Below are 72,089 nucleotides of genomic sequence, written 5' to 3'. Positions count from 1 at the left end.
TGCCTCTGTTTTTTCGAAAGCTTATTTTCCCCATGTAAAGGGGACACTGTCAAGTACTGCATCCTGGTTTTGCCCTCCCTTTTTTACGAGTATGATAGGAATTGACCTTTGGAAAGGAAGATGTATTCCTCTCATTCTTCTGTTGCGAGAAATTTTACAAAGGAGCAAGGCAGAGTTCATTTATATCCAGTCGTCCTGCTGTGTGCTGTTGCTGCTCATGAACATGAACCRCTCTGGGAGCCTTGTGGACATAATTGATTATTCTGGTGTACAAACAGAAGTAAAAGGCTACGTTCCATTAGGTTCGAGGTCAAATCCTCCTCCTCTCTCCCCTAGATCTATTTGCCAAGTGACATTATTTTCATGCTGTTGTATTAAAAGCATATACAAACAATGGAAAGATTTTTTTTTTTTTAATGTACTTGACATTGACCCCTTTAATGATGTTCACATGGCATCTGTCAAGCCTTGATAAGTTGTATTTCCTTTCTTCTCCATGTTTCTCTGTAGGCTACACTATATTTTAATGTGTGGCAGCATTGGGATATATGGCTGTTATGGTAGACTATGCAGTTCATCTTCCCAGTTATAATTCATGAAAGAACTTTCTTTACTTTCCTAATTGCAGGATAAATTCTCTCTAAAAATTTCAGTCTTGTTACATGTAATGCATTAAGTTGGGCTATAGAACCAAATTTCTTAAGGCCACACAATGACTGCGGTAGAGGTCTACAGTGAGTATATTAAAAAATGGGAGCTACTTTTAGGCAGAGAAGATGTCCAAGTGTTGTTTGTGAAGCAACTTTCTTACGACACTCCTCAGATTACCTCAGTATAGGACAACTTTGTACAGTTCAGTTTTTCTAAATGACCACCAAAGAATTTAACTTTGATTGTTACAAGCAAAGGGGGTTTTTAAATGTGCAAGTAGAAAAAGTATTGTAAACATCATTTATGCTGTATTTAATAGACACCCAGGAGAGCAAGTTTTATGCAACTCCATGCCTTAGACTAGTATTGGGTATCAATTCCAAATGCATTCGACAAGGGGGCTCAAAATATTTTATGGAATTTCTCCACTGAGGTCATGGATTGTAACTTGGTTTAGTGATGTGGTTTTTCTAAGGAAAGATTTTTGAACACAGTGTTACCATTTCATGATTACTGTAGATTTCCAAGTATTTGTTTTTTTTATTACTGTTGTAAAAGCCCCCGCTCCTACTGTTAAGGACTTGCATAATTTCATTTTTAATAACTTGAATTCATTATAATTTAATCCCAATGGCTAGAATGTTTCAAAGCATACATCCGAATATTTCAACAAAGAGAAGATAAACAACTCCCATAGAAGTGGTTAGTATTTTTTTTAAGAAAACTCCTAATAGTTATGCCAGTACAATTTTAGAGCCTGATTCAAGACACTAAAATCATCAAGTCAAAAATCACCATACAGACTTTACCGTGGAAGGAAATGTTCCATAATCTTAACTTCCACTGAATGCCCACATTCAATCAGTGTTCCTTAAAATCTGTGTAAGGAATGCAGAGCAATCAGTGTGTTTTTTGAAGTGGTCAGTATTAACATAAATTAATGGCCCACACTTAGGAAAGAGGAAGAGAAGAAATGCACGTTTTTAAATAGTAATAGACTGCTAACTGCATGTTTAGTTATTGCCAATTTTGAATAGAATTCTTCCTGCTTGTGTTCAACTGTTGCAGTAACCTCTGTTTCAGATGATAAAAATAATGCATAACGTCGTCTTTTTAGAAATGGAATGAAGTCAGGCAAACTTGTGGTAGTACTCCTTTTTCATTTTTTGCAATAATTTAAAGGAAAAACTTGTTCAAAAATCAAAATTCTTATGTGATGGCAGTTGCAAATTTTCTTTATGTATTATGCTACATTTTTATGTGTTTCCCCTTAACTGCTTTTCTTTTCCTCCAAAGAGGAATGTTTTAAGTCTGAGAGAACAGTAAAACGTAAAGCGTGTGACCAAAACCAAACTATTTCAGTCTAAACAGACTGCCAGACTATTTCAATTCAGTACTTTTTCTCTAGTTCAGATTTCTCTAGTTCCAGTTCTTTTACTGTAGTACTTTGGGACTAGAATAAATATTCCTGGTAGTGTAAAAGAATCCTCATTTTTTTCTCCATCTGTTCCCAAAGAAATTCAGACTGAAATGTAAAATCATAATTCAAACAAGAAGAGTTGACTTGTTGTATAATGGCCAATTTTGTGTTCCAATGCTTTCTGTATAGAAACACGTAATTTGCCATTTTTTACTTTTTTACTGAACTCAGTGATGCTATTTTACTTATGAAAATTTTATAAAGACTTGATAAGGTACACATCTTTTTTCAAGGGTAAAATTACCAATGTTTTTCACTGCATCTAGTCTTCCTTTCTGGAAGATTGGCAGGAGACCTTTTTCACACGTAATAGAAAATTAACACAAACAAAATATGAGCAGAAGAATGGTAGTATTACTGATAAAAAAAAAAACTTTTAAAATGTATTATACATAGATAAATTCTGCAATGGACATGTCAGAGAACCTATTTTGCTTGATGCTTCCTATTAACGATTGCATTAGTAATGTTTACTACTGTTTCTCCATTTCTTTATCTGTGCTCCTAAGTATTAAGTTCTTGCATATGGATTTGACTGTTTGGGTAATTTGTAATTAGCAGTGTAAAAAGTATTTGTGAAAGTTAAAGTTACAAGCRATGTATGTTGTAGAGGATAACTCAGCTGGAGCAATATATTTAGCTTRCAACCAGGAAATCATCTCGCACAGCTCCCGTGTGAGTAAGTGAGAGCCACAGAAAGCTATATGAAGTTTTTGTTTTTCCACCCCAATGACATAAGTACCTCTCAAGTGCAGCGTGCTGGGTGTTAGTTGCATTGATACAACTGGCTCTCCCCTCTCTTGACTCCGTTTTCGTAGATTGTACGTTGTGCGGTATGATTTTCATATCGTTGGGGCTTGATGCTGCCTATTCTAACTGCRAAGATTTAATGTTTGCAGGAACTGTACATGACTCTATTGCTCTCTYAAGTAAAAAGAAGAGTTTTTGATGACTTGAGGAAGCAAAGGAGTTTAGACAGGACTTAAATTTTGTCTGCTGCATCTTCAAAGAGAAATGATAGTGTCAACAGGATTGATAAAGCATCATTTGGTAGTTATCAATAGGAGATCTTTACTGGTTGTATAAATTCATGTATTTATATAGAGAATATAGTGTGGAACTTGATCTTTTATATAAAAAAAATTTCTAGTTCTTTTCTACTACTGTTGCATTAAGTTTAATTGCTCTGTTAATGGTTAGCTTATGTACTTGAAATGCTCGTTTCTGCCATACAGAAGCCCAATCTGTTCATTAGAAATTATATTTCATTTGTATGCCATCTGGAGAGTTCCCTGAGACTATGCCTGTTGCCAATTGGAGCTAATAGCAGAGCTCCTATTAACTTCTGTAGGATTAATAGTGCCTGCAATGCCTCCAATTTTTTGCAATAGRAAAGTGTTTATTGAGTCAAAAGTTTTCTCACTCCGAGGATTAAACTTGAAACATCGTCCCTTTGTAGTCTATAAAAAAAAAAAAAAAAAAAATACTCCCAAACCATTAGTACCTTTAACACTTAGCCAAACTAGCAAAATGCTGCCAGTTACAGACCTGAGAGTATTCTGGGACAAAATGTACTGAATTTAGCTGCAGTGGTTAAAGCTACTGTCTTCAGAGCAGTCAACATGAAATTCAGGTATTTACATGGCTGAAATACAGAAATCTCTTTTAAATAATTGAAGAACTTTGTCCTACTTGAAACAAATGGTTTTAATACAATCACTTTGGGATTTTGAGTTCATTTAACCTGTTGCTTACATTAGCAAGGGCAGAAGAAGCTAGTGTGTAATTTATAATTAATACAAGCTATGCCTGAACTAATGTTCCTGCAGTGCTTCCCAGCTCCGTGTCTAGATAATTTCCCCACTTGTTGGCAGGATGAGACCCTGGCATGTCGCCCTCACTGTTTCTTCATATCCAGAAGAGCTGGGTAGGCAGGCTAGAAAGGAGCTGCAGGGTGCTCCAGGAGGAGRTAACTGCACAGGGCTGGAGGTCTAGTATAGCCAGGGAGGACCAAAATCCTGCTTYAAGTTACATCCCCTGCAATCCCAACTACCTGGCTGCAGTTCTGTCCTCGGCAATCCGCATCAGTAACAATTAACACTACCTGCTGGAGTGACCCTTGGAAGAAAGGTGTTCTGGATAAACCTCACCAGCTCTGTGAGGTTTTTAAAAAATACTTAGATTATTAGCTGTTAGTAAACCAAGTGCGGAGTGACTAATCTATAGTTCATTCTATGGAAAACATACTTCAGAGAGAAAAAATATTTGTAGTAAAACTAAAAGATCAATGTCACGATTTAACAGGTATTTAGGGAAATAATATGGTACAAAGCTTAAAGGCATTAGAATTGTTTTTATAATTTTTCCATTTTTTAGGAAGCTGTATTTGATCTAAATACAGTGGCGTTGTACCAGAGCATGTGAACTGGAAAATGAAACCAAAAAGAAATGAACTAAAGATAAACTAAAGTTGGGTATTTTTTTTTTGTGGTGAAAACCGAGAAAAAAGCCAAAAATACCGCCCCCCACATAGTGCCCCAAACGTCTACTATGAAAAGGAAATAGAATTTTAAGCCCTACTTTTAATAAACTAAAATAGAAATTAGATAGGGAGCTTTTTAGTTTAATTAATAAGTTACAGATATGTCTTTTTTTTCCCCTGCATTAGTTGAAGTAAGCTTTGTTTGGGCCTAATTCTCTTTGCAGTTACAGTCAATTACTGTGTGAATGTGGAGGTTGAGGAAAGCTGTTAGAAGCTGCTCAGTGTTGCTTTTTCAGCGAAGGACCAAGAAAACACGTGTGCTGATAGGTAAGGGTCTGGGGGCTCCTAGTGAGGATTTTGAGAATGTAAGAGCTTTTCCTTGGGCGTCTTGTGAACCTTTACAGCCAGCAGCAAGGCGTGCAGGCATGCGAGAAACGTAGCAGGTTTCTAGTGGCGCTGTCCTCGCTCAGGATGACGTCTCTGCACGCTAAAGTAGGCATTTGGACTATATTGCTTAGCTGCCCTCCAGAGGATTTTCTCCTTGCATCTGTCACTTGTTGCATCTGTGCTTTTCTGTCTGTCTTGGATTGTCTTTGTCCTTAAAACACGCACTTTGAAAAACGTGGTCATCCGTACGTGACAAAATTACCATTTTTCCCCTCAAGGAGCACAGTTTCCAAACTGCTTGGAAATCATTCCTTTCGTTAGCCACTCTCTTATATCCTGTCCTTTGAATCCTCAGAAAAGCTGCAACACGGTTTGCTGAAATCTGTATGTTGAGGGAGTCTCTTCCTCATCCGAYAGGAGGATAATATTCACAGCAGAAGATTAGATGTGCGGTAGATGGGATTTGTACGTAGAGYTTAGTTATGAACGAATCTTAAAAAGGCACTGAGTAACTTCTGAGCGGTGGCAAGGGCTGGATCTCTGTAGCGTTCAGACTCTGGTCCTTCATCATCGTCTCACACACRCTAATCATTTAATATCTAATACTAGCAGCTTTGCAGCTTCATCCATGGTGACAGAAAGCATATCAGAAACAATACTACTAAACCTCGCATTGTCAGATTTGAAAGACTTCCCAAAATTGTGTTGATTTTGATGGGTTTTTTTAAGGCTCAGATTCCAGAARTGGATTAAAATAATTTTTTGTTTGATTGTTTTTTTTTACTTCTGGTTCTGAGTTTCTGATTCATTCTGTTGTCTCTCTGATTGTTTTTTCAACAGTTATATGTCTGGTGTTCTTTGACACAAAGCATGTAAAAAGAAAAAAGGGGAAGTAATGTTTTTTCTTAATGGAAGATTTCTGGAATATTTGGGACAAAACTTTTGAATTTCAGGGGGGCGGGGGAGTACGGGGGGGACACGACACCCAAAATATTTATTGTTATCCAAAATCAGCAAAGAATAATCTGTTGGACAAATATTCCACTGTTCTTTCAGTTCTGGTTCTCRTCTGTTTTATTTATTTACGTTATTGTAATAATATGAGTTAAACAGGACAGTTCACACAGAGCCTGATGAATTCTAAAAATCCTCTGCTGCTTCTAGCAATGCAAATAGGGAAAAGATTTTTTAAAATTGAGCATTTTTTTTAGAAAAATATGCCCCAATTATTAAGACCATAGCCACCTAATATGCCTTTTCAAAAATATGCCTGAAATATGGAAACTCTTTACATCATGGCTCTTGTTGCCAGCTGGTTATGGAGAGACTGAGAAGTATTTGGGTGACAAAAATCATGAAATACAAAAAAATAATAAGTGTACAAATTGTTTTACAGTTTCTAGCACACTGGAGTACTGATCCATAAATTGCCCACATATGAACGGTCATAATAAACAATTTGTCTTAAATATCAGTGTCRGATCTACAGTCCAAGTAAACACTTTCTATTAATAGATACTATCCAGAATATGTTCAGTAGTATTCTTTACTTGGCAAGTGTAGCATCGTATGTCCAGGGTAGGTATCTTTAAATGCCCAGTGCTATAATATAAATGYTACAACTGTGTAAATGTGTTGTATGTCTTGGCTTTTAAAGAAGCAGATTTCTTCTAAAGGTACTGARAGCATCATGGCACAACGTGGGCGGGCAATTTTGTTAGCCATRTTTATCACTTAAACTTGTTTTCCAGTCCATACAGCTGTTAGTCAATTTTGTAATAACATTTTTCTTTCTTGCGTGAGTGAAAACTGCTAGTGTGCACATAAGCATTGCGGGATGTCCCCTGCTYGTCAAAGATGTGACATAGTGCGGGATTTCTGCACAGCTCAGTTCAGTCTGAATTATGGTTTGAAACAAAAAGCTGAAATAAACAACTTCTGCCCATATCAAGAATGTATTAATTAGCAGTGTAAACTTCTAATGTGATTTGTACTGCTTTAGTCAGGTAAAAAGCGCCCCAGAGTTTGTGCCCTTCATTTCCCCTTAGTCCTGTCCACACCACAGGAAAATACATCCTCTTTGCAAACGTATGCATTAAAGCCACAGAGCTGTAGGGACTTAGGCGTGTTCTTAGCTTTAAACAGCACTTTTGTCCCCCTTTGAGAGTATTTGTGTATTTTAGTATTAGTATGTACGTGTTAGCTTGTACCCTACAGAGGATTTGGATAGGAAGAAATTGTTCATCGCCGAAAAGTTAACATCAGATTGATCATCTGATTTAAATGTTGTACCTGTGAATGTTGTTCTCTTGCCAGTATTTGCGTGTGCATGTGTGTATGTCTGTATCTAGTTTGTAGTGTGCGTGTGCGTGCACACCTGTACATATATGTATATACATATCCTGGTTTTGCATATATAATGATGCCAGCTTGTGTGCAGAGCCAAAAACTTACACGTATACAATGCTACAGATGCTGCATTGTTTTTTATTGTAACATTTTTTCTATCAGATGAATTGTAGGATGTTTACAGATGCATATTAATATTTAACTTATACAATGGAGTGGCAGGATGTTTATGATTGTTGTCAGCTGAAGAATTGTATGAGAATTCTGGGTGAAATTCTGGCTTTGTTGAAATCCTTGGCAAAGCTCCCATTGATCTCGCTAGGGCCAAGTTTAAGCCTCTCTGAATCTATTGTTTACTGGCTATTTTCCTACTGTGATTTTTTTTTTTTTTAAGTAAGTGAAATGTATTTATTTTTCCCAATGTGAAATCTGTAGTTGTTATTTGGATTTTTCTACCGAACTTGCAAAATACAACAACAGGTGGGGATATGTGCATTACAGAATGTACAGAATTTTTCATTGTTCTGGTCCTTTACTATGTGTAAGAAACCAAATTCTAAAATAATTTTTGTAAGACTTAATATAGATTCTTCTAAAGATAGATCACATTTCTTATCTCTCTCTGCACAGATAGCATGCAGTGTGGTAACTGAAAATGAAGCTGTCTCATCTGTTTTGTATACCTACTGATTTCGTACTGTTCAGCTGTCTCTGTAAATCTGGAATGAGAATATTTTAAGTACCTTATCCAAAAGTACCTTAACTAAAAAAAACAAAACAAAACAAACAACTTTATATAGTACACCTTAAAATTCTTGTCAAAACATAGAGGTCTCTTCAAAGCCTGTTTGTAGAATGATTCTTCTAGTATTTCATAGGTGAAGAAAATTATGAACATATTAAGTGGTAGTGCAAATCAGGCAAATGCCTGACTGATATTAGAGAAATCACTTGTTTAGAGACAGAAGGATGAATTCTTTGCTAGCACCAGGGAGAAGAAATACTGTAATGCCGTGCTTCCTGAATCCCCTTCCAGGGTGTCTTTTTATTTGTGTATACTCTAAGTATATTCTTCCTTTAAGAAGACATCACGCTGTGAAACAGCCAAATAAATACATCTTAATTTCTTAATCTAATGCTAAAAATATTGTTTTCAAACAAGAACTTTCTTGCACTTTGAAATGTGTGCTTCTGGAACAGGTAGGTTTGTATTCGTGGTAGTTAGGCATTCCAGGGACCCAGTAGGATTTGCAAAATGAGGTAGCTACACCAACGTTACCAAAAGTTGAAGAAATAGCAAGCCAGCCATATTCCCATGTAAGGCTCATTCTGAAGATGTATGTAGAGATGGCCAACTAGCCCCGGGAGAGTTTTGATATAATTTAGTTTAAGAAAGGAAAATACTTAGGTTTATGCTCTCCTTGCTAATACGGAAGGAAGTATGCATGTTGGTCTGCTTCTGTAGCTGACAAACTGCACTTTCCAGCAGTTTGTCAGCTACAGAAGCAGACCTCTAAAGACTAAACTGTAGAGGCAATCATGCTAATGAATATTTAGAGCTCTGCCTGGGCTCACTGGTTTGCTAATATGGATCCAACTAAGGATTTGGGAGAAAAGCTCCTATTACGCTCCCGCTGCGGCCGATGGAAAATCTCTGCCGCTGTTAGCGGGAGCAGAGGGGTGCTCAGGCGAGCAGGCGGCTTTCCTTTTGCGTGTGTGTTATCCTTCTGTAATTGGAGTCAGGAATGGAGTTCAGGACTCAACGTTATTTGCCTAAAAGACCGTGATGAATTAATATACAGGATTTCAGACAAAATGAGGAGGAAGTGCAGGCAGTGGCTAGARGTCTGGATTCTGCTTTTAGTTTCCTGCTGCTGAGCTGGTGCCCGACTGGAGCCAGGTYGGCCAACCTTTCTGTGCCTCGCTTTCTCCGTCCGCAGGAGCAAGGATGCTCTACAGCCCCCTGAGGACTATAGATGAGCAGTGGTATATAAGCAGCTAAGTTTTACRGTCACTATTACATGCAGTATAATTAAATTACTTTTGTCCTTAGCACTGCAAAAATTGCTTTTCCTAGTTTCAGTTCTGACTGTTTGAGGATCTACTACATTTTGGGTAGTCAGTTTTGAAGCTAAACAATTGCTATAGTACTTAAAATTACACACATAGTGGGCTCTGTTTGCTGCAGAAAAGAGTAAAACTTTAAACTGCCTGACAAAACTTGCCAATGAAGTATATCTAACAGAGCAGGGGCGTAACTTTTGGCTTTATTTACTTGTAATAATGGTAAGGAACAGTGAATTTTGTTTGTTTACATACTGTTTACAATGGCACAGTTTTATTTTTAATATATAAAACAATTGAGGTATTTATTGCATATACTATTTTAAAGATGTTTTATGTGTTTTCACCTTTGGAATATATTGTTACATTTCCTTGTACAGATAATTTGGGTGGCTTTGTTAATATAGTTAGTAATTTTTATGACTACTAAGTGACCAGTTTTCCGTGCCTTTTTATTGTTGGATGCATGATTACATATTTATTATTGTATGGAAGTCACTGAGATGTGTATTTTTGTATTCTGCTGGAAGCAATGGCTGATTTTATTGTACATGGGAAGAGGTGCCTTCCATAACGGGCACTCCCATGAGATCTTCCTTCGCAAATAAACAGAATGCATTCAATGTATGTAAGTCCTTGAATTCCTTCTGTGTCTGGCAATCAGTGGAAGTCCTTCAGCATCATTACACTGAGTTTTAGATGCTGCCACTCAAACTGTGGGCTGTTAGCAATGTCATCAGATCTAAAACAAAATTCCCTCTTGAAATTGATACAATACTAAGTTCTTGGCACAGTGTAAGCCTCTGTAATTTAACAGAAAACTCTGTATGTTAAAACTAAATAAAACTTGGATGAATGACTGTCAAGCATCATTTCTATTCAGTATGCCGCACGCTGCACTAAAGTTGTTTTAAATTACAGGCTTTGAATACGGCTTTTAAAAATACTTTATATGGCTACATGCAAGTCCACATGTAACTTTTAAGTAGGTCGCTGTGCATGTAGGTGTTTACATTTGCAGGGATCTTTCGCCATTGTGCTGGCCTACAGCATATTAAAAGTAAAAATAGATTTACATTTGCATCCATAGYAACGACAGTCTTTAAAACAATATATAGCAGTGCCCATATGAGGTAATTGGCARCAAAACAAATGCGTTTTGCCTGGTAATATGTGCGGAACCTCTAAAATGCCAACCCAGGTAAACAGTCATCTGAGCCGAGGCYGTGCCAAGCCCTGGCGACGGAGGGCAACTCGCCAGGCAGTGCCCAGTTACCGTGTTTTAGGGCAGTGAGCTACTAGGTTGGTATTCACCTGGGATGGGATGCAAAAGGAACTGCAACTAATGGCAKATGCAAAAGCAAAACTCTTAGTCTCTGTGAACTTAAATGGGTTTGTTAGGGCTGCGGTTTTGGAGCTGGGACCCCGTTGTCCCGACGTGATCGTTCTGTGAGAGGCGTTTTTGTGGCTAACCCAGACCATTTAGAGGTCAGAGACRGCCGTTTCAGCCCCCAGTGAATTCCCAGGTGCTTTTGAATCTCTTCAGATCAAAGCCCAGACTTTCATTTCAGATGTTTTGTGTGTTTCCAGTTTTCATAATCCAGAGTGGTTGCTTGTAATAATCAAAACTGCCTCATAAATAAGGGACTGTATTAGGAAAAACGGCCAGTGAGGTACAGTAGAGGACACTAGTAGGGACAGCACTCTGCAGTATGATGGTGCGTTGACACCATGAATACTCTAGAATTGCTTCTTGCAACAACACTTAATAAAAWGTAGGTTTCACGTGGTTCATCTTTCCTGTATGCTACATTTAGGTGAATGAGATTTCAAGGAATGTGAAGAAGTGATTGGTTTCATTATAAGCCTTAATTTAGAGGCTCTCTGCTCAGAGAGGTTTTTAGTACGTCTTAAAAGAATCTAGATAAATATGTGAACTTCATACTACTACTACATGTACATGCTAGTACTACATATATTTTAGTRCTTTTGCCATATTAGAAATTCCTTAAGCCAGTGTTGTAATGCTGAATACATAATAAGTCATTGATAAAGTCACTGAAATCATGCTAACTCCAATGACAGCATTAATTAAAATCTGAAAGCTGGAAGTGGTAAACATGAAGGAGTTTAAATTGGGGCTCYTGAAGGCAAGGAATCCCCAGAAGCAAATCTCATAGCTAGAGTTCTTGCCAGGACTGTTTATTAAAAAGAGCCATTAGGATATCATCTAAAACATAAAATAGAGAGTTATTTAAAGAGTGGTTGGGATTGGATGAAAAACTACAAGAGGAAAAGTGGAAATGATGGCACTGTGAGCAGCTCCATCATTTCATGTTAATCTTGCAGGTGGGTATAGTGAAAATTGAGACAGTTTTAAAAATGATGCCATTGAGTCTAAAGCTTGTGTTTTGATTAAAATCTTCCCCTGTCCTGGAAACGGATATGGGAGTATAGTGTTAACCCAAATTATTTAGTTGTGTATTTAAGTAGTTTGTAACATTTCCTTGGAGCTGTTACAGGCTATTTTCTAATTGCAGTTCCGATCATATTTGTAAGTCCACTTTTCGGAAATAAAATATCCCATGGCAGCGGAAGCGTGGCCTGGATTGCTCCAGCCATCCGATGGCAGGAAGGGAACCGAGATCGGAATTTGCATTCTCAGCATGACAAAGTATACGGGCAGCCGCAATGCTTTCAGCCCAAGGCAAATAAGTGCACGACGGGTGACTGAGAGCAGCAGCTGACCTGACTCCTAGACAAGAACGAAAGGGATCTGCACGGAAACGCGTGCCTCTTTTTATAGAGGGAGGGCCAGATAGGCTTCAGAGTGCTGAAAGGGACATCCTGTATGGTGGCAGATGACTTGTTGAAGCAGCGGGATTTCAGCTTGGGCTTCGCTTTCCTTTTCCTCTCCCTGACAGCAGCGCGCAGCTGGGCTCGCACTTATCCCCCCGAGCTCGTCCCTCCGCTCTGACCTTTGGCTGTTACTTACCTCTCCTGCATCTCARAGCTTTTTGGGTGCCTGAAGTATTTCCCCATTCACGTTTGCTATGAGCAAGTTCCTTTCCCTTCTTCAGTTTCATCCCCTACGTCTATGTGTTGCCTAGCTCATACGTAGTTTGATTAACAGCGGATATACGTTCTCCCGGTGTTCCCACTGTCCTGCGAGTGATGCAGTTCGTTAATTAAATATCACCCAATTAACACCTCTGAAATCCTAACACACTGTCCCTGGTAATAATAATCTATTCAGCAAATGGGRTTTTCGCTCATCCTGAGGGGCCGGTACCTCGGAGACTGCCTGAGCACAGCCTCTCCCCTCCTCTCTTGGTAWCTGAAGGTCACATCAGCAACTTTTCACTCTGGAATCTGCAAGCAGCTGGTGAATCGCACGTAGCATCAGAGCCGGTGCTTCTAATTTAGGCTTGGTGACTTATTTTCCAGGTCGTATTTGCTTAAAAGCATGCTTTCAGTCAGAAACATTAGGTGAGTAATTTCAGACGAATAAAAATGAATAAAGAAATGTGCTTTACGTGATCATGCTCTGTCGTGCTCAGTCTCTCTTGCTCCCTCTCTTCCCTTCCTCCACCTTCCACCCCACTATGTTTTGAACCTCTTCTTTAAAGTTATCTGCATGCAGTAAACCCAAGTAAATATTTGTACACCTGGGATACTTGAGATCAAGAGATGAGAGAGCATCAGACGTCAGCTGAAATCTGAAATTATTTTTCCAGATGTCTGTTAAATTTGTATCTGTCATTTGTTATCTTGTGTATCTTACTAGTAAATAATTAAATGAGTGTATATATAAATAAAAATCAAATGTGTTTCTCAAAGAGTTTATAAAGTAATAAGGTAGCTAAACCAGGGGAATTTGGAGGGGAGGAATGGTTGTGCTAACCCTGCTGCAACACAGTATGATGAGCCATCTAGAAATGAATAGTTTCACCATTTAGTAAAATCTCTCCAAATTGTATTAGGAAGTTATACAGTGCATTACAAATCAACCTTCTTCACTATTAATAATTTTCAATACAATTGCATCTTCCCAGTGGTCACTCAGCCATGAAAATGATTATGCTGTAATTCCCAGAATCTTGAGCCTATTTAAAGTATTGATAGGAATATTAATTAAGTCTCCCAAACATTGTGGAAAGAGTAGCTTGGACAAATGAGCCTAAATTCCTTAAAAAATAATAACAATATTTTTTTAAAAAAACACAATAACTATTAGTTATATCATGACAATCAATCACCATTTATTTCTCGGTCAATAAGGACCATAATTAATGGCTGGCAAAACTCAATTAAGGTTTGCTGAAATGCTAGTTTTTAAACAAGTTAAATTACTAAATCATTTGCCAGCAGGATCAACAATAGGTAAGAGTTTGTTTAGTCATTATAAATCCCCTCTCAAAGTATATACATTTTGAAAGGAAAATTCATTGTCCCAAGTTTTCTTAGATGACTAATTTTTTTATTAAGCGCTTTTTCTGTTGATGGATCAAAAAAAGACTGAAACATAAAGCTTGGTGATTCTTTTACATCTGTAAATCTAGGACCTAGTTTGGAAGTCTCTGCTCTCTAGACAAATTAATCCCTGAGGAAGTAGGAAGAGAAAATGGTTTTCATTGATATAAATAGCACTCCTACCCTCAGTAGACCTGCTGCTTTGTGACTTACGGGAACCTGACCCTCAGGGTATCTCTGGGCTGGGAGACGGGGTTTGCCTGGGAGGAAGCACAGGAACAGACACTGGAGAAGTTATGTGACATTTTACCAACTTGCTAATATTTCCAGTTTGGCTGGCAGACTCATTTGTTGTTCCTTTCAGGTTCCCAATTACCATATTATACAGAGAAAAAATGAGAATTTTAGAGTCCACACCACACTAGAGGTTTGCTGTAGCCTCATCTTGAGCACTAAGTGACACTGACACCCTGAGTATTGTTGGATATGAAGGGTGTATGCTGATGCTGTTGCAATTTCTTGTTAGAGCCATTTACTATTTCATAAAAGTTGGCTTAGCTCTCAATATTAACTGAAAAAAAATCTACTCACCGGTTCAAGACATTTACAAAAAAAAGTTGAAGTGTTTTTTTCTGCTTTGACTCTTTCACTGACCTATAATAGTATCACAGAATGGTTGAGGTTGGAAGGGACCTCTGGAGATCATCATCTAGTCCAATCCTCCTGCTCAAGCAGGGTCACCTAGAGCATGTTAGGGTTGCATCCAGGCGGGCCTTGAAGATCTCCAGAGAAGGAGACTCCACCACCTCTCTGGGCAACCTGGTCCAGTGCTCCGTCACTCGCACAGGGAAGAAATTCCCCCTCACGGTCAGGCAGAACTTCCTGTGCTTCAATTTCTGCCCATTGCCTCTTGTCCTGTCGCACGGATCAACTGAAAAGGGTTTGTCCCCATCCCCTTGACACCCTCCCTTCAGGTACTTGTACACGTTGATCAGATCCCCCTCAGTCTTCTCTTCCCCAGGCTGAACAGGCCCAGCTCTCRCAGCYGTTCCTCGCAGGGCAGGTGCTCCAGCCCTCTGACCATCCTCATAGCCCTACRCTGGACTCTCTCCAGTAGCTCCATGTCTCTCTTGTGCTGGGGAGCCCAGAACTGGACACAGGACTCGAGATGAGGCCTCACCAGGGCTTGGGACAGGGGCAGGATCACCTCCCTCGACCTGATGGCAATAGTCTTCCTAATGCACGCCAGGAGATCATTGGCTTTCTTGGCCACAACGGCACATTGCTGGCYCATGTAGTAGTCACTCTCTTTTAGAGATGTATATAAATTACAGCTGCTAACAGGACCTATTTTGTGGGCTCTTCCAGAGGACACTCAAATACCTTAGCCAACATGCAATTTGTGACTCTGATCCTTACTCTGCTTTTTCTTTCCTGCCTCCCTTTTAGATAGTAAAAACCAAGAACTGGAGCAAAATGGTGGCTGATAGACACTTATAGCAGCTGCATCTCTCTTTCTGCCTTTAGTCTCTGAAGGCATTCAAGAATTTCTTGTTTCCTTGCTGCATCACAGAGGGGCACTGTGATTCATTTCCCAGGTGCAATGAAACTTGCAGGTTATTTTCTCAGTTGGTCTTGACTTAAGCAGCTGAAATTCTGTTCTTTGGGTGCCAGTGCTATTTACTGACTGGCCAGCATTTGTAACTTAGTGGTTTATTTATTCTCAATAATAATTAAAAGGTCAATAATTAAGAAAACACAAAAATAAATAACAAAACACAGAAAGCATATCTGAGGAGCCAGCTGGCTCTAATAAGGAGCCAGTAGGTAGCTCTTTAGGTCTTTCCAGGCCTGTTTATTTTGGCAGTTCTCATGCTCGGTATTGGCAGTGTCTCTTCCTTCAAGTTTATGACTATCTTAGCTTTTTACAGGTGAGGTTGAAGTCTTTTTGTTAGGTCACTCCTTCTGGGGAAAAGCACCCTTGAAACTACAGGTGATATTTTTTCAGTATATAGGATTAACCCCTAACTGCTGTAGCTGCTGTTTGTTGAGTTGGAAATACAGTTCTCAGTGGCTCATACTCATGATCATGTCACAGGATACCACGTGTGAGCTGAGCGGTGCTAACTCTGCATCTGTCACTGGTAATCTAAGTYCATCCTCTATGAAAGGAGTTTAAACTAAGGCACAACAAGAGCCTGCACATAGACAGTTTCATTTATTAACTTGATCCGGTGTCTGAACTCAACAACCTGATAAATCACATTTATGGAGTACAATATGCTATGCTTCCATTGCTTTGCAATAAACAACAACTGATACTTCCTGAAATCATTGCAGACTGCATGATTTATGAAACAGTTACATTACTTGGGCGAACTCTACTTTTTAATCCTCTCTTGCACACTGGAATAGATGGAATTTCTGATTTCTTTTTAAAGTAGGCCACCTAGTGCTTACAGAGCTACACCACAAGGCAAAAACTACTGCAAACAACTTGTTTTGCTCTCCCTTTAAACCAGAACGGTGCTCTTTACTTTTCATGAAATAACTATAAGTTGCACTATAATCAACCATAACAGAGCTTTTGTCTGTTCCCAGCCCTGCTCTCTGCTACTTAYATAGCTCCAGCACTTTTTGTGGTCAGACCTGTGAACCACTGTAGCTCCCTAATGGTGGCAAGAAAGGGGAACAACCATAACAGGGTAGGGGTCTGCAGGGTTAAATCAGCTGATGGATCTAATCAACACCAGGGCTGGCCCAAGGAGGAGGTAGTGCAAATGGAAAAGAGGAATGAGGAGAAGGAGAGAGGAAGCATGGTCTTCCCCTTTCAGTGCCAGCAAGCTGACAGAAACTGCAGCCTCAAGCCGCCCCCCCCCCCCAAATAAATAAATAAATAAATAAATAAGGTAGAAACACTGTCAGCTTCTCCCAATTGGCACCAAAGTGCTATTAGAGAGGAGAAAAAACCCCAGTCCTTAACAAGTGCTATTAAAAAATCATGAGCTAAGCAGTTGCTGTACTTGAATATGACATCTCCAAAGAAAGCTGAAAAGTGTAGCTTGAAATGATGTTGCTAATTCTGTAGCTGTCTGATTTGATATGTAACCAGTATCCTGGGAAGATACTTCATGCTAGCATTTTGCTGGAGTTTTCCTTTCTTCTTCCACTGAGGCAGAAGAAGGAAAGCTAACCCTGTGTGGTCATTAAATGTCTCATGGCACTTCTCAAGGGTGTGCCTAAATTCTGGTGATGATCAATCCTGACCAAATTTTGCATTGGCTAAATCTCCTTCACCTTAACAAAATTTTCTCAGTGATCTTGAGTGAGAGGTGAGTTTTGATTTTTTTAACATATGTAAAAACTAAATACAGAGCTATTCAGCCCTGTATATAGTATAGCATAATTAAACTCAGCTGTGCATGGTTTCCAATGTATTTAACAACATCAGCCTGTCTTGCATAGGTTCTGCTTTTTAGTTACTGTTCTGTTCCTATTTTGTGAAAATCTGTGATTTCTCTTCTAGTCTGCCTTCAAAGAAGTACAGAGCTTTCTTTTTTTTCCTAAGCAAATTAACACCAGTTAGTAGATCTAATCCTTATCACTAACATTTGTAGAAATACTGTGTCTCAGACTGTACAACTTGAGCGTATGATTAAATGTCAGAAATTAGAAATAAATGTTTTCTTATTTGGTTAATGGGCTTCGTGCACCTTCACGTACATCTTTTGTTAGCCAGTGCCTGAGACAGAGTACTGGCTGGGCTATTGGATAGTGCATGGAAATGTTCACCCTCCTATGGTGATGAGAAAGTTAGCAGAAAGTAAGGTATAAATGAGGCTCCTTTGGTCATGAATTTCAAAAAATTACAGAAAGGCTCCAAATTTTAAAGCAAGCCTTGCATTATACAAGATAAAAGTGGCAAGCGGAATGCTATTGTATACTACTGCGTGCTGGTGCTGTGAAGCTTCTTGTTAGCAGCTATTTCAAGGATCTGTTATGTCAAACTGACTGAATGTTTTGTCATCGCTGGCAAAATGGTACTTGCACAGATGGACAAAAACCGTTCTGTTATACTGCTCCTCAGTGCTTTGCTGGCAGAACTTTACTTTTGACTTAACATCAGCTCTCATTCATTTTGAACCATCCATTGGAAAAAGATGTCGAATGAAGAAAGACATCTGCATAATCACTCCTGGATCACTTCAGCTAAGTGTTGGGGAGTTTTTTTTTTTTTTGTATGATGAATACTGTCCAAAAAAATAGGAGTTGCCTTAATGTCTTATCACAATACATTAATATTTTTAAATCAATCCTTTTTTTTTTTTTTTCTAATGAATCAGAGCATACTTTACAAAGAGCTATACACTACCACTTCACGATTGCTCCAGAAAACACTGTGGTTAGAGAATTTATTAGGTATTTTTCTCATCTCTGCCCATGGTGTGACTTGTCAGGTGACCCATCAGCAACTGATGACTGTATGTGTCTTGGCTTTTATTCTGGGCTGCATTTGGAAAGCTGGCAAGGGTAGAATCTTTCAGAAGCACAGGGAAGATTTGGAGCATGGAGATTTGCAGCACGCAGGGCACGGTAGCTTTAAACTCCTTTTTGCCATTCTCCTGGATGCTTCTGAAGTCTGAAGAATCATAACAGCCTGTCCACATTGTACTCTCTTCTTCAGTCCACTGTGTGAATGCTGTCCCAGCCCTGATAAGCTTCCTTCACCTGCAGCGTAGGTCGTTATCTTTCCYGGAGAGAGCTGGAAAATGACCACATTAAACTTTAAAGCCTTCAGAAGAGCACTTTAAGAGATATTTTAAAGAAAATTTTCTTTAGCATTTAGTATTTTTCTTGTACATGCACATTTATACTGCCTTCAAATATACAATTCAGTCCTGCTGTTTCAATTTATTACCTAAACTAATTACAAATATTAATTTCATTTTTTAAAACCATATCCTTAAAACTTGTCAGCTATTAAACTGGAATTAATTTTATTTAGAAACTCAGTCTTAACACTATCAACATCAATATCATATTTTTCTGCAATCTCTTAAGGTGCATTTAAAATAGCAAATTATCCTYCCCTGTGACATGTTAGATAGATATGGACAAAATAAATTCCTGAAATTTAAGAAAGGGCTATAATCTGTACTGATGATCCCAGGATACTTCCTATTTCCCAGATTTGGGTACTGCCCTGTCACATCCCAGTTATCAGGACTGGATTTGTGCTGTAATACTGTACTTCATAACATACTCTAATTTCTGAAAGCGGGAAAATTGAGCATTTAGAACTACAGCACCCCAAAGATTCCCCTCCGCAGTGATCAAGAAAGCAGGGCTAGAAAATATGCTTTCAGGCAAACCTGCCACGCCAGACTCTTTAAAAAAAAACTAGGATCTGAAGACAAAGCATTAAACTGTTTCCTAACAAGTCGTGTGCAAATTCTTCAGTGATTCTTCTGAAACCATGACATGCTCAGTTTTCCTCACACAAACCATTTCTATTGGGCTTTGATCAATTTTCAGTCTTAAAAGAATGCTTYCAATGCCCTGAAAAATCAACATAATCCTGCAGACAAAGTAGCTAAATCAGATTAATGTAATTTTGTTTTCTGATATAAAAATGGTGAAGTTAGGCCTTTAGAGGAAATTAAATCCATTTCCATTTTTCTCCTTTGTCATGATGTGTTTTAAATGTTCTATTACTAAAGAAGCCATTATCAGTACTTTATGATAACTTAGCCTGCAGTGACTTTATTATATCATTATCTTCAGCTCTTACAGGATCAGATAGTTCTAAGTTTATGACTATTGTAAAGTTTTTAGCATAAAGGAAAAGAAATATGGGTACTGTGGAGGTTTCAAACACTGATTTCTTTCCTGTATCCCATCTTCATTGTTCCTGAAGAACAGAAAAAAGTTGCAATTGGGTAATACTTACCTAAGAGCCAAAACTACTTTCAGTAGCAAAGAAACATTCAAAAAAACCTTTTGGCTGCAATCTTTCAAGCTAACCATCTTGCAGGGATGGGCCTCAACATTTCCATGTGTTCAAAGCCRACAAAATGAAAAGCTGCTAGTAATTCTGGAATCTTTTTGGCAGATAAGGAAAAAATAATTTAATACTTTTATAACACAGCTTTCAGAATCAAATTATGACTTATCTATAGCACATGTGCTTTATTATGCTGCATGTGACCTGGGCAATTATTTGAAAGCAAATATAACTAATTCTCATTTTCCATTCATTTATAGATAGAACAGCGTCTTATCAATTGTAAGTGATGACACATTGCTGAAGTTCAAACAATTTAATATACTTTTTTTTTTTTTTTTTTACTTTGTCAGATATTCTTAATGCAGTTTCTTGAAATTAGCCAAGCAGACAGTGGGTTGTTTCTCTTTCAATTAATGAAAAACTTTTGGAATTATGTTTGGTATTTCCATGGTTTTAAAGCAACAAGAGGTTTTTCAGTGACAACAAAGGAGGTATTTTCCTTTCAACCAACTTTTCATTATTTTTCTATGTTAAAAGAATAAATAGTACATTACTGGTAATGTATGAAGATCAGGTTCCATCAAAATATATAATTTTAAGCTATGTTTGAATCTTGAAAAACTCGATTTAATTTGCTATAACAGTCAATGAATAACTATTGATATTACTTTGGAACAGTTTTGTTGCTCTGCAAAAGGTACTGTATTTTCTGTAGGCTACATTTTTGCAACACGAAAATATAAAATCTCATTCCTAGAGGCCACAATCTGTTCCATTCATACAATGTCTTACTGGTCAGTACAAAATCATGAAGCCGCTTCTTCCAGAGAGTGCCATACTTGTTCTTTTTCAAGCTGTACCTCAAATTATTGATAGAATATTATCATTACAGACATTGCTGTGATCATGATCTATGTACCTGTAGATGCATATTTTTTAAAAATTAAAAAAAATCCAATTTAGACGCGGACATAGTTTTTGATTACTCTGCATATTCCAAACTTCCTCTGGCCTGGCCTAATGGTCTCCACATGTTCAATTCTATATAGCTTTTAGTCCATGGTAAACATGTAGGCTAAAGTTGTATTTAGAAGTCAGGAGGAGTACCTAGGSTAATGATCACTACAATTAGATAAACGAGAGGTATTCTGGAAATATATTTCAAACTTATTTTTTTATTTACATTCTATATTTCTGCTCTGATCTCCTTCAGTGACAACTGAAGTGAATTCGCTTTATACAGGAAATTAAGCTGTTTTGGTTTTAAATATGGTGTGCAAATATAACATTTCTGAGCTCAAATGATAATTTAAATGGGAGAAGCTATTTCATTTTCACTGTGAAAATGAAACAGCCTTCAGCAAAGAACTCAGACACAGTTACTCAGAAATCCTACTTGAGTGGGGAAGAACCTACAGTATTTCCTTCAAGCATTTCCATTCTTTGTCTCATTCTGGCCAAGATTTTCAGTCTTTGGACATTGATTGTTAAGAGATCCTTGGAACAGAGCTTTAGAGCAGCCACTTTCTGCAATGGTAGCACCCCCAGAGTAATAATTCCCTTTCCCTGCAATATGGCTTTAAGGGRTTCCTTGTAATATGCTGACCTTTTATACAATCATTCATTCTAGTTTGTCTTAGATGTTTTATTCTTCGTTACTCCTAGTTTTCATTTTTTGAAAGAACTGAAAATGAATTTTTTGAAAAGCTTTCAACACTCCCATAACTGCTGAAAAGGTATCAACAAGTAGTATAAAAATTTGGTAGTTTCCCTTCAAATATTCTGAAGAGAAAGAATATAAAACTTCCAATAAAACACATCACTGATGTTTAAATGGCATTTCTTCTATCAGAAAGGAAATGAAATAAAATTTCTGAGAATGTGGCTGAACTGAGGAAATTAAGCATCAGAGAGCCTTTAAACACCACACTGAAGCAATAACCAGTGTGCAAAATACCAAGCTGGGCAACCCAAATGGACACATTAAGATTGACTGAAACCTAAAAGATATGCTGAAGTTATTAYGGCTTTATAAACAGCACATTTTAAGATCTGTTGCAGCAGTGTAAGGCAAACTGTACAACAAATCCACCAGAAAGGATGAAGTAAGCACATCATGAACAGCACATTAGACTATTTTCATYTTGGGAAAGCGACTCACAATGCAAATGATTCCTGTTCAAGAATAAACTCTATAAATAAACTGCAATAAACTAGGCCATCCATAGAAAATATGAAGGTCAATGGAAAGCAAAGTAACTATCATAAAACTTGATTGGAATCTGTGTTTAACAGGCTGTAGCATCTCTACAGGAGTTGAATTTGAGAGAAAACAAGAAAGTAAGAGTTGCATTTATTTACAAGTGGAAGGAACAAGATTTGAAACGTGGCTCAGTAAAGCATCTGCTGTTCCTCTAATTTCACAGCAGGAGTATTAGAGACAACTTAAATAGATGAAGTTGCAGAAAATTTAATTACCACAAAACATTTACAAGGGAATTCATAGTTCCCTGGAGTTACCACAGTTAATGTAACAATAGTTTATGACATCTCTGAGCTTTGAAGAGGAAGTATATGAAGGAAACAACCGACAGAAGATTTCTGGTAGACTAGCAAAGTGAAAAGTACCTGCAGATTTTAAAAAAAGATGAACTTTATCCTAGATCAGAAATTATTTAAACATTTGGCAAAAGCCGCTGATTCTTTGCATTATGATATCATAATCTTAACCTGTAGGAAAGCAAAGATGTCACTTTTTTACAAACCTGTCTGAAAGTTTTGCAAACTTGTCCAAAAACACTGAAGTGGAAAAATAACTTTAACCCTGCCAGAATTCTGGTTAACTTCAGCAAAGTTAGTGCACTGCTAGTTCTAAAAATGAAGCAAGGTCTCTGAATCTGTGCTGATCTCAACACTACCAGTTACCCAGTTAAGCACATAGACAAGTATCTTTCACCTTGTTTGGAAGATATATGTGCCTCATTATCTCATTTTTGCTAGTTCATCCTAACCTACATCCATCCACAAATACACACTGAAGACAACGAGACAGGGTGTGCCTCGTATGTCACATGTGTGTTTATTTCTACCTAATACCTAGAGTAGTAGTCTTCTAGAGTAGTAACTGTACCTGCTGGTTAGCAGGGATTCACAAGCAGGTACTATTGGGTACTATGCAGTGTTATTTGGATAACACTAATAACATCATAACTAGCAATGAAGGACAACCTGAAAACTCCCTCATGGGGTTAAGTATCATCATGGATCAAATACAGGAAAATTCAGTGATATCAGAAGCTCATATTCACAATAAAGTTGTGCATAAATCACAAGGCAAAGCTGAAGAAATCCAAAAGGAATCCAAAGCAACACAGGGTTGCGTTCAGTCATTCCTGACTCAATACTATTCAGTTATTGACAGGGTGTTTGAACATTTTCTAACAGAAAGATTTGCACTGGAAAAGTCATATAGCACTGGTTTCATCAAAACTTTTTACAGAYGCTAAAGCGGTGATCTGCCAGCCCGAAATCCAACCAAGCTGGCTGTTTGCTGTAACTTAGCTGCCTGGGTATTTAGATACCTGGCAATTTGCCGACTGCTCAGTTGGTTTCTTGGCTCCCTTCTTTCAGCTGGCAAAGAAATAGATAGTTCCACTTTTGCCAGAGAGGCAGCCCAGCCAATGTGTTTTGTTCCAGTGCTCAATGAAACAAAATATTGACAAGCTGGAATTTCCTGTAGAATAAAAATTTCACTTCCCAGCCAGCTCCAGTTGTTACCATACACTCTTGTGTAACATAGTGACAGTGTTATCACATCCTTTAAGTAAATATAACACGCAGAAATTATGATAATCCACAGAGTGTTTTAAGGCGTTGGCTAAGAATCTTGCAGCATCTGAAACAGTCTCTATGCAGTACAATGCACCTTTTTATAAAGTTAGTTTGTGATGCTTTCTATTTCGTATAAAAAGGCCTATTAAGTTGTTGCTTAGAATTCGTCAGCAGGACATAACTGGCCAACTGACGGATAAATTTTGAATATGGTCCGTGGATTAAATCTTTTATGCATATTGTTTTGAAAGATAATTTACCTTGGTTACAGATCATCCAACTCCAGTTTCAATTTTCATGTCATGGGGAAGAAAAACCAATGATAGTTGCAAAATATGTTTGTGTATATACATATATATACACAGATCATTAGATTTTCACTTTTAAAACAATGAGCTAAAATACTCATGAACATGCAAATAAATATTGCTTCTTAAACACGTCACTTGGAACAACTGATTTGTGAAACTTTAAGTGAAAACACACCAGAAGATGTCATTATACGTGCCATAAACTGAACTCTTGTCAGAGATAAATACCATGGTCCAGCACTGGCCAAAGATTTATGACAGAATGACAAATAAATTTATACACTCAAAGAGTTCCAATTTTTGTAGTTGGTAGGTGTGTTAAGAGTATGATCTTCAAGGACTCACTGAGCAGGGTTTAAATGGCACTGAAAATCAACACATGGGTATACACTTGGTGGCAGAAGCAGCCAATTTAAGCTGTTCCTGTTCTAAGCTGTCTCTGYGCTATCCCCAGGGCCATGCTGACACATTCATTATGTTGGTGTACTGGATCAGCAAAAAAGAAGAAAAGAGAGTTGTTTTCTAGCCTTCTCAGTCCAATCTCATTTACTGCTTGATTTCACAAATGCTCATGCTGGCACAGTCCAGAAGCAGTGCGGATGTAGAAGCAGGTAGCTGAGGCTGAGAGGCAGCATGCTATGTTATAAACAGAGAAGCCACCAAAAGTCATTCAAGAAATTGTATCGTTAATTCACATCAGACAAGCTTTAGATTTTGCAGAAAAAGTAGTAGCAAGCAGGGTAGATCCTTCCCAGCTTGCCACAAGAGGATCAATGGAAAGGTTTATCCAGGCTCTCAGGAAATGCACACTACGTCTCCAGCCAAAAGTAAGAAAGACAAGACTATAAACTRTCTATCTGCCTTTGAGCAAGCAGTCCTTATTACTACATCAGTGCAGTTTATGCGATGCAATTTGAAGTCTTGCCTGAATGTAATAAGGCTTTGGGTATAAAGGGACATTCTTCAGAAGTGGTGTCACCAAAAAAAACACTGACTGAATTATGTAACTAAATAGCTTTCCTGTACATGGGAAAAAAGTCTTAGCAAGGGACTAATATGAAAATGAATGGAAAACTGCCATACAGTCACAGACTAGTTCTTCATCTCCTTTTATAGAACGGGGATTGAATATGTTAGAGAGATGACATAYAAGTCAGCCTGAGACAGACATTCAACAAGTTGCTTTAAGCCAGTGATACTGAAAATACCAAGCTTATAAGACAGGTGCAGATAATGACTAAGGATAGTATCAGTGATACAATAATATTTCTGCCAGAAAATATTCTAGAAATACACATCAAGATATTTTTGATACAGAAGGAGCAGAAAACACTGCAAGTGTCTACATGACAAAAATGCAGCAATGTCCAGGGGTAAACCACAATCTGTCTTGCATTCATTTCTGTCATGTTGCATATCAAATGTTGCAAACCCAATATGTAAGAAAAGCCTCAGTGGATCAACAAAAAGGTTTGGCCCAACTCTCTAGTCCATCTCTGATTTATGCTAAAAGAGCTACTATTTGTGGTGTGCATGTTCCTCATCACTGACATGGAATTTGCCTACCCCAAAGAACTTAGTATCATCCTCAAACCTGGAGATTTCACTGTGCACTCCCTTCTTTGGGTCAGGGATGAAGAATTTGGATAAAATCAGTCCCTGCCATGATTCCTGAGGAACCCTACTACTGACTCTTCTGCATCCTGAAAAAGTTTCCATTAAGTCCAGTTTGTGTTTACTCGCTTTCATAGGGCCTGGTAACGGATGTTGTTGCTAGGCAAGGTCCATATTCTCCTGCTGGCAGTGAAGTTTTAAACACCCACTGCTGGCAAAGTAYCAAACCTGCCTGACAATACAACCAGGGCACCCCCTGGACACCCTATATATTTCCATCAGGTATATGCCTCTTGAAACATGGAAATACTCCTGTGGTGATTAATGAGACAAGCGAAAACTGTTCCACGGTATCAGATTAGTCTCTTGGATAAGTCTGATTCCTGTCGGATCTATGTTAGATATGTATGCTTTGGATTTAGCTTTGGGTTTATCTACCTATACTCATGTATTAAGCAGAAAAATGCATGAGTTGAAAAAAAGTAATTCATTATTCTTCACCTTTCAGTTTAGTGTTTTCACTATAAGGGGAATGCTACTCTTTCAATCATATATTCTACTAGATTTCTGCTTTATAAACGATCCCCAACTTTTGTACTTGCTATTTGTGAAATTCCCTCCTGTTCCGTCTGCCCATCCCAAAGTATATGAAAAATATAAAGCTAAAGTGTGCTCTACAGGACATAAATTACCAGAGCACAGAAACTAACACTCTCTCTCTTCATCATTAACATGCATTTTAAGAAGTGTTGACTCATCAGCCAATTTTCCTGTAAGTTTACAAAGGCAGTATTTAAATCAGTTGTAAAAAACAAATCACTATTCCAGAGCTATTTCCATTTTTAATATTGTATATAAAAACATTTTTCTGACAAACAATGGTGTGCTGTGGGTTATGTTTCATAGTTTCCTGATGAGGGCAAGTCTTGATTTTTTTTTTTCAAGGTTTTGGCAGAAAGCCATAGGAACTCATTATTCTGAATAGTCTAAGCGGAATTACAGAACAAAGGGGAGAAAAGGATTGACTTTATTTTTAAAGCACACTTTCTCATGTTTGTTTTGTTTCCAAATCTATTTTGTTTTGGAACATTCGTACTTGAAGTAAGTCTTGATATACGAAAAACAAAAACAAAACCCTTTTACAGAATTATTAGTTTTTATGAAAGCTGAAAACTACTTTGAACCAAGGCATTGGTCCAAAGAGGTACCTTTTGGTTGATCAAAGATTTGCAAAACTGCTAAAATTTCCTTACTTAAACGACAGTAAATTTATAAAATAGCATGGTCTCAATGAGTACTGAAATGATGACTAACCTGAGTTAAATTTGATTCAACTATTCATTTACTTTCTCCCTACCCCATAGGGACCTGTAGTCTTTGGAAATAAGAGAAACCTTTAGTTTGACACACTTTATTAGCACTTTGGAACCAATYATCTTTTTTTCTTTGAATCTTCTATCTAGCCTGCATGGTTTGCAGAGTTTTCCCCAGAGCTTACTAGCTTTTAGAGCAAATTAAWATTAAGTTTCTCTATCTATTGGTAAAATGAGTAAGTGAATATGCATCCTGACTTCTGAAGTGGCTAAAATAATTATACAACCCAGAGATAGCAATGATCAAGGGCTAAACAGAAATAAAGCAAAGGCTTAAGTAAAAACAGAAGCTAGGTGGAAGCCAGGAATTACRTGGAAAAAGTTATGGCAATTCAGTAGTAAATCCAGTAGTTGTTTGTGGCAAGAATACACTCTCACTGCCTTTTTATGGGGCTCAGGCAGTAGTGGGAAGAAGACATAAACATCATTTAATAGGCAGTTAAGGTAGTCTTTCCGCCTCTCTTTGTCTCTCTCTGTGAAGTAGATGGGTCACATTTTGAAATCCCCAATACACAAAAAGCTACAAAGCTAGCATCTTTTTTCTTTCCTTTCTGCCAGTATATAAAGTTTTGGATTCTTGCTAAAAACAGCTGTGGAGGCTCCTCCTTTTCTGCCCTGCAAAAGCTGTTGCAATCACATGGCACCTTGCATGAGTCTCTGATTATAGTGGAATTCTGGTTCTGTTGTTCCCCCTCTTTAGTTTCACTCTTATATGCTGACTCTCAGAAAGACTTGTCTGGATTTTGGGAGTCTCTTTTTGGGSGGAGGGACAGCGTTGTTAGCCAGACTATCCACAGCTGATGGATAGYGCAGAGAATGCACTGCAGTCAACACTTTCTGGTTTGTATCCTCCTTTGCTGCTGCCATGCTGGTGTCTGACAGAGCTGGTGCTGTAATGGAATAACGCTGTGAAGTTGTATGAGCTTTTATTAGATCCCTGTTTCCAYGCAGATAGGAAGAAATTCAATGCTCCAAATCATGCACCATTAAATACTCATCACTATCATAGTTCATGAGAATTTTGAAATAAACTGCATATTTGATGGTATAGCTTGCTGTGCTAAAATTACTGGGGAATCTGGTAGCCCTGAGTTTAAAAAGGAATGGGAATGAAGGAAATGCTCGGAGACTTCARGCAGTTTAGGAGTCTGAGGTCTGTGTCTTGTGTGACTAAAACCAGCTTTAGCCTCTAACCCATCTGCCCTGCTGAGCCAGCCAGGTAGTAAGCCAAGCCTTACATGAGAGATTTTTGTGTGCAACTAGGAGGCAAGTCTAAAGTCCAGACTGACTAGGCAGGAAAGACCCATCTTGCAGGTCTCTCTCTCATATGCCTTGGAGGACAGAGTTTAGCATCCTGCTTCTCACACAACTTTTTAAGGGCTGTCTGAAGGCTCTGGCTGCCGTGCCAGGCACCGAGGGAAGGGTGGTAGCCTCACACCACGCCATGCTTCCTCCTGCAGGGCTGATACCGGCTGTGACCCTAATATAGCTGCTGCGGATGGGCCGAAGCAGGGCTGGCGGCAAGGCTGTTYGGCAGGCGTGCTGAGGGAAGGCAGCAGCGCCAGCCAGCTCACGTATCCCCCCTCGGAGAGGGCGCCTGTCGCGGCCCGTAGCGGCACACCTGACGGGGGCCAGGGGCAGGCACRGGGTGCGTTTGGTTCCTAACTTTGCTGGGAGGAGGCGGGGTAAAATGCGCTCCCCGGGAAGACAATACGGAACATGCGCCCGTTACCGGGCCGCGGGAAGCCAAGTAACGGCTACAACGGGCGGCAGCGGCGCGCGCGCCCCCGACGCTGAGGGGAGAGCACGGCAGGGACCCACGCGGCGCTCGGAGGCTCCGCCGCTCCCCCGCCCTCCTCCTTCACAGGCTTCCTGCTGCGGCGGCTTCGAATTCCCGCCCTGGCGGCCAATGAGGGCGCGGCGGGAGCCSCCACGTGACAACCTCCCTCCTGCGGCGAAGCGGGAGGGGGGGAACGCGGAAGCGTCGCGAGAGCGGCACGCGCGCGCGCGGAGGGCGGGAGAGGGGCCGGGCCGGGCCGGGCTGGGGAGGCGGTGGCAGCGGCGGGGCGCTGCGCTGCGGTGGTGACGGGGGCAGTGGCGGAGGGCGGGAGGGGGCCGGCCCCCGCCCCTGTCGTGTGGCGGTGGGGGTCGAGGCGGCCGTTGCTTCCGTCCGCGCGCGAGGCTGGGGGAGCCGTTAGGGGCTGGGCCGCGCGGCGGCGGAGCAGCGCTGCCCCTCGGCCTGCCGGGCGGGGGCTCGTCCCCACAGGTGGCCGCCGCCTGGGCACGGGGAGGGGGGAGGATGCTCTGCCCCCTGCGCGCCTCCGCTGCGGGGAGGCGAGCCGCGGCGCGCCGCCGCTGGCTCCTCCCCAGCGGGCTCTGCGTGGCCTTGGGCTTCAAGGCGCTCCCTCGCCGGCCCTGCGCCCGCAGCCGAGGGGAGCGCAGCGCCCTGGGCCGGGGGCATGCGAGGGGAGCGGGCGGGCGGTGCTCGCGGCCCCTCCTCGCGGGGGCGTGCGCCGGAGGCCTGCCGGTGAGGAAGTGCGGTGACCCGCTCGGCCGAGGTCGTCTGCGGTCCCGGCTGCGTGCTGGCTTGTTCTGTGGTTGATGCACACGGGTTAACTAAGTTCACCTCGTTCTTGGCGTTTCGCCTTTGGAAAGTGGCTTTTCTTTTTCCCCTCCCCATCCTTCTCCCAGTTCCTTTCCTCTCTTAAGAGAGGAGGAGGAGGGAGTGTTGTGYGTGTGCTTTCCTTGCCCTTCTGAGGTGCTTCCTCTATGTCTGCTGAAGTTACCTGTTTCTGTAGGTCTGCACTAGTTTTCTATAATATCCATTCAAAAACAAACAAAYCCYCTCCCCCCAAAAATTGTAAACTGTGCCTGTAGATTCGGTACAATAAGATTCATATTGAAGCCTTGGCATACTACTGCGGTGCAACAAAATCACTATGAGATAGGATGAAAAATAAGAGGAAGATTTATTTTATCTGGGAGAGATCGGTGGTAATGAAGTCAAAGGTAACAGTGCGCTGAAGTAGTCYGTATTAGAGTTGGAAAAACAGTCTTACTTAAGTTGAAAGTTTATTTTGTAATTATACAATTAGCCTTTAATCTTGTGAGAGATACTGTCAGTATTAATTAATTCTTGAGAAATTACGTATTTATACTGTTGGTCCCTTTTGTCCAGGCAAATTCCTTGGTCTACATACATGATCAGGCAAGGTGACTTTTTGAGGCTTAGTAATGAAATGATGCCATCTTGACTGATAACTCATAGTATTTTCTTACCCTTCAGGGATTGTTTAAAATCCATCGACAGTTAGAAGAGTATGCTGGTGGAAAATCTTACGCAGTGTGGAAAAATAGTAAAATAAACTAGATTATTCCCCCTTCCTGCTAATCATTTGGTATGTTAACAGTCTTAAAAATACCTCCTAAACAGGGTATTCTCTTTCAGTATTCTTCTCCAAAGGGAAATAAGGTTGTTTGAAAAATGCAATGCTACTATGGAAATGCTTTTACTTATAAAATCATTTTAAAAAAATTTAGCCATGTTATCTATTACACAACGGAATAAGATGCTAAACCAAGAAGTTAATTGCACAAACTCCAAAATCTAGACTAATGGGTATTTTTAGTATATTAAAAGTAATATTTTTCTTAAAGATATTTGAGAATGCAGACTCCTCCTCAAAGTTTCTTATGCTTTAACAAGTGTTTTTTTTTTTTAACAGGTTTTCTGGTGTTTTAATAGTTGAGAAGTTGACTTACTTAGATGAAACTTAATTTGATTTTTTCCTGAAGTGATTTAAAAATGTGTACTTTAGATGAACAAATATCCTGTTTGTTTAAAGTCATCCTTGTAAAGGAAGGAAGAGTGAAAAACAGTAAAGTGTGGATTTTTTTGAGGGGGGAGGAAAGGGGATGATTCTGTGGTTCTTTRGTGTTGCTAGAGTGGCATTCTACTGATAAGTGCTATTTTTATGGCTGTGATGCCATCTGTGTTGCTGATGTGCAATCAAAAAGTAAATAAAAACAATCATGTTAATATTGAGTGAGCTTACACAGGCAAAAGATGAGTACTTGCTGTTTACTACAGTGAAAGTTCAATTTTACTGTTTTAGAGAAGATATAGAAAAGATGCAGTATACTGGCAATACCATTGTAAGAATCAGTGAATCAAAAGGAAATGGGTGGTGGTAGCAATTTATAAAGAAAATATATGAGCCAAATCTTCAGACAGATCTTAATGTGCAATTGATAAATGAAAGCATTAATGGGCAAAATTTGTTCCGCCTTTTCAGAAGGATATAGCTGCAGTCAAGACAACTTGCATTTTTATAAATGGACTTTTTCAGCACTGCCAACCCTATTAGTGAAACTGATAAATTAATAGAAATAAGAAATGGAAATGCATCAGACTATTCTGTGTGTCAGTGCAAGACTGTTTAATTTGATTTTTCAATATCATTTACTTTTTTAAGGTTACAAAGGAGTGCATATTCTTTTATTTATTTACATATTTAAGTTTAATATTTGGAATCCAAGCTCAGCTTTTGCTTAAGCTTGGCTTTTGGTAATCATCAGCTAAGTTCTTTTAGCTTCTTCAGGTCATTACGTTGAAGGCATAAAAAGTATTTTTGCTTTAAAAGAAAGATTTCTTCCCCCTATTAAACAGTACTGCAGCAAAAATATATTTTGGAACATGGTCATAGATATACAGTTGTTCTCAGCTAGAATCTTCTGTTGGAACTTAATGGGATATATATAAAGTTCAAATTTACTGCATATAGAATTCACATTCTTACATACGTTGCTATGCCTTTAAACATAGAGGTGTGTATGAACACAGCTATTTAAAAGATTTAGCTGGCACATTTGCATTTTATAGACATGAAATAACCTTTGTACCTGTCTTAGTTAATGGTTGTAAGTGCAGTATGACTTTAATAAATGCATAGGATAAATTKATATAAAAAATTGAAAACCACGACAAAATTTCGGTTGAATTCTTTGAGTTGATTTCAGTAGTGAATTTTGCATGTTACATACTTGAATGAGATTTGAAAAGCTAAACGCTTATTACTTGTTCCTTAAATTTATTGTGGGAATTGACAATAAATACCCACACTCAAATTCTTTTCTTTAGTGTGTTTTTTTAAGTTTTTTTGAATGTCTTTGTTCTGAACAAAGCCAGAAAAGTTCTGTTCCTCTGACATCTTGTGAAACTTACGATAGGAAGAAACAAAATTTAGTAGTCAAATACAGTATGAAGAAGTGAAAAATCATTTTAAAGGGTAGATTTTATTTATGTAAAATATGTACTTACATAGTGTCTTCTCACTTCCTTTCCAGTTAGTTGTAGTTTTAAAGTTTGGGTATTTTTCAGATGATTGGACTATTGTACTTTTGAAAGCGAATAATAGTTTTATGTGTGAAATGAACACTCTCAGATTTTTTTTGTTCTGTTTTGTGTTATAGTGTTGGACAAATGGGAAACTTCAGATTTCTCTGAAATTACTGCCTCATTTTATTGGGTGATTGAGAGCTGGGTGGTGAAGAGAGCCTGTGTAATGCAAGTACTGAAGGATAGGATGCAGAGGAGACAAAACATTTATGGTGCTGAATCAAGGATAAACCAGGACTGTTTGTGTCCAGCATCTTTCAGAGTCTTTGTACTATGACTTATAGAAGTATTGGTTTCATGGCATAGATGATGCTATAGGTGGCTCTGTGTGGATATTTAGGTCTCCAGAGTTTACTAGTTTAGCTGTATGCCATAGGATGATGCTCAACGTGCTGCCTGTAGCAGCATACTGTAATCTAAAATAACGTACCTGARAAAATCCTGCTGGACCCAAGATAATTACGAAGTCATCTCTCACTTACCAGTGAAAGGAAGGCTTTCCTGAATTTGCTGCGAGTAATGAGCAGTCCGCAGATAGTGGAGCTCAAGTACTTGTAGGTGGCACTGTGTGAGAAACCAGCTTTTCCCATTGATGGTCCTTCTTAGGACAAGGATATTTTTAAGAGTATTTCCCTGATACAATTAGATTAGCAAGAGTAGATTAACTATTTAAGGTAGAGCAGTAGGGAAAAGTGAAGTGGATCTGTATGTGTGGTTTTCTTTTCTTTTCTTTTTTCTTTTTTTTCCTCGTTGGTATCCTTTCATGTCATTTTTTAATAGATAAATCTCAAGGGAAATGTCATTGTGGTGGCTTTTTCCTCTTTCATCCATGAAGTTTACTGTATTTTTTGTGTGTGTGTGTGTGTGTGTTTGTGTGTGTGTATATATATTTAAAAAAGAATGGTAGACAGATTTAGGAAACTGCTTTGTGTTATTATCTTAACTAGATTTTTGAAGTTTGGAAGATGCACGTTGTGCTTTGCAGATGAACAGGTTACAGTTTATTTACCTGTGTAACATTTTAAGTTTCTAGCAAATTAATTTTCATTACGATTATTTTACTGATGTCTGCATGTTTACTTTTTATTTTGCAGTCAACTTAATGTGTTTGCTTCTTAACTTGGTTTATTTTTGGTAGTCTAGCAGTTCTTGACTATATTATGTGACCAAGAAAAAAGATAAAGTAATAAAAATTCTATAGAACTTGAGTCTAGCACCTACTTTTCCCCACTTACTGCTAATTCTTGGATGGTAGAGGTGAATGAAACAAATTGAATTCTTCTGTTTTTTTTTTTTACATTGCTGTTGATTAAAGAGGGAAACTTGTAAAATGTATTTTGATTTCATTGCTGTATCTTTTGTTAGAACTGGATATAAGGGTCAGCTTAACTAGCTTAAGTAGGAGCACTTCTGACCACTCCTTTGATGAGGTAAGAGGGCTGGTAGATGCATGCTTGATCTGCTGTGTTTTGTCAGTTGAGGGAGGATTGTTCAGAGCAATGCCGGAGAGGAAGACTATTCATGCATGTTGTTCTAAGCAGGAGTTACTGGTGTTCTGTAGTACTTAGAATGACAGAAACAAATAGGCCGGTTGGCTGAGAGCATAAGCAGTATGTTTTTCTCTCCAGATTGTTGGAGGATAGTTCCAGTGTACAGCATGATACAGGAATCTGCCRGTGAATTTCACTAGACTATTAGCCATAGTAAAATGATATCTAGTGTAATACTTCTTCCCTCCTCTTCTCTCCCTTCCTCCCCTGCTTTGTGCAAGCTTGAAGCCTACTAAAAGAAATAGACTGGAACTAACTTTTTAGATTTTAACTTTACTTTAAACTTTACTTTTTTAGTTTTACATGTTGTATAGTTTTAAAAATCTGTGAAGCAGTATGCATTTTAAAGGTAAAATTTGTATGGGTGTTATGCCATTTAAAACTGTTTTGATTTTAAAATTGTTTTACATTGTTTTTGTTGGTTCTTGTTTCATGCACTTGCTTTTTCAAAATGTATATTAACTAAATGAGGAACATAAAATGACCAAGTATGAATGTTTTTTGTAGGTGTTTTTGAGCTGAGTTACATCAAATACAGAGATTGGTAAAATCATGGATACGTATGCCAAGGCTCAGGGCAATCGAGTGAAGCCAAGGATATCTGTGAAAAAGGTAATTATCTGTTCTAAGAAATAATACTTTCAAGGTTTTTTATTCTAATCCTAACAGTCTGGTAATGAACCAAGTAGACTGTGGTAGGTTTGGTTGGTTTTTACTTTGTATTTTGTCAAAGTTGAAATATTTCAAGGAGACCAAAAACTGCYGCTGCTTTATGCTTTGGCATATTTAGCCAAGTGAAACTGGGRGACGGAATAATTGAAAGGAGTACAACGCATGTTTATTTGCTTTTTGTCTTTTATTTTGAGGTGATTTGATGAAGTTATGATGTATTTAAATATCAAAATTTGCTTCGTTTAGTGGCACGTGAATATTTTTAGAGCACTGGTTACTCAAGTTTATATRTAATTAAAATATGCATAGTGTTCACTGAAAACTATGAAATCTGTTAAGTCTTACTATAATATCCTTGTCTTTGGATCTTGGTTTCTTGATTGGCTTATCTTTATGTTTGCATAGACTTTTGGGGAGTGCTTTGATGAAAAATAAGATCTGTCTAGCACTTAATACTTTTTTTAACAAGTATGATGTCTACTAATTATAATTTTGTTTATTCTTTTCAATTTTGTGGCTTTAGCTTGGAGAATAGAAATACACTCCTACATTTGTCTTGGAACTTCTGTAAGCACTTATTTAAATGAAAGTAATACATTGCAGTTTATCCTGAAGGAACAAATTGATTTGTCCAATCATATTTCTCAAAAAGTAATTGAATGCAGATGAGTATTTTTAGGTCTTTCCTGATTGCTAATAAATTACTTTATTACAGATCTGTGCAATGCTAAAGAAGAGAATCTGATCAAGGAAATAGTGTCACCTGAAAATTGCGTTGCTTTATTCCATAAGCGGTGTTTTTTAAGGGAAGCGGTGTCTGTGCTACAGGTCCTGTAGAATCAGCTTGAAAATAAAGATCTACATTATGTTTCTGCTAGTTTWCTGCAGATAACCACTTGTTCTAGCTTCTGATACAGAGTAACAGTGATACTTCAGTTTGTAACTGTGGGTGCTATTCTTTCACTTTAAGACACAAGGTATAAAGGTTTTGATTTTACTGGCTTACGAAAAAATCTCCATTTCAAATAGAATTGTTTAACTACATTCAAGTAATTCTGCATTCAACCAGATCATTAAGTGATTTTAGAGGTATTTTGTAGTCTTCCCTTTTTTAGTAACACTTTCTCCCTCCTATCCTCCCCCCCCCCCCCAAAAAAAAAATCTAGATTTGTGGGCTTTTGATTTCCAAAAGATGTGTTTCTAACAATGGTAGTGAACAGAGATTCCTGACTGATTCTAACAGCATAACAGTAGCCTAAAACATTATCTCTGTAAACTGTTCTATTAATTGTCATTAAACCTTCTAGACCATGTGATTCTARGAACATGAGTTTGACCCATCTCAGGTGTCTAACAGAATTCTTCATATTCATGTAGCCAGACTCCTGATATTTTGGTCTGTAGTTGTCTCTTATTTTTTTTCCCCAGGGGCAGCCACTTAGATTGTAGCATGGAACCTCTACCCTTTTGCACAGAGCTAGACAGTAGATTGGTCAGAACCATGCTATTTCCTCTTCTGTTGATTCATAGCTTGTAGTCTGATTCATGTCCTCTTCATAATACTGAAATGAATTGTTACAGTATTTCTTAGAAGTCAGTCCATGGTTGTGGTATCGTCATTTGAAGCCCAAGCTTTCATCTTTCAAAATGTTTTAAAAAAATTGTCAGTTTAAATCTTATGGCATATGAAATCAAGAAGAGCTGTTTTGTTACCTGACAGCAGAGTAAATATGAAAATCGCTGTCCCTGGACTTGATTTCTCTGAGACACTGGAAAAAAGAAGTTTGTTTCAGACACTGTTAATGTTCCTTGGAATCTCTTCCTGCTAGGTRTATAAAGCACTACCCTCTCTCATCCTTCCCTTCCCCCCTCCAATGACATAGGCATCTTACAGGTTTGTGAGTTGTTTGAAATGTTTGAAAACAGTTGTTTAAAATAAGTTARAGAGTCCATTAGAACAGAATTAGTATACTGTGAAGGATCCATAGGTAAGGACTTCTGTATTTGCTGGCCACAAAGGTATCAATGCAAAACTTTGTTCATTTGAGCTAGAGGAAGGAGTTTTGTTTTCCATGTTCAGTTCTTGTCATGCTCTGAGTGCATGTGAGGGTGTTTGTGTTTCCCCTGGCGTGGCTTACTAAGTTCAAAGTCTTTGTTCGCAGCTGAAATAGGATTCCCTGCCCAATATCTGACTTAGGCTTTCTGTGTGGAAGGAGTACACAAAACTAGCAAGTAGAACCCTACAGAGATTTTGTCTTTTGCCCATAGGTAAATGTGTATTGGAAGTGGTTGTGCTATTTATAAAAACAAATAACATCCTATTGTTGAGGATGACGTATGGTTCTTACCTAAACTGAGCTGGCAGTCTTGGGGACACACCATTTTTCAATTACTATTTTAGTTGAGTGCCTCCCAAGCAGAGGCTGTGGGAGAGCTTGCTTGCTTTGCCTGATAGATATAAGACAAGAAGAATTCTTTGAATTTGAGTCCAGGCCTCTACTGTCACAAGCATGATTTCAGTAAGAATATGAAGTTATTAAACRTAAGCCTTACAGTTAATGAGGGGAGATTTAAAAACAACAGGAGGGTTTTTCTTTTAAGTCGTGTTGAATCTTACTGTTGTAACATGTAGCAATCTTATGAATTCCAAACTAAAACTATTCACAGCATTTGTTCATGGGTGTCAATAGTATTCATCTTTTGCTGATGTTCACCCTTGTGGTGTGTTTATAGTCAGATCATACCTTCTCAGCTTACATTCTGAAAGCTCTGTAAGCTAAGGTCTTAGTCTGCTTTTGTGTGAAAGCCTCTGCATTTCAGTGATTATCTTCCATCGTCGTCCTTGCTGTGCTTGTTGTGAATTCATCTCCTTTTTACTTGTGGATGATATTGTATGTTCAGTTACAAAGGATGCCCTCCTCACTAACTCTAATGATGTTAGTTCTCTTGATAATAGGATACATGTTTGCCTTATTTATTTTCTCCTTCAGTGCTGTATCATATTAACCACTCATTGCAATCCCATGATCAAGTAAGAGTTAAGTCTCTTTATTTTCCAACTTGCAGATTTCTAATTCTGTTTGAAAGCTTGCTGTTATTTTGTTAGTTTTCAAGGAGGTAGCCTTGTACTTTATACTATTGTGTTTTAAACTACTCTTGTAATGACAACTCTCATGTTAAACAAGTTACTTTGATATGCTGCTCTTACTCTTAATTGAGGATACCTTCCTGCTTTGAATTGTCATTAGACTTCATCTGTACCTTTTTTTTAATGTAATAAATTTTTTAATGTAATTATTATAATAAATGTAATTTATTAATTAATAATCACAGTTTCAATATAAATTTTAAGGAACTTGTTACTGGCCTGCTTCTATTGTACCCTCTCAAAACATCATTTGCTGATCTTTTGAGTAGGTTATTTTTTCCAGAAACTATTCTTTTGTTTAAAATTTTTTTTTAGTTTGATTGACTCTCTATGTGGTACAGAGTACACTCTGTATCTGTGGAAGTGCAGATGGGTGAGTTCTGCTCTGGAAATAGTATGTTATATATGCCTGCTTATTTCCGTATTTTTTTTTATTGTTCTGACTTTTGTAATCATTGATTTGATCTTAAAATCATGCATCACACCCTTCCTCCTCCTTTTTAAATATAGATATCTTATATTTTCCGTCATGTAGTGGTACCATCAGTGTGCTACCAGATCTATAATCTTCTGCCTCAGTCCTTCAAACCTGAGGGATATTTTTTTCAATTGGTGGATCTTTCTTCCTTTCTGACTTCAATCTGGTATTCTTCAAACCTTTGAATCTTCCTTCATCTAAACTATAGTTACTCTTAATACTTTAATACTTCATTYGATTTTTTCCTACTGCCTCTTCTTTCAGGATATTAAACTAAGGAAAAATACTTGATTATAAATAAGTTATATGTAGTAGTCTGTAGCCTTTGAAAACTAACAGCAGAGAAACGTGCTGAGCACTTTTCAAAGTGAATCACTATTAGTCTGCAGAAAATTAGCAGGTCATGTTGTTTGGCTCTTCAGACTTTTTCTAAATTACCGCTTTGAGTACTGTAACTGATGAAATTATTGTAGAAGCTGAAGATGAGACAAGCTTGTTCTTCAGAGAAGACTACTCTGAGAGGAGTGGTTGAGAGACTAAATGCTWCTAAAATTACTGGGGCAGAGTCTTTGAGCAGTGTTGGCATTGTAGCCCCTTATAAACTGGAAGATCCGGAGAATCAGGACATTGTTAGCTTGCTTAGGAGATTAGAAAGATATATACCTGTATCTAACACCTGTCAAAGAAAAATTGCAACTGAACATATGTTCAAAAAGGAATAGATAAAAGTAGAAATTAGTTGAGCACTCTTAGTTAATGCGCTTCAGATGACCCTGTGATGCTACTAGAGGGGCATCTAGGATTTTTTTGAATTCTGAGGTTAGTTGTACTGAACTTGAAAGATCATAATTTGTCAAGTGTGAGAATTTATTAGAGCTAAGAGGTTATAACAAAGCTAACAGTATAGCAAAGCTGCAAATGGAACAGAACTGAAAATATATAAACATATCAGAGTTCTACAGTTCAATCACAAGTGCATGGTACAATGACTGACCTCACCCTTTCCTTGAGGGCCACCCTGCTGGTACAGTCTTCCCTGGATTCTTGAGCAATGGGTGTGTGGTCTAGCGACCACTCTCGCCCCTTAAGGCCCAACCCCTCTGGTCTGTTTTCCCTGTTTCTCCTCGCCACACTGGTGACATCAGGGGTGTCCTGATTGATGAGTTGGTCTTTGGGTCTGCAGGCCAGCAAACTGTGGGCCCAAGTCCACACAAGCATATGTGGCTTATTCCCTTTTATACCCGATTAGAATGCTAGCCCACAGCCATACAAAGGCCACGTGGCTCCAGCTGATACCAGAGTGCACATCAGTAGGTGACCTCATGCTTAACCCATGGCCCTGCTGGGCAGGTAACAAGATGCCTGTTAGCAGGCCCTTCTGTGGGGAATGGCTCTACAGCGCTTATGGTATGGGTCTGTGGTGTCCCTTCTCCTTTGTCTGGACTTGCCAGTCATGGAGTTATTAGAGGGTGTGCTCCCAGGCTGCAGCAACCCCACAGTGTTGTGGTGCTGGCCAGCCTCGATGCACTCGGGATTTGTTAACTCTTGGGGAACGCCCCAGAGCAAAGCCCTCTTCTGTGGGCTGCACCATCCAGGGTCTCACGCTTGCTTTGTGGCACCTGTCAGATCCCAAAACTGCATTAAATGCATTTTAAAGTACTTGAGAAGCATGCTGTTGCTTTTCCTACATAAATGATTGTTTTGACTGCTTAAATATCATTTGGCCTTCAGTGTAAGGGTGGTCGTCTGGGACTTGTTTGTTAACATTTTGAAACATATTTTGATAATTTCTATGATCCTAAAATTAAGTTTCTATTTTGCTTTYGTCTAACCATTTTAGAAATGTTTTCCTAATTTTGCGTTGCCATGAGTAAAAGGCATGGTAGCACTATGCTATAGTAATTGGGCTTCCCATGCAACAGTGTCATTTCTCTACAGAAAAATTCATTCTTGAGGTTTAGTTTTAATATAGAAGATCATTTTTACTATAAATGGATTGCTTTTGCTGTGGGAGTGTCAGAAACACAAAACATTGACTAAATTTGACTCTCTAGCACTTATACTGTTGTTTAAGAAGCTATGCCAAATTGAATAACTTCAAAAGTTTGACACACTGATTTCATTTTTAACAGAGGAAGAGTAGACATGATAAACAACTAGACGAATAGTTAATAGCCACATTATGATCCTATTTTTACTTAGCTTGCCACTTTGTAGAGAAGATAACAATTCTAAAAAAAAAAAAGTTGCTGACTTCCAAAAAAAAAAAAAAAAAAAAAAAAAGTGAAAGGATGCTTTCTTTTTTCTTAAAAGCTGAGAACAAAACAATTTTTGTTGTTGTTCTACCATGTTGTTTTGTTTAACTTTATGTAATAGTTATAGTAAGGAGTTCTTTAATTCTGCTGCAATTTATTATTTTTACATTGCGAGAAATTTAGATCCTCAAGCCTTTCTTAGCCACCTGTCCAAGTTTGCGTGTCATCAGGAGTTTCCAAGAAATAATTACGTGGACTCGTTTTATTCAAGGAATGCGAATATGCTTTTTTTCTCTTTCTCTTCTTCCCTCCTCCTGACTGTTGCAGTCACCCCCATTATTCCTAGTGACTAAATTGTCTTTCAGTTTTTCTGACAAAAAGATGATGGAAAAGTTCCATGTATAGGTTTTGATGAAAGAGGTAGATAGGACTCGGAKTTCATATTGGATTCATCTTCTTTTTTTCCTCCTAATTGTTCTAAGACTGCAGACATTAGTTGAACTAATTAATAAATAAGTCTGCATTTTCTCACTATTCTTTCTAATTCAGAATGTCTAACGTTTTTTGGAATAAAAGTATCACTTAAAGAAAAACAACTTAATCTGCGTCAATTCCATTTCCTGAAATAAACTTCATACCTGGTGATTTATATACAAAATAGTATGACACAGTGTCAAATAAGTAAAATTAATGGGGGCAGGGGACAGGTAAATGGACCTTGTATCCAAAACTGAAAATGCACTTTGTTTGCTTTATATTTTGTTGGTTTTTTCATTGTCTTTCAGACTTCTGGTGAAGGTGTACTGCATTCTATGAAGTCATTGCTACAGAGCAGAAAGGAGTTATGCAGTGTATCAGCAGAAGAGTGCTTAAATCAGGAAGAACAAGTTGACTTTCTTGAGGTTTGGTATAACCTAAGAATTTATGATTTTTCATAAGTATAATAAAGAATAATGCTGCTTGTAGTGGAATGGGAAGTTGCAGGATAGTGAACGYGAGCAATATGGCAACTTGCTGACTGCCTGTAAGTTTATCTTGTATTGTTGTCCTTGAATTCAGTAACTGCAGTCTTTAAAAGGATTGTAAAGTTTTTCAAGAAGACATTTCTCTGCTTTATGAAAATTGTGAAACTAAATATCACAATGTTATGGATAGATGACTTTGTGCTACTGCCCGTACTGCATTTGATGAGCACTCGTGTGTTCAGATTGTATGCATGGTATCCTTAGATTCCAGACTGAACCTGCAAGCTCTAGTGGTTATCTGTTCAGGCAGACCGTGCTCTAGAATCCAGAATGAAACTCAAACTTTTCAGTTTTGCCCCCTCCCTCTGTGCTTTTTTCTTTTTCTTTTTTCTTAACTTGTACCTGGCAAATAGCTAGCTGTGCATATGTTTTGCTTGCCTCTAGCAATGGTTACTATGGAGAAGGGTATCTTACTATGCTCAATTACTTCATCAGCTCAAGCAGTTAAGAGCTCTCTGGATGAAATGTAAGGTGGTCAATATACCTTCACAGAACAGATCTTTTTTTCTGTAAAAAATGTAGGGAAAGACATCTGTATAAAGAATAGTGTTAACAGAACATTATTAGAACTGCAAAGTAATTGCTCAGACTAAGAAAAAACAGAATTTAGGTTTTCTATGCAATTTTAATTCAGCACTTCTGTCCCTGTGGATTGTGATAACCTTCAAATACGGTGCCCCATACGCTATTTTCAGCTTGAGGAGAAGGTTTATGTTATTGATTCTAGGCCCTTTTTTCTTTCTGATCCCCAGTGATTTCTGAACTGATGTACTAATTTCATCCATGTTTGAGGTCTTAAAGTTGATTCTGTTACTTCTGTGACAATTGAAGGCAGGTCCAATAGAGAGATCCAAATTAATGTTGTCACTGAGGCAAAAATAGGTGAACTCTGCAATGATGTCATTTTGCCAATGTATGCAGGCCAGTCAACATACACGCTGACTGGTTGGCCCTCTCTGTGAAACTGCAACTCCTTAATACTGCCCTGTCTCTCACAACGAAGTATTCTGTGGGAGAAGGGGCTCAGAATTATTACCTTGAAAAAGAGGAAAGGGCTGGGGGGAGGAGTAAAAAGGATGTACACCCACAAAAGCCAACAGCCAACCCCAAAGTCCCCCAAAATGCTGTTCAGAGAATTGGTTTTCCTCCAAGTCCTTTAAGTCATTTGGTATTCTGTTAGGTCTCTTTAGTGGAAGAATTGAGCTGATATTGTAGATTTATAGATTAAAGATGTAGGAGTTGAAAGGTATGTTGTAGGTATTGTACGGATAAAAGATGTAGAAGTTGAAGGGCACATTGCTCAGATGGGATTGTTTTGTAGTTTAGATGGTGAATGCTGTACGGAAGAACTGTTTTGCCTAGAGCTGTTTGGGATGCTGTTGCAAAGCTTTGTTTCAGTTACTGCTTCATCATAACTGAAATATGCTAATTAAGATACGTGGATTTAAACAAGAAGCTCTTTTCTGTTGGGAAAGTAGCCTCCCAGTACAAGACCCCCCTAAAATAGGAGTTGCCAAGATTTTTAATGTTTTAGTATGATTTCAGTTTACAAGTAAGACTTCTTGTCTTACACAAATTTCAGACCTGATTGGAACTGGCTTATACCTGGCCAGCTGGAAGCAAGGGCAGAGGAGCAGTGATCTTTGCAAAATCGTGTTTATATCAACAGATGTAATGGAACTGTACATGTTGCTCAAGATGCACCAGCCAATAGGCCATTAGAAGAAATTCTAGGTAGTAGATTTTAAATGTATATGCCCTTCAGTCTGATCTAATCTTTCATGACAAGTCAAGTGGCATAGGATTACTCTTCTCCATGTAAGACTGTATGTTACTCTTTCTGCAAGCAATGCTGCTCAAAGGTATGTTTTTTTGACAGTAAAATGAAGCTTTACAGTAAAATCTGTTTAATTTTAATCATTAAATTTCTACAGAAATCTAAACTTCTATGTTTTAACATGTTCATATATTCTACAGATTACATTTATTGGTTTTGCTGAAGAGATTGGTACTGCTCATTTGCAGGTACAGTATATATCTCTATTGGAAGATCATGTAGATCAGCACTGGTGATCTCTTTGAAATAATATATACCTTTTTGATGGAATAGTATTCTTCTTGGAGAAGTTAAATATTTACACTGAGTATTTAAAAATGTTCATAAGTTTTAAATGTAGCTGAAAAATACTTTGATTTTAATACAAGTACCAGTGCTTTATATATATTTAAAATGTTGTATTGGAATGGTCCGGAATACTTAAATTGTGGGTGTTTTTTTTTTTAATTTTATTTTATTCTTTTATTTTTAATTTTTTTATTTTTACTGTATGTATGAGTTTTTGGCATGACTGTTTTGTTTCTAACTTTCTCTTTCATAGAGTTGTGCTTAATAATAAGGTACCATTGTCATCTTCAAAGCTATAACTTTCCTGAATTGACTGCCAGCTAGCTAGAGGTTGCTGTAACAGTTCACTGATGTTTAAAATAAAATAGAAATTCTGAATCCATTTGTGTTCAAGCTTGCATCAATATTGAGAATTTAATAAAATAATAATGCTAAATATTCTCCCAAGTATAGGTAAGAACTATTTGATCATTTTGAGTTAGATTAAGTTTAGAGAGAGCAGGGCTGATGAAGTTTATGAAGTATTATTAGCTGAGTTCAGTCTGCTCTGAGTAGTTGTGCCCTTTGTAGGATGGGTAGATGCTTTTTACTCCTTCTAAAATTTCTCCTGTGCAACCTTGAAAGCTCTTCTGTCACATGAGAACAGTAGACATTTTTCTTTTGGTAGAAATGTGGATTAGAAATGAGTGTGGATTAAGTTGTTAGTGGAAATGAGTTTTACACAAATTTGAGAGAATAACTGAAGGATGGGGTAAGAAATAGGGAAGAAAACAAAAGCTTTGTCAAAATTAATGGCTTGTAATATTTTCACAGAATGGTTGAGGTTGGAAGGGACCTCTGGAGATAACCTATTCCAACCTCCCTGCTCAAGCAGGGTTACCTAGGGTAGGCATCCTAGGACTGTATCCAGACAGTTTTTGAGCATCTCAAAGAAGGTAGTCTCCACAACCTCTCTGGGCAACCTGTTCTAATTATTAATACACAGTTTTGGGGWTATGAAATCAAAAACTCTTATCTACATGTTATTTTTTCACTCTGTATTCTAAATGTATTCTCATATTTAAATTAGGAATTGACAGCTATTTCTGTAGAGCTTCCAGATGTCCTGAAATCGCTTCAGTTGTGCAAACTAAAAGAAAATGAAGTTATATTTCTAAAAGGTATAAAGAAAAGCTTGGAAAAAMCTTGTATCATGAAACATCAGGTAAACATTCAGTGTCTTCTTACATGTCTTAGATACAGATATCTTTCAGCTGATTTTACAAGAGTTTAGTACCACACCTTCTCCTGCTTGTAATATTTGTGTTATCTGGGGCCAACCAGTGTTAATACCATGTTTCTGCAGTTTCCTTGTGTGTAAAAATTATGTTAGAAAATCTCAGAATAAACTATTTCCTTTGAAGGCAAATGCTCTATTATTAATACAGAATAGTTAATATAAATATTTAATATTAATGCTGTGCAAGACAACTTCTGCTACAGTGAGTCTCTCTGTAGCAGTAAAATCAATAGGAGGATGCTTAAAAGATGAAGCAGTGCGCAGGTAATCCTTAAATGAGCTATGAATAAGTACCCTTTAGGACTGTTTCTTCTTGTAAAAAGCACATGAGTTTTAGAAGATTGATTAAGAAATTTGAAGGTGTTTTTAGTTTTAAGTGCACATTATGATCAATAGATTACCTAATCTAGCTAGTATGGAGTAAAATGCCGTCTCACAATATTAATGCATGATATGCCTTGTCTGTGCTTGCTTGCTGACTTGGTCCTGTGCCTCTGCCTCACTGAACTCCTTTTTATGGCCAACTTGGAAMGAAAGTGAAACTAATCACATTGCCTATGACTGCTATGCTCAGATACAGCTTCCATTCCTCCTTGAAATATAGGTCCCAGGAAATTAAGACAATATTAGCTGTTCATAAAATTCAATGTTTTATTTTTGTTGTCCAGCTATAAATGTTGTTAAAGCAAAAGTGTTAAAGCCATGTTGACTCGTGATACAATGTAAACTTTATTGTATTGCTATGATACCCAAACTCAATTTTTTTCATCCTGAACAGTATTTCAAGTTCTCTCTTCCTCTACAGGTCTTTATACATGTTAAAGACCATTAAGAATATACATGTTAAAGACCATTAAGAATATGCATGTTATTCTTAATGGTCTTTAACATGTATATTCTTAATGGTCTTGAGTGTGTATTAATCAGGGCTGTTTTATGTAACTTTTTTAATGCAGTGATTTGTTTAGAATGCAGGGGTTATTAAAAAGGGGGATTTAAGTATTGCTGTACACAAACTGTTCCATTTTTTCCTTATCTGTAAAATATTTGTAAATTGCTTCATAAAAAAATAAAAATTGAAAAAATCCATTGTTATTCCTGACAGTTGAAACTTTTCCAAGTTTGTTATGTTTGTTCTTCTTTCTTGCCCTCTTTTTCAAGAATCAACTTCACGAAGTGCTTTGTGTGGTGAGATTGTCTCCTTCATTCCCAAGGATCAAAGCTGATTGTGTATTTACCTTGCTGAGCAAATATACTACAGGTGTAAGATATGCACTGGAAATAAATTCATTGCAAAAACATCAAACAGAGACATCTCATGCTGAAGATGATGATACTAATCAGTCAGTTTCTTCAATTGAAGATGATTTTGTCACTGCTTTTGAACACTTGGATGAAGATGAGCCTTCAAAGATACAAAGTGTTGGTAAGTCCTTGCATGCAGTTGAATTTTGTTGTAGAGCCTGTATTTTGAATTTTGTCTGTTGTAGGACTTCATGAGACAATAAATGTATACGAAACATTAGTAATTTTTTTTACAGTAATCACCTGTTTCAAAGGGATAATACAAAAATGTCAATTTAAATTTTTGCCTTTCTTTTCACAATAGTAGTTTGTCAAATAATAAGCTAAAGGTTCTAATTGTGGTGTCAGATCCAGATGAAGTAGAACCTGTGGTGTATACTAAAGAGTACATGATTTTGTTAATAATGAGATTTGTCTAATAAATCAGTCCTTCATTCTTTTCAAATTCGGATCGTAAAAGATCAGCTAATGTATTGCAACAATAAAAAGCCCAGTGATTGCTGTCAAAATCTGTCTCCAGTGTTGTGCATTTGTGTTGGGATTTTTGTTTTTGAAGCTTTTTTCTTTTTGTCTTTTTAGGGACGTGCAACTTTAGTTCTCGAAACCTTCGAGATGTTGCTTCACAGACCCTCTCTGCTCAGTGTTTAGAAGCCGTTGACTCAAAAATCCTCATGGGTTCTGTACATCGAAAGTCATCTGCTAGATCTTCTACTTTGATTAATATTTTGGGACTTAAGGAACTGTCCTCAGTAAAAAATTCAGTTAAAACCTCAATTTCTGATCCTTGGATACAGCGGAGTTTCTACAAGCCATCTAATCCTTCTGATCAAGGTGTTAATTTTCTACATAAAACATTATTTTCCTCCTCTCCAGCAGAATCTTCTGAGTCAGATTGTTCCAGTCCAAGCCCTATTATCTTTTTAGATGAAGAAGGATATCAAAAAAGCTTGAAGGCAAAACTTCAGCTGCCAAAAATTCCAGTAGTGAAAGATGGCRTAGAGGATTCAGACTCAGAAGTGAGTGAATTTTTTGATAGTTTTGATCAATTAGATGAACTGGAACAAACCCTAGAAAACACTTGTAAAGTTATTAGGGATCCAGTCCAAGGGAATCCTCCTCAGAAAAGGAGGACTGCTCATGAGCAGCTGTGTTCTGCAAGCATTACAATGAATCCTCAAAAATTCAAGTTTGATCGTCCCACACTTCCAGCCAATGTAAAGAAACCAACACCTCGTAAACCAGAATCACCGTACAGCAGTGTCTTTGATGTTCCAGATTCTCCTCGCCCAGTTAAAACAGGGGAAGAGAATGGAGGTTTGTTCAGCCCTATTAGATCKTCAGCTTTCAGTCCACTAGGGAGCTGTGGTTCTTCTGAATGTTTGTGTCGGTTGAATCTTGGTGGAGATGGGACAGGTCAAAATCACCATGATGCACTTTATAATTCTTACTCAGAATATGCTGAYAGTTTTTCATTTGAAATACTAGGTTCTGTTCTTCATTCGGAGTCTTCATCAGAACGATTATGTGCAGGAAATGAGTCCAAATGCAACAGAATTGATTTGAAAGGAGAAAAAAGTCAAACTGCAGATTGCAGAATGAAAACTGGCAAGGAGCCAGATAAGCAAGCCAGATCGAAATATAAATCATTAATGATTAGAGATAGCATTCAAAAACTTGCGACTGAATTGGTTGAAAAAAGTTTTGGTAGTGCGTTTAAAGATCTGCAAAAAGGCGTTTCTTCATGCACCAGTGCACTTTGTCATTTGGCTGCTAGATTGACTTCTTCAGTCTTTCARATGGCTTTTTATGAGATTGGAAGACGTAGAGCAATTTCCTTGAAGGAGCGTGCCATTAATGGGCTGGCAAGCTTTTTGGTGAGTGAAGCTATAACTGGTGCTTTGAAAGAGCTGAGCCACGTAAAGAAACAAATATTCACTAACACAGTTGCACGATTTGCAGCAGACCTTGCTGAAGAACTTGTATTTGAAGGAATCATGGAAGTATGCCAGTTTTCATATCCGTCGACACCTACAGCTGTACAACCTTCGTCATTTGATTTTGAAGACAAAGTGGTAAGATCCTATGCCAGAGATTTATCTGAATCTGTCATTCAGGAGGCTTTTATTGAACTATCTCAGGTTGATGTGACCTTCACAACACAAGCAGCCATTAGTGTTTCCATGGACAACATTAAATATGTGAGCGCAGAAAGTATGTTACAGTCAACCCAGACTTCCACAGCTTTTCCTAGTTTTAATGATAGAGTAGCACTGAATCCCATACAAGAATCCAGGAAAGAGTATACAGTACAGCAAGCTCTGTTTTGTACTTCTGGAGTTGTAAGTTCAATCCCTGTGCCCTTAGCTGGAAGAGCTATTTGTCAGCATCAAGTTTCTTCTGATGTTTATAAAGCAAGAGCAGGGACTGCTTCAAACTGTGGTGGCAAAACAAAAGTGTATGAAGACTCTACTCATTCATTATTCACAACAAGAAAGAGAGAGGAGGAAGTTGCTTCTTTCAGAAATATATACCTAACTTCAGATTCCAGTCAAAGTACTGAAGATAATCCATCACTTTTACATAACCAAAATGATACCAAACAAGCAAATAATAGATCTGAAATGAATAATAACTTAGAATTAACAAATGGATCAAAAGGCATCAGTAGTTTCTCTGGAACAATGGTAGATATGATTGTAAACGAAGCCTATGAAGCTATAACTTCATCAAGGGTTGCAAAAGCAGTGGAAGATTACACAGATTTTTTAAGTAAAAAAATAGTAGAGAAAAAGCCTTATTTGCAATGCATTGGTGAAGATTTTCCCAAGAACATGTTTGCAGACCACATGASCCAGTATATCATAAAACAATCTGTGGATGAAAGTAACAGTGTGGTATCCAGCAGCTGTGATTATTTATCATTGAATATGGGCTCACAGACATATGCAGATAACAGTAGAAAAGAAGAATATAGCATGGTAAGGAAGCAAGAGGCTGAGAAACAAAATAATGTTCCTATAATTGTTGGACAGCAACAGATGCCTTTGAATAATCCATCTAAATTTCTTCTTACTCCAGCTCATTCTGCTCAGTATTCTTCAGAACCTAAAGATAGTTGGCAGGAACAAAAAGGATGGAGGTTTTTGTCAAGTTCACCACCACATTGTTCCACTGTGACTTTTCCYAAGCATGTTCCAGAAGATTTTAATGACACAGGAAGCTGCTCAATAAAGTGCTTAAATAAGCCCTCAAAACACTGTGACACTCAGAAAACGTCATCAGGTTTGCTGACTTATAGACAGGATGATAGTTGTCTGCATGCAAGTAACTTTTCAGTTATGTTTAATAGTGAAGATGCTTTGCAGATGGAAGACAAATCAGCTAACAAGGATGGAAATACCTGTGCAATGCCTGATACACCCCCACCAACTCCCTTGGTACAATGTCAAGCTAGTTCTGAAAGGAACCTAAGAAAATTATCTAAGAAACTTAAGGGAAAATTAGCAAAGGAATTCGCACCTGCAACACCGCCTTCTACACCATACAATAATCCATCTGTTACTGGTTTGTCTGAAACTGAACACGACTCTCTGGAAAAAGAAGAATTTATGCTGAAACTCATGCGGTCACTTTCTGAAGAAGTGGAAAGTAGTGAAGATGAAGATGATTCTGAAATGCTAGTTGAGAAAGAAGAACATCCAGAAAAAACAATACAGTATGCAGATCACTTAGCTAGTCATATAATTTCAATAGCAACTGAAATGGCTGCTTCCCATTTAGATGATAAAACAAATGAAGCTGAAGCTAATAAACAGGTTCAGTTAGGAATGCCAAACAAAAGATATGGGACTGCTGCATTTATAAGCATTCCTGAAGAGACCTGCAATTCTTTATGGAATTATGCAGGTGATATGGCAGGAAAAGTCATCAATGAGGCCAAGAAAATGGTGAAATCAAGGCATTGTAAACTGTTGAGGTTGAAGCGGGTTAACTGCCAGGTGGATTGCCTTTATCTGAGAAAAGATGATAGTTCAAAAGAGCGATGGGGTCCAGGGCGGGACCAGTGGTCCAGGGAGAGGGATTCTTCTGTACTTCCTTTACCACAAAGTTTGGGCATGATGAGTTTGACTTCCAAGTACCCAAGCTGTGAAAGTGTGACTGATGAGTATGCAGATCATATTATTCGAGTTTTGAAAAGAGAAGGTGGTAATGCTGAATTGTTGCTGGATCAGTACGCTAGTAGACTTGCTTACAGATCTGTAAAATCAGGCCTACAGCAAGCTGCTAGGAAAACTAAATGGAGGTACAACAGAAAGACACTGCCTGGGCAAAATGCAGAGGTAAATGGTAAGCTGGAGCTCTTCAGAATACTGAATAAAGATTCGCTACAGCGAGTGAAAAGCAGCTTTCATCACTGTGAAGACCAAACTTGCGAAAGGAATGTCTGTACCCAGAGAGCGGAATGCACAGAGTTGTTACGCTTTTCAGAATCTCTTGCTCAGAGTATAACTTGTGATGTCAGGAAGAAATTAAAAATGTCAGGAGCGTGTTTGCCCAAATCTTTGACAGATTCTTGTCTATATAAAAAGAATGAATTTAATGAAGTCACAGGGGATCTTACTAAAACAACGTTTTCTAGGACATTTCTTCCTTTCTCCCCAAATCATAAACTGTATCATAGTACAGGCAGTTTAAATGAAAATGGCTACAGTGAAGGCATAATTCAAGCTATAGAACAATATGCTAGAAAAATAGCAGACGATACTGTAGAAACGAGTTTAGAATCTGCTGTTCTCCATGCGTCTGAAAACAGAAAACATGGGGATAGACTCTCATACGCTGAGAAATTGTCTCCTTTTTCTGGAGCTGTGTGCAGATGCTGCAGTATGAAGGAACATCAGTACTGTACAGAAAGTACATCTCGTCTACCTGCACAAGAACCCTCAATTCTAGTGAGGCATTTCCCTCATTCTAGGTTGGGTGGTGTCTGTCAAAAATCAAGAGTATTGCACCTTGATATTCCTAAAATTCATATTGATGTAGAACAAAAGGCAGTTTTTTCTGACAAGGTGGTTACCGCAGCTGTTGAGAAAGCAGAGAGAGAACTGAGTAATACAAGTCTGACGGCTGACAGTGGTATTGGGCAAGATGGAGTCAGTTTTGCTGAAAGCCTTACTACTGAAATAATGACATCAGCTATGACTAATATTGGTCAGGCAGTTAATATAAGGTAATATTTCTTTTCTCATTTCTTGCATTCTGTACCGGAAAAAGAAGGATTGTTAGTACAATCACTGTGTGATCAGAAGCAATTTCTTTCTTTTAGAAATATACACTTGATATTGTTCTTTTTATTATTCTGGTGATAGTTAAATGATTTGGACATGGGAAAAAAAAATACTTTTTTCCACTGGTGGGACTTAAAATCAAAGTTTCTGTGTACATCAGCATATGTATGTTCTGGTAGGTGACTAATAATTGGAATTTCAGCTTTAAACGCCTGCTATTTTTATTTACCGTAAAGACTGTTAAACCTTAATTAAAGGTCTCGTTGACTTGTGAGCCATGACCGAGTCCAGGTTTGTTCCATACCTGTATTTCCTCTTTTGTACTGAGGAAAAATAGGTTTTTTTTTTTGTTTGTTTGTTTGTTTTTTTTGTCAGTATGACCGGTGGTTGGTACTAGAAAACCGAGCTAGCCGTTGTAGTATGAAAGTAGTATAAAACTTACTTTTAGAAAAAAAAAATACTTTTGATACACTTTAACTTAAAAAAGTAGTAATATATTAGAACAGAGGCTTACTCTTAGACTTGAGTATCTTGGCTAATATACTGTTTCTTTTAATATACCTCTAAATAAGAAATATGTGCCACAGTAACTTTGGGGAAAACATTACTTTTTTTTTTTTTTTAACAGACTAGGCAGAGATCAGAATGACTTAATCTCTTCTTGAGGTCTAAGAACAATTTTTACCTTGTTGATCTTTCTAATTTATAGTGGTTACTTTCTGAATGGTTTTGCAAGGGAATTCCTCACAATGGCCAAAGATTTGTTTTCCTGATTTCTAGAGTGACATCAAGATGAATAATAAAACTTTTTAATGTCTTTTTAGTGACTAAAGGCCACAGTGGGACTGAAACCAAATTTTTTACGATGTGATATGGAATGTGTAATACTTCCTGCTTGTAGTGTTTTGTGAATTGAAGTTTTTGTTATGTATATATGGGTTATTTTTACAAAACAATTTATACCAGTAAGCTCTGTTTTAACTTCTGCAGCCTTTCAATGAAAGCCTTTAACTAAAAAATCAAGCAGCACATAAATGCTAATAAGTTGTATACTATGGCTGTTTTAGTAACATGGTTGAGCCCTTAATTGGAGTGTGATCAAAAAAATCATTTTATGTCATGTGATGGTGTTTTTCTAATATCAACAATATCAGAGGTGACACTTTGTTTTTGAATCACTGCTTTAAAATGTTATCTGAAACGTCTAGTTAGAATATGGTAGAGCATCTAAAAAGCAAGGTTTGAAGGATGCTGTTTATTTTTCTGTGATAAGGAGGGGATAATAGAGTTTTAACATGACATCTAGTTTATAAGTGCTTCTTATTGGTATCTAAAGTGTGGTATAAAATGTGTATGCTTCTTGAGAGCTGCCTTGCTTATGTGCAATGAAAAAAAAATTACTGCTAKCACTGGTATAACTGTGAATAAAAATGGAAAAAAACTTTCGTATTGCCCAATGAGATTAAACAGTACTTATTCTAAGCTATATCATTGCCTGCGAAAATGCACGCCTGCCAGAGCGAAGTGTTATCTGTGATGTGCTTAAGGCTGGCTTTTTAAATGTGGATGTAACAATCTTGAAATGATTACTCTCTATGGCAGTAGTAGGATAATAGCTTTTCTTGAACTTTCTAGCATTGATCTATATATAGTTAACCAGAGTTTGACTGTAAAAGTTAGTGCATATAGGTATGTTTTTAGATTGAACTCTAAAAGAAGTTTGTAACATTTTCATTGAAAAGGTATAAAATTGGATCTTTTGAAGGGTCTTCTAAAGACCATCTGTTATTCAGCATACTTGCTTGACTGTGTTTTGGGAGAAAAAAACAAAATTCTTCCCTCAGGGACAAATTCTGTATGCTGCCTCTATTGGTGCCCTTCTTGAAACAAGAAGAGAATTTTTTATCTACAGAAAGATCTTCCTTAATTTTGAAAAATGGAAAAGTTATAGCATTTTAAACACCAGTGTCCTCTTAAGAAATTTTTCTACAATAGCAAGCCACTAGTAGCTAGCTGGTTGTAATGAAGGCAGGGAGAAGATACAGCTAAATTGTCCTATGGTGAACAAGCTGAGAAATGCTAATTCTTCACACTCAAAGTGTGACTTGATCCATCTGAAAGAGTAAAATGCCTTACTATGCTTTATACAAGTAATTTTCCAAACGAGAGTGCTATTTGTACAATTGCCTCCTCCTGATGAATGAGTTTCAAATGGCAATCCTGGCTCAAAGCAGGGTATGTGCATATGTTACAAAATTTCTTCAAATTTGAAATTCATTAGGTTTTTCCATTTCTTAGTTTGAAAGCAGAGTACAAATTAATGTATACTCCCCTTTTTTTGCCTGGAATTTAGTACCTTTGAAATGGTATTAAATTACTTTACAAGTTCTAGCACAGATCAGCCTGAGATACAGCTCAAGTGATGTTTTCGTCTTAAATCTCTGTTTAGCTCTACTGGAAGAGAAGGATTTCATTCTGTTGAATCTATTGTTAGCCAGCAGATGAGTCTGAGTATTGGTGATGATAGCACTGGCAGTTGGTCCAATCTAAGTTTTGAAGATGAACATCCTGATGAAAGCAGCAGTTTTCTTCACCTCAGTGACAGGTAACTATAAGTATTTTAGCATAGTTAAACAATTATCTTGCTGTCTGCTGATATCAGATGATTTTCTCTTGGGAAATGGGGAGTGAACAACTTTTCAGGAAACAATGGCTTTTTTGTTAGAATTAGCTCTAATGTGTATGAATCTGTTTTCTTACAAAACTTTTGTTCATGAATGTTAGTACTATACACAGCATTAATATGTAGAGTTTGCATTTTCATTGTTATCAGGAAATGATATCAAGTAACACTGTATATTGTAATTTCAGCACTAGCAAAAATACAGGCATTTTAAAAGCAACTGTCATGTATAAAATACAACTTGAAAGTAGTGCATCTTATTCATGCTCTGAAATATTAAAACCTAAGAATATATTTTCTGTAAACTCATTTGTTCCGAAAATAAAAAATGTGAATTTAATTTCTCAGGAGCTTAGATGATAAGGTTTTTTTTGGGGGGGACGGGGTGTTGAATTTATAAGCTATTTTAACTGATGTTGATGGAGTATTTATGTACTACTAATCAGAGCTTATAGATGTATTGGAACTTAGTCCATTCAGGATAGTAACTTTTTTTTCTATAGAGCTCCTTGCTATACCTCCACTTGGCTGCTTGATATTAAAAAATTTGCAGTAGCTATGCCTGTTGCCAGTGAAAATTAGAGGGAGAATTTTGACCCTAGGTTCTGTATACAGGAGATTTGAAAAATGAATAGACTTAATCTTGGATGCAGTGTGTATCACTTTCTATGTAAGTTCAGTGTTTGTTTTTTTGCCTACTAGTTAGTACTTCCAACATCATTCAGTTAAAGAAAACACAGAAGTAATCTTTGCTTATATAATGTACAAATAAATTAGTACTAAAGTGAAAATACTCATTTTAAATTCTGTAGTATCTTCACTTTTATTTAACTGAAAGTAGTTTAATCAAACCAATATTATACTTTATCACTGATACAACTAAATAATTTTGTAAGAGACTACTTTACCTTAAATTTATTTTAATAAAACATCTGTTGAGGGAGTGAAAACAAATCAGACTTATGTGATTAAAGCCAGAGTGTAAGGAAAAAGAATCATACTGGCAGTTAAAGTAGTGAATAAAATACAGATTAGTTGATGCTAATAAGAAAATATATATATGTATTTATATATATTTATATATATAAAAATATAATTTTTGAACCTGTTGTGCTAATGTCTTTGTTTGTGTATCATCCCGAATCCCACTTTAAAGAAAATTTCAAGAAAATCAATTGCTTCTAGAGGAGGAATGATCCAAACTGGCATTAACTCACATTTATGTGGATAGCCAGGTGCCAGMAGAAGAAACTGGCATACACAGATTTGCCAGCTGGCTTTACAAAACTTACGTGGACTGGTAGCAGCACATGTATTTCCCTTGTCACTGATGTTTAGCAGGTGAAAGTCAGGGAACCTGGGCTTATTGCCAAAAGACAGGGAAAAAGAGCACAGGGGAAAAAAGCCTGTAACAAAATAAGCTTTGGTAGCAACACTGCATGGAGCAGTGTTAGCTTGTTATGGCAATCTCTTTAAGAAATGAAAGAATTGCATAGCAGTGATGAAGGTATACTGTTTTTACCTGCTCTTAACATAAGCAGAAATAATTAAACAGGGAAATGGCTTTCAGCAGCAATAGAGGGGGCATTTATCATACAGCTACAGCAGTTGAAATCCTCTGGGTCCCCTCACCCTATATTAAGGCTATCTGTTTAAAAACTACTGCACAGTTTAAATATAAACTATGTCATTTTGGAACATCTGAATGTACTATCAAGTAGTTCTTGGTATCCAGAATTTTATTTGCATCAATGGAAATTTATGTAAGTCTAGTCTGACTTTTGATTGCTTTTATTTATAAATAAATACTCGTTTTGAAACAAGTTTTTTTGGGGGGGATTGGGTGCAGGGTAAGGGGGAGAGTCTCCCCACCAACCAATGAGTATTTTTCAGGCTTTATGCAGTATTCAGTAAATGCTGGTGCATGAAACTTGCCTTGCTTACACTTGGAAAATCATCTTCGTAATGATAAATGTAGAGATACTATTAATGGTAGCTTAAATTGTGCAACACAGGGTCAGAATCCCTATAAAAGAAAATTGATACAGGCTGCAGCAGTCAGGTTCGTTTTACCTTACCTTACTTTCTTATTTTACTTTATTTTCTCATGGGAAAAAAAAGAAAAAAAAAGACATGTAGTAGCTATATTGACATTGTATGTGCTCTATTAGTCTGTTAGCTTATGGATTGAGAGGAGATACGTTTAATGAGGATCAGTATGAAAATTGTACTTCATAGAGGATTAAACTAACAATAAACAAGAGAGCAAGACAACTTGAGGAGAATTATCAAGAGTGTGATTGCTTTAGTTTCTTGTGTTGAATGGAAATAGGAACTTAAGATCTTTAGTGGACTTGGTAAAGTTAGTCATTTAGGGGAGTATTCAGTGTCTACTTTACACATGATGTTAGCTGCTTAAATTTAGAAATCTAACAGTCTTCAGCTTCCTCTACAGTTATTACACAGGTTTAGGCTTCTCCAGAGGATTAATCAGAACATCTGATTTAGATTATAATTCAGATCAGAGGCCTGCCTTTTGCCTTTTACTGTGTGTACCTAAGGCAAAATCTCAAAGCGTATGACCTGAGTGCTAGTTCAAATACCTTTGGCACAGTTTTGAGACTTGGTTAGGCTCACTTGATAGGCTGAAAGCTTTTATTTCTAGTAGTTTTATTTCCAGTTTATTTATGTTGAAGAGCAGCACGAAGCATTATAGAGGCATTACAGTGCCTTTTTCTGGCACTTCTGTTGCTTGTTCTGTGGCTGCAAGACTTTTTCAAGAGTATGCAGTGTTTTACAGAGAAGTTAAATTCATGTTACAAAACATCCTTAAGCATTGCTATACATTGTAATCACATGGTTAAATATCTGATTATATGAGACTAAATTTAACTAAATTTTCAAGATTAGATTTGCTTTTTCTGTGCAAAACTAACAGGCAACTATGAATAATCTTGGTAAAATAATAAAAAAATAATCTTGGTAAAAGTAAGTAACTACCGTTAGCATTTTTTTTAATCATGCATTTTAATAGGTTTGCTGCAGTTCTAGAGCCAAGCTGGCTGCTTTGGGTGCTTCTCTTTAATTTTCTTTTTGAGTAATGAGAGAGCAATATGACTGTTCTTGCACATTTTGTCTAAATAACCAACAATAACAATGCGCTGAATAAAGCGTTTGCAACTTCTTTTTTTTTTCTTTTTTTCTTTAAGAGTATATTCACATTGCAAGTTTACTAACCTGCTGTTGTTGTGTTAAAATTAAGATCCAGACAGGCAAACGGGAAGCAAAGCATACTGATGCTGTTGTTTGCTGCCTCTCAAAAAGAGGTTGGTTGTCTGGCTCTTGAAGTCCTCCTTTGCACTATTAGTGATTTCAAATTCTACTATTTGTCTTGAGATTGGAACAAGTAGAAAAGAGCTTTAGCATTCAAACACAACATCTAGCTGAACAGACAACTAAAAGCATCTTCCCGCGGCAGCTGTTCTCTGGAGCTGCTTCATGGCTTGTCATACCATTCATGAACAATTTAACCTTCTCTAAGAATTCTGGTTCTGTTCTCTTGACATCGTATTCTTGGAAGGTTCTGCTGGCATGCTCTAGGGGTGGTAATAAATCAGGGAACAGCAGTTTTAACCATGCGAGCAACTCAGACTTGTATATAAGTGCAGGCCCCACATTCTGTGTAAATTTTAATGCTTAGAATGTACCAGTGTAAGGACATGTTCAAGTTTTCAGCTCTTTGCATTGACTTGAATATAGTTGTGGAATAAATGCAGTATGTGAGCTGTGAGCAAGTTATCTTTTTAGTCTTGTTTTCACTGATTTATAGAAATAGTTTTTAAAAAGCTTTTAGAAGAATATTCAGATATTTAAGAACTATTTTTTTTAAAAGTTTTGGATGTGGTTTTTTTTCCTCCTTCCCCTAAGTTTTTTGTATTCATCAGGCTGCTGTGGATCACTGCTTGGTTTTTGGAATGAGGAAGAGAAGGATTTTCTTTGTGTAGTTGTCTTCACAATATATAATTTCATGATCTCTTGGCTAGTCTTTAAGCAAATATTGTGTTTGTAATCCATATTCCTATGAGTAATTCTGTTGAAACTGTTGAGCCTATATAAGTAAAAAGCTGTGTGCTTAGGTCTGAGGACAGAATTTTTCTTAGCACTGATCTAGAAAATGAATGAGTGCAAATAAATACCTGTATACAGAACTTACCAGTTTTGCATTATTGTGCAAATTGCTGCTCTGAATAGCAGTGACAATCATGTTTGTACTCGGTACAGCAAACCTGTTTAGGAAGTTTCAATGCTGTAGCATTAAATATCTTGACAAAACAACTCTGAGGAAAACGAAGGTTCTAGTTTGAGCTATTGTTCTTTTCTAGTTCAGCTGTGTTCTCTTCTTCTCCTGGCAGTAATGGTAACAGCAGTAGCTGGAGCAGTCTTGGTTTAGAAGGGGATATGTATGAGGAGAATTTATCCTTTCCAACATCAGACAGGTTGGTTGAGTCCAGAAATATAAACCAGATGGATTCCTCATAATTAATGCATGAAATCACTTTTTTGAAGACAAGAATACAGTGCATTTTTATGCTGATACATTATCACATTCTTCTCATTTAATCACAATATGATTTTTTTCATTAATTAATCCATACTGATTGGATAAATTCTGCTGTGCTAAACTGATGTTCTGCAGTCTGCTTGCGAAATGAGGGGTCCCTTTCATGCATGTTTTTGCTTRTGATTTTACAAGTCTTTAGATTTACTTTTTCATGCAAACTAGAGACTGCATCCTATGGGATTTCTGTTTTTATTTTCTTTTAGCTTGTAGAAACTTCCAAAATTGCTTGATAATTGATTCTGTGTAGCACTTGTGGCATACAGCTTTGAATAACCTATAGCCGTTCATAACTCTGACCTAAGACTGTTCTTTTCACATGTAAAGCAAAACTAAACTGTCCTCCTTAATTAAAAACAAAGGCTTTGTCTTATTTTAAAATGTCTTCATATTATAATATCTTTCTTCTTAACGCTCTTCTATTTCTCTCCTTGCCTTTCTTCCCTGAAGAGCAAATATTGTAAACTTAGTGACAAGTTCACTTATAACATGAAATAGTGTGAGAAGCAAAGCTTCTTTTCATGGTCATTCCTTAATTCTGTTAGGATCTTCATGCCCTTTACTGATTGACCTTCCTTACAGTCTTAGGATTGATTACACTTACTGTGCATATAGCGGATTGTGTTAAAATTTTTGTTTCACTTTTAAAATAGTGATGGAACGGAAGATAAAGATGAAGACTCCAAGGATGCTGTAGAAGGTAGTATTAGTTCCAGCGTAGGTGGTTGTTCTTGACTTGTGCATTCTACATTATTGTTCTTGATTTTTAGTCTGCAAAACAAGGTGGCAACTGTATTATCTGTTATAATTCATGTCAGTCAAGAGTTGGAAGATATTCATATATTAGTACTCTATGAACACTTCTTAATACTTTGATATTTATAGCCTATTGGAAATGCTTGTCACTGTGGTGCTCAGCTAACACAATGTTCTTAAGGTAATGAACGCTGACCTGCTTGTTGAAAGTATAAATTTGTATGTGTGGAAAAATCTCTCTAGAAAATGCTTAATATGAGCTACAGCAACGTAACTGCATGACTTGACTATTCTCAAGACACTAAAGATGATGTTATAATTAGCCATATTAGCTTTGGTAAGAGCAGTCTTGAGAAACAAATGAGACAACTTGGGTTTGATATGTTTGTGATACTCTGTTTCTTTTCAGTGAAGTATAAAATAGGTTTTATCTAGAAGCTTTTGAACGCCTGCTGGTTTTAAAGGGAACTCCACGTGGGTTCCAGCCTAAGGCAACAACCTTTGGCAGCTCGCTCTCAAACGAGGACAGGCTGAATAGGTAGTGCCTTGTTTATGTCTCAGCCTCTCAGCATGAGTTTGGTTTAAAGATGAGCTAATGTTAGACCAATTTGTAACATAGCTGTTTTTTGTGTTGGGTATATTCTGAAGATGAAATAATCAGAGTTTCAGTAAACCTCCTTTACCTAATTAGAGAGGAAATTAAGTCTTTTTGCACATCTTCAGTTTTGATGTAGGCAAAAAGATGCATTTTTAACTTCTAGAAGAGCATGGAATTTGAACCACACTTAACTTTTGTAATCCAGTCTCACTGACCATTTGGAATTTGTGAGGGTATAGGGAAATTAACTAAATTACTGAATACCTTTTTTTTTCATAGTAAAAATAACTATAATAAACATGATTTCTGCTCTGTAGACTTCATCTAGGTTTTCAGTATAATGTTGCTTTCTGTTGGTGGTTGTTGACTTGAAACATTTCTAGGATTTTTTGAATGCACCTAAATTGTTTGAGTAAAATGGTGCTTGAATTTATTTCTCTACACAAGTAAAGTGTCTTCTGGAGTGCAACAGACTGCTTCATACTGTGTTGTGGATTTCTTGCAAAATACTTCTAGTGAAATTATAACAGTTTAACTGTGCACCATCTCACTATTCATTTGAAAAGATCATTTCAGATTACTGTTGTCATAGGACCATTTAAATTGCATTATGAGTAGAAAACCTTTGTATATGGTGCTGTACATTTGGAAGATCTGGTTATGTCAGTAGCTAGTTTGATTTTCTCTCAGGTAGCTGTATGTTGTTCAGTAAATAGTTTGAGACAAAGCCTTGTTATTCCCAAATGCATAACTATTTTGTAAAAATGAAAAATGTATCATGTTTTTTGAGTGATTATATAGATATATTGCCACAATGTTTTCTATCCAGTAAGTATCACTAATTTTTATAATTGGTTTATTCTTCTRTAATATATTAGATTTTAGGGCTCTGGAAAAATACTGTCTTCCACCAAAAGTCCTGAATCTTACATTAAAGATTGGATGCTTTTTAATCTTCAGATATGTTTACATTTGGTTGCAAATGGGATAAACCCTTCTAGCACAAAAGAACAGAATGTTTCAGACCTAGATGTTTTTTGCCCTTCAATATATTCTAAAATGAAATATTTAAGATAAAATAGTCTAATAGTGATGCATAACCATTCTTTTAAGACAGTTTGGACCTGTAAATTTGATTATTTTATTTTTAATGTTAGGTATGGAGCAAATAAGAAAGACATTAGCAATAGTGAATATTGATCTGGAACCGAATATAGTGGATCCCCAGCTCAGAGCAGTACTCCAGTGGCTGGCAGCTTCTGAAACAGAGGTGTCTGACCTTCATTTTCGTAACACTGCTACAAAGGAATTTGTCTTTGTAAGTACTTGGGATTTAGGGGGTGGGGAGAAGAGGATTTGCTATTGTAATTGTGTCTTAATTGTGACTTGCTCGGATACATCAGCTCTTTCTACTATGTTTGCTGCACACTGATAAAGAAAAATTTGCTGTTGAGGAAAACAATTATTTACATCCTGAGAAGTCAGAGTGGAATAAGCCTGTTGGTCTGTGCATGTACTGTAAATAAGTGTTAATTAAAATATACTGTTAACTCAGTTTTAATATCTTGTTTCACAACTTGTTTTCTTTGGCTTATTCCAAAAAAGACACAATGTTCTTGTTTAGTGAAAAAATGAATTTCTTTGAAGCAATGTTCACTCTGTGTTTCCTTTAATTGTCTATAAATTGAATCTTATCATTTCTGAACTTGTTCATGCAAGTGAATTTTTGATATTCTGATGTTCTGTCTCTTTTTTTTCCTAGCAAATATACATTTTCTTAGCAGAATAAATTTTAGCTTCTAATTAAATTTTGATTAAGTATGTTTTTATTCTGCAAGCAATTTCAACCAAAACTATTAAGACAGCTCAAAAAACTATTTCATTTTTAGGAGTGTTTATTTTGGTTTTGTAGATTGAATTTAATATATGATGAAAGAGAAAGTGGAGCTTAAAAGAAGTTAAAGAATTTTCAGCAATTTGTGTCACTTCAGGAAGAGCCAAAATTTTGTCATACAAACTGACTTGGAGATATTTCTATCACAAATACGGGATAGAAAATTTTTGTTCCTGTAAAATTGTAGAATTCATTCCTTTATGTGACTACACACCAAGCTGCACATAATAATCTGGCATTTATTACATTTGACGTCTTCTGAATCTTCTAACTTTATGACTTTTGCAAGCAGGATTCCAGTTTTTGGTAGGCCTGTGAAATATGATTTTATACTTAGCTACTAAAAAACTAGTATAACAGATATGTGGACATTGTCTCTAAGTATGAGATTGCTATCAGATACTGTATTGTGATGTGTTAACAAATGAAGAAGGGTAAAAAATGACTTAATGTGATGTGATTAGTATGTATTTTATAACAAATATCTTGACAAACAATTTGAGGTGTGTATTAGTACCTAAGAAAGGAAAAGCTTGCCTTTAGTTCAGAAAAATAGTTTTGAGACTTCAACTAGRTGCTTTTCAAAGCTTGAATCATTATTCTAGGAGCAATAGGGAAGTAGAGGTCAGTATTATTAAAYAGAAAATTTAGTGAAGTGAATGTGTGCACCTAAGGTACTTAGTTACTGTAGACTTGTGTTAATGGAGTGTGAAAGCTATCTCTGGAGGTCAGTTCGGAGCTTACCTGGGCTGAATTGTCTTAAGAGTGCCTTCTGCCTTTTTGGCTGTAGAGAGGCCAGAAAATAATGCTAGTTTTGGATTTCCTTTGTGCAACTGTATATATTCAAACGTAAGAGTAGGAAGTCTTGCATTCTTATTTAAAGTAGCCCAGAAAAGTGGGAAATACTTAGAGGCATGTTGGAATATGTCCCTCTGTTCTTCTTTTCTGGAGTTTGGTATGCATTTGACTTAGAATTATTTCAGAAATGTGTCTGTGATACATTGTTATTTATGGTGGACTTCATGCCTTCATAAACTAAAGGGAATTTGTTGAGAATACTGTTTTTTGTTCTATTTCTGATTTTATTTGGAGATATTGGGTTTAATCTTTCTATTCAAATAGTAACAGAGAAGTAACATGTAAGAGTCTAAAATAAGGAAGGAAATGCTTCACTTTTTATTTTCTTATATGCCTGACCAAGAGGTCTCTGAAGTCCGTTTCCATTCTTTTGATATGAATGAGTCTTCCTTAGCAACCACGCTCATTCTCCTTGTGAGTCTGGTTTTGTCTTCATCTGTAGATCTGTCCACTTTGCACTTGCTCTGTGTGAATTGCAGTGTTGCAAACATTCAGGTAAAATAGTGTTAGGACTCATACATGTTAGTAGTAAACTTCCTTGTGACTAGTATCTAATCTTGTAGTATATATAACATGTTGGACGAAAAATAGATGGCAGGTGTCCCCTCCCCCCCAGTTCTTCTGCCAGGTCTGACCTCAATAGATTTCAAAATTCGGATGCTACTGTTTGAGTTAATGCCTAAAGATGTTTAGAACGAATGCTGTTAGCTACCTGTGTATCTGAAATTGTTTCCAGCTACCCTAATAAGAGCACTTGGGAGAACAGAAGTGTCTGGTGTGCAATCACTCTTAAAAATTGTAATATTTTTCTACCTGACACTTTGACATCAGTCAAAAATTGGTACTTAGTTGACAGCTAAAGATAAAACATAAGACCTTCAGGCAGGCAATAGTCACACAGTCCAGAAAATCTTAAAGAAAGAAGTTGATCCTCTTGGGTATGTGTGTACATGTACATATCTTGCTCCCTTTTGGAGGCAAGGAAGGRTTACCTGTTTTTATTGTTTTCATTCTATTTGATTTCCCAGTCAGAATGTGTAATACATATTTGTGTCCTTGTTCACTTTGTGGAATTTATGCCTAAAAATTGCCGAACACCAGAACTTTACCTGTCATGTTACTCTGACTCCACATCTTTCACCATTTCTTGGGATTCGAAGCTATGTACACAAGCTTTGGAACACTATTTGTGTTTGAATGACCTCGTGTAGGAAAGTTAGGACATGCATAGGTACCACTTTTTTTGAAGTAAAAATGTAAAAACAATTTGTCAGATGTAAAATTGAAAGAATGAGGACTTTCTGAAAGGATTTTTGGAACTTTATAAGGAGATTATTTTGAAAATACAGTTCTTTCAGGGCTGTAATGAGATACTGAGTAGTACAAGCTAAGTCTTGCAGCTAGTCCCAGACTGAGCCCAGTGAACTCTGGCCAAACTGAGATTCTAGAATTAGGAACAGTCATTTTCAGTTCCTTAAGGAGTAAAGACAGGCACCTCCAGAGGGCGCTGCAGCCTAACAGAAAGTTTAATTGACCTTACAGATGCTGATCTCTCTCTCTAACTAAAGGATTTTTTTAGATCATCTCATAGGTGCTTTGATAAGGTTCCTAAGCAATGTGGGGAATGAGTCAGAGCTTTAGATCACATTAAAAACAAGAATTTTCACTATAAGCAGATAGAAGGTTCCAGAAGAGAAGAAAAGCTTATGCTAGCTCATCACAGTATCATAATGAGCCTCTAATATGATGATCCTGTATAAAAGACAAAAGTACTTCTAGTGTATATCAGGCAATTGCTGAAACTCAGTATGAAGTTTTACTCAGGTATTCAGCTTCTTTCTGCCTTGCTGAGCATAACATGAATCCTAATGTATGAAGGGAAATACACTGAGGATCTAAAACAAGAGGCTCATAGATTAAAATAGATGGTTCTTGACTCCTTCACAAAGCCCGGCAGCTTGGATATGCAAGTGCCTGGATTAAAATAAATAAATATAAATGTATAGGTATACATAGATAATTTTAAATCCGATCATGTTTAGTTATTTTAGAAATTCTGGTTTGTTTTGAGTGAACTTCAATGTTTCACTTGTCTTGAGAGTAGGAAACAGATCAGTCAGAAAAGGAAATAGACTGATCCTTGAACTCTAAATTAAAAGCAAGATTAGTGAAACTAGGTCTGTGGATCTTATCATGATGGTGTTATCTTCTAATACGATTTGTAAAAATAGACAAAAAGTGTACTGTATTTGACTAAACGAGTCTTTGGACATTAGCCAAACTTCTGTCATAAGACTCATTGCCATTTTCTTGAACTAAACCAACAATCACCCTTTACAAAATAGCCACATTGTAGACAATGAAACTTTTGTTTCCTGTGGTATATTTTAGATTTCACAGATATTTCACAGAAACAATTTCAGATTTCAGTTGTCTTTGGAATATGCTTATGTAGAATATGTGTGGTTTTTACACTGAAAAGATGTTTCGATATTCAGGATATATTGTGTATAAGATTAGATGACTGGGTTTTTTGCTTGTTCAAGTATGTTCTGTAAGAAGTTAATTGCTATTTATACATATTTTCTAGGAGCAGAAAAGCAGAGCTTTTGTCCAACTAAAAATACAGACTAAAATATTTGCTGTCTGTGCCATTCTTAACTGTTTCTTCATCTACATTATTGTAGTCTGAACATTGCCTATGTGAAGAAGCAGAGTGAAATTGTCATCTTCGTTTTTATAATTTCATATCTCATTCTGACAGGTTTAATAGAAGAATCCTTATGCGATATTTATTTGGTAGATGTGGGATCTATTTTACTGAACTTTTCCTTGAGATTTTTTTAACTTAATACAGGATATCATGATGAAGACTATAAAAAGCAATAAAATTCTACAGTTCCAAAAACAAGTAGAGTAAATGTTGTGTAAATTCTCTATCAAATGCAGCATTGACAGTTATTCAGAAAGCTGCCTCAAATAATTTTTTTTTCTTTTAAACCAAGAGAGTTATCACTCTTGGGCAAAATGGCAAATTCACTAGTCTTAGGGTAGGCTTTCGTCTGTATGTAGCTGATCCTGACACGTAGTCAAGGAAAGTTTCTTACATGGACCCCTGTGGGAAAAATTGTTTTCAGCTACATTGACCTCTGCTTCCAAGTGGTAGTTTAACTTAATCCTCACCTTTTCCTCTCCCCTAAGACGCTATAATTTCCTAACTCTGAAGACACTGTTTCCTTTGAGGGTAGCATCTGTGCCACCCAAACCACACTATATGTTGTGAAAGCAAAATCCACATCCTTTTATTAAGACTGAATTTTGTCTTTTTATATGTGCATTATTGGGATGGGAGCGGTAGCGAATGTCTTAATCTTGTGTTCAGAATTTCCTGTTTTCTGCAGTCTTGATGAACCACAGCCCTCATACCTGTGGCACCACATCATTTGAAAATGTCGCTCCCTCCAGAAGAAATTTCTGTGAAAACTGCCCTAAAGAGAAGTGCTTGATCCTTGAGGAAGTTTTTGTTTTTATAGCTGTGGGATTAATGATTAACTCCTTGCAGTTGTTCTCTTATGAGCTAATGTTTCAAGAATAACTTCTAAAACTCCTAATTAGGATGTGCTAGTGTAAATATTTTGTTTTGTTTTTCCCCCATTTCTCCTTTAGCTTTCTAGAAGACTACGAGAAAGAGATTGGAAAGTGGGAGATCTCTTGCAAGCAGTGCTGAAGTACTGCGAAATAATAGAGAAGGCATCTGATGGAGAACAAGTCCTAAATAAGTCCAAAGACTTGGTTGGTTGGCTTCTGGAAAATGTCTGAAAAATCCAAAGATGCAACATTCTTTGCTTCATTCTCCTTTCAAAAGAAGATAAGAAGATTGCAGATATGTAATATAAAATTTAACTGATGAATGTTCTAGTAATTGTCAGTATTTAAAAGACTTTGAGGTGAAAGTCAAAATTAGCTGTCCTGTGCTTTGTGATACTGTGTACATGATGTGTTTATCCAGTCCGTAATCGGTGTTGTCCACCCACACATAACTTGTATTTACTACTGTGTTCAGGCCATTGAAATAGTTTATGAAAATATATTTGTCTGTGCTAGTAGTTTGGAGGTGACAGTGTGATATTCGGGATTTCCTCAATGCCAAGGTAGCTCTCTTTCCTGTTTTGAAGTGAGCTAAATTCACAGTGGGACTAAGAATACTGATGAGGAGAGCTCTAGAAAATCCTGCTGCAGACCCTAAAGAAATTACTGCTCTTTGTCAGGTGTTACATGCCTATGGGCAGCATTGGCAGGAGGAAAGCTGTTACAGTGCCCAAGGAGCCTCTTAATACTAGCTTCATAGTTGCCTTTGTCAAGCTTAACTTTATGTGCAATTCTGCACTAAAATCATCGAGGTTCACCTATATGTTCTCTTCTGTTGACTACTGTAGAGGGATAACTATTGGCAGCAGGGCAGAGTGGGTAGCTGAAGATAACTTCCTAAATCTTGCTTCAGCAAGGTTTGCTAAACCTTGCCTATCAAGTTTAAATCACTTTTTTTTTCTTACTAAAGCTTTTTGTTTGTAAGTACTTCTGTGACATTAATTGTGTGTCTGAAGAATTTGTATGTTTTTTTTCACACACTGATAGATTAAAAGTAGCAAACAGCTTTTTCTTCCTATGAGAATATTGGCTATCTTTTGACTAGTCTGCTTATTTTTCTTTGCCTCCATATATAATTTTTCTTCACTGAAGAGATAACTTTGTTACTTTGAGCACTTCAGAGTTAGTGAAGAGAAAAAGTTAATTAAGACATCAAGGGGAAAATTGCTGTAAATTGATTTTTCATTTTTCTTTACTACCTTTGCTATTTTCTTTAAGGCACTTTTAATCAAGTTGTTTTAGCAGTCTGATCTAAGTTTTGTACCAGTGTATGCTGGTGTACAGTGTACCACTGTACCAGTGCTGCTGACCTGCATTTCCATTAGAGTGGGACATATTTTGTGGTTTGAAAGTGCTTTGGGATTTTTTTTATATGTCCTTTGAGAGAAAAAGGCACTTGCTGGTATTTAGTGTTGCCACTTCATGCAAGTTTTCATATCACTTGCAAGAGAATCATGGAGTCTCATTTATTTTGGATGAACAAAAGAATTTTAATAGCTCTTTCAAAGAAAAATATACTGTTGATAGGTGTGCAAGTCTCCTGGCTTGGGATCAGACCCTGAAAAATGGAGTCCATAAATCTCTTTATGAATTTTTGTGGAATATATACAATTCTGATCCTCCCCACCCAGCCCCAAAATTACTATGAGACATCACACTGGTGAACTCAATCGCACTCTCCTTGTGCAATGTCTTTGTTTCAGGAAGACATCCCACTGATCATTAAGGGTATTTCTTTAGGGACCCGGTATGTTTTAGTCCTTCGTTTGCGATCTGGATTTGAAAGGGAGTGCTGTCTTGGACCTCTCAAAGTTTATCTTTCAAACTGAATTGATTTTTTTTAAAAAAGTATGTATGTGCACGTGTCCACACGTATACATTTGTATAAGATCTCATTTACATGGACATAACCTAAATCTTTAACATAGAATTCTATATTATGTTCATAGTTCATTACTTTACCTTTATGTATCATTTCCCTGATTGAAAGACCTGCATGTGGCATGGGACAAGTCAGAATGAAAAACATCACAGGTTGTTTTGCCTCGTTGTAGGCAATATGATGTTTTAAGCACCAGGAATTAGTTATCTTTAGAGCCTCTAGGCAGGGGCAGCAGGGGGATTCTCTTAATTTCTGTATTTGGAAGATGGAGCTAGTAACAAATTTTGAAGAGTTTTACAAAAGCTGTCTTGTTTTTTCTGTTTGTTTATCTTCCACTCTYTATTTTCTTTTCCTTCTAAAGGATGTAGACTTTGAGAATGTTGAATTTCAACTTTTGTTTCAGATAAAAATTTGAAACCATTTTCTGCTTGTAACATCTTCTGTTTAACAGAGCAATGATGTACTTGCAGACGTAAGTTTAAAGTTTAAATGACAAGAACATAAAATGCTAAGAACATGCCTCAAGGCTAAACTTTGCTCTGGTGTTTGATTGCTTACATTTCCACCAAAATGAAATTTCAGGAAATGAAGATACAGTGGAATTACTATAGTGTTTCTATACACGTCCAAAAATGAGAGAGAGAAATTCTCTCTTTGCACATTATAAATGTGCAAAATTATCTATAAATAGGTTTTAAAAAATCAGAAAGGTTTTCACTGATATATTTGATATGTTAGATTTTATAAAGTTGGTTTGCTTTTTTCCTCTCTCTTCTGGAGGAAAGCAGAACACTGCAATTCCCAAAGCTTACAATGATATAAAAACTTAAATAGAAAATGGTTATGGTGATTTTTTTTTTTTTTTTTTTTTTTTTTTTTTTTTTTTTTTAAGAAAAGGAATGTTTTTTTCAGACTGGATAAAATACATCATGCAACTCTATCGGTGTTATATTAAGGAAGAATTTTGATTTATTAGCTTCTGAGGAATGTAGCAGAATTCCCAAATTTACTGGAGAAAGAAGTGTTGTAAAACTTTGATCTTTACTTTCAAAAACTAGCTTCCTACACAAATTGTTTTACATTTGTGTTCTTTAGGCTTTGCCTTTTTCTTCTGTTAGATATGAAAATGGGAAAAACATTAAACCAGTTTGGCACACTTGTTACTAGAATTTAATAATTGCAATAGTTTGTGGGAAGCATTATACTGATTAAATCTAATTATTGTCTGTTATTAGTAAGAAAGTTATTTTTTGCTGGACTGAATTTTGAGTTACACCGTTACTGAGTTTATTTAAAACTCCTAGACACAAATACAGAAGTGTAGATGAACTGTAAAAACAAAGGGCCAATTTTCAGCCTGTTGAAATCAGACAAATCTGCTTTATAAACAAACATAATAAAATAGAATTTGTCTCATCTTGCATTTTTTTATATATGGGAAACCTGACTTGGAAATATAATTTCCAGTTTGAGAAAAATATTTATTATTCGAGAAAAACAACCTTTTCTGAAATACTTCATATATGCATTTGCTATTCTGTATGATGGAAGTGTTTTGATATGCTTTGTAAGGTGCTGTAGAAAAAGCACTTTGAAAATAGTCCCTCTGTAAATCAACACTAAAAGTGACCATAACATCTTTGAAGCACTGAGAAAGGGGTACATGAATAATACAAAAATGTGCATAAAGCCTTAACGTTATAAGAACAGAAACATATGCTAAAATTAAGGACTATCTGCTGTCTCAAAATGCGGATGTGAAAAAGCTRCGGCCATGTACTTAAATGTAATTTTCATAGTAACTTTGTTCTTGAGATTAAAAAGATTGTGTAAATTAAGAAGAAAACACACACACACACACATTCCGAGACTAATTAGGTCTCCCAAAGGTAGTAAATGTTACATTTTCTAATGTAACTTTGTATGGGACCTTTTCTATAAATAGATGCACRTTGTTGGAGATGGGAACACAGTACATAGTAAACACTGTCACCAGCTCAAAAAGAAAGTTTTACACAGGTGATCTGCAAAGAAAAATACAAGTTTCAGGAATGATCTTCTTTTTAGTGTAAGAATTCTAGCTTTTCAGCAAGAGCCACTACTGTCAAGCTTTTACTGTACTTGAGCTCTGAAGAGGCAAGTACAGAGCCCAGCCACTGTAGTCACTTTATTTTGTACTGTCTTTGTACATTCCTATTGTATAGCTGGAGTTGTAGTTTTAGAGGGCCTTTGTTCTGTTGTAATGTCTGAATAATATTTAACACTAACATTTATTATAATTTGCTGGAACTTCTGCTTATTTGTGCAGTGTTACAGTAATTCACAGCCCAGTCGGTGACGCAATTGTATACCAAAAGCAGTTTGAAGAACTGTAAATGTTTATGTAATTGTACTCAATGAATATGAAGGTCTTGTACTGTATAATGGTGATAAGTGTTGCCATTTTAGTAATTTAACAGTATATTCAGTTTTCAGATTATGAACCCCAGGTTGCACTAAATTTGTCCTTGTTTTAGCAGTGGCTTAAATAAAAACACATTTCACTGGCTTCAAGAGAACTGTCATTTCTTGTAAATTCTTAGAATATTTTTCTTTTCAGCTCTAGCAACTAAGATTGGCCTTTGTCAGTGACTGTGTGAAGGAACTTGAAGAATCGTATAGTAAATAGTGCTAATGCATCAGCAGTTGGCATACTTTTTACAGGGTTAAATTAGCATCTGGGAACGAYGTTAGAACACTTTTACCGTCTTTAAGTTGGAAGGTAGAACTAGCGTTATGGTCATGTGAAGTAAAGAATTTGTGGATTCTGTAAGGAGAGATTAGGCAAGAGATCTATTACAACAACTCAGTCTAAGATAATAATAACTCGTCTGCATAAATCTCTCTTATACTTAATGACTGGACATGATGTGTCTTGCCTGAAAGCCAGGTCAGGGAGACTGGCTTAGTTCCCCCAGCTATTGCCATTTCCATGTGGAGTGAGGTTAGTCGTCAGCACGTGGTATACTGTTTGGGATATCAGCATAAAAGCCAGCTTTGGAGTCTTCTGGATAAATACAAAATGATACTGCTAACAGAAATATTGTGAAATATTGTGTTGTATGAAACACAAAGTTTCACAAGCTTATTTAAAATCCTGAGGTGGTTTGGTGTCTTGTGCAGTACATTCAGGAACCTAGGCTTACCAGGCAACAAATTGTCAAGTACCACAACATCTTTGATCAACATTACGATTGTGTACAGTTTCTAAGATTTTAGGTTAAACTGTTATTGCAAATGTAATTCAAAACATGGATACAACTGTGCTGCAGACTAATAATTTCAGCAGGGTTTCATTTCAAGAATTAGGATTTTTTTTGTTAAAAGTTATTTTTAAACCAGTAGCTGTACCAAATTCTCTGGCTGTGCCGTTGGTGTTGGCAACAGGGTTTTGGATTCTATGACCATGGAACATTGTTTGAAGACGGACAACTGGTGGGGAGAGAGGGGATTCACCTCACCAAGTGGGGCACATTTGCATTTGYAAACAGGCTGGCCAGCCTAGTAAAGAGGGCTTTAAACTAGGTGTGKGGGGGGGTGTATCATAGAGAAAGGGTAGACAACAAAA

General features: G+C 37.0%; 1 protein-coding gene across 4 annotated transcripts; it reads left to right on the top strand.

The window, feature by feature from the left end:
- The first annotated feature begins 34,481 nt into the window (after nt 1-34,481).
- Nucleotides 34,482-71,030, top strand: AKAP11 (A-kinase anchoring protein 11). Of its 4 annotated transcripts, none has more exons than XM_085309453.1 (11): nt 34,482-34,582; nt 41,309-41,425; nt 43,526-43,573; nt 44,743-44,877; nt 46,114-46,378; nt 46,837-51,487; nt 53,995-54,150; nt 58,641-58,724; nt 59,500-59,546; nt 61,358-61,518; nt 66,619-71,030. In XM_085309453.1, exons 1-11 carry the CDS (start codon nt 34,523-34,525, stop codon nt 66,769-66,771), a joined length of 5,877 nt encoding a protein of 1,958 aa, XP_085165579.1. In that variant the 5' UTR covers nt 34,482-34,522; the 3' UTR covers nt 66,772-71,030. The 4 variants fall into 4 exon arrangements, with proteins under 4 accessions (XP_085165579.1, XP_085165578.1, XP_085165580.1 ...); XM_085309452.1 differs by having other exon boundaries at nt 58,611-58,724; XM_085309454.1 differs by lacking the exon at nt 58,641-58,724.
- Nucleotides 71,031-72,089: the final 1,059 nt, after the last annotated feature.

Source organism: Rhea americana, unplaced genomic scaffold (genome assembly GCF_003343005.1).
Source record: "Rhea americana isolate MKP2758 unplaced genomic scaffold, rheAme1 scaffold_3, whole genome shotgun sequence".
NCBI lineage: Eukaryota > Metazoa > Chordata > Aves > Rheiformes > Rheidae > Rhea > Rhea americana.
This window is presented reverse-complemented; position numbering and strand designations above follow the sequence as displayed.